Source organism: Eucyclogobius newberryi, unplaced genomic scaffold (genome assembly GCF_026437365.1).
Source record: "Eucyclogobius newberryi isolate DKJ021-1_F unplaced genomic scaffold, fEucNew1.0.hap1 SCAF_1, whole genome shotgun sequence".
NCBI lineage: Eukaryota > Metazoa > Chordata > Actinopteri > Gobiiformes > Gobiidae > Eucyclogobius > Eucyclogobius newberryi.
In genome coordinates, this window is record NW_027315723.1 from 28,141,755 (window position 1) to 28,213,843 (window position 72,089).

General features: G+C 42.9%; 1 protein-coding gene and 1 long non-coding RNA gene across 4 annotated transcripts; one reads left to right on the plus strand and one right to left on the minus strand.

Moving 5' to 3' along the window:
- Positions 1–24,713: 24,713 nt before the first annotated feature.
- On the minus strand, positions 24,714–27,213 carry LOC140357894 (uncharacterized). The gene is made up of 2 exons (XR_011926681.1): positions 27,134–27,213; positions 24,714–25,110 (listed from the first exon to the last, which is right to left on the minus strand). It is a non-coding gene; the product is annotated as an uncharacterized lncRNA (long non-coding RNA).
- Positions 24,893–54,994, plus strand: LOC140357814 (prospero homeobox protein 1-like). 3 transcript variants are annotated; one of them, XM_072442333.1, is made up of 5 exons: positions 24,893–25,101; positions 27,126–29,154; positions 32,370–32,477; positions 37,593–37,787; positions 54,108–54,994. In XM_072442333.1, exons 2-5 carry the CDS (start codon positions 27,193–27,195, stop codon positions 54,291–54,293), a joined length of 2,451 nt encoding a protein of 816 aa, XP_072298434.1. In that variant the 5' UTR covers positions 24,893–25,101; positions 27,126–27,192; the 3' UTR covers positions 54,294–54,994. The 3 variants fall into 3 exon arrangements, with proteins under 3 accessions (XP_072298434.1, XP_072298450.1, XP_072298442.1); XM_072442349.1 differs by having other exon boundaries at positions 25,001–25,110; positions 27,134–29,154; XM_072442341.1 differs by lacking the exon at positions 24,893–25,101 and adding an exon at positions 25,210–25,342.
- Positions 54,995–72,089: the final 17,095 nt, after the last annotated feature.

Genomic DNA, 72,089 nt, shown 5'->3' on the forward strand with positions numbered 1-72,089 from the left:
GATATAATGGGCCACACAATTTTCTCAGAAACATTTTGTGAAATGGCTCTCAGTGTTCTTTTTGTCAGCTGTCTTGTCCTATGTTTGTACACTGCCCTTAACAGAAGCCAGAGAGGACTTGTTCTTGATTCTTTTGTGACGACAAATGAGATTTTTTCTAATTGGAATGCTCATTTGTTTAATTTTCTTGTAGCCTAATCAAGCCTGTGTGTGACCTGTGAAATTGAATTCAGTTTTCCAAATACTGTGGTCAATCAACAGGTGCAATTAAAAGTATTTTTTATAAAATGATAATTCATGTTTATTTGTGTTGTCTTTGTTAAATATTAAATGGATTTGATGATCTGAAAGACCAACGTGTGATAAACATGCAAATAAATAAATAAATCAGACCCTCCTGATTGTGGCTACAAAGGGAGATTTTGTACTTGTTTTATTCCATAACTACACACTGAAACATCAAAGTACCTTTCCCCGCCCCTCTAACCTGACCACGCCCTCAGTGGTGGTTTCCGCTTCTCTCTTTCATCCGCTGCCTTCTCAAGACTACAGCGGCGAGGTCAAAAGGTGGCTGTGCTGCAGGTGCCCTCCGGACATGAATATTTCAGGGCTGTGTGAATCCCTCCTTTCAGGGAGCCGGACCTGCTGACTGAAGGTATCTTCAGGAGCCAGGGCCCGGCTGACGGACGAGCACAAAGCAGCCGTCACACTGGAGCTTACAGTCGGGCCCTTTCTCTGTGTGATAGTGTTTGTGTGCAGGCAGAAGGCTCAGGCAGCTCCCCCGCGGCCTCCTTTGTTGGACTAACCTGTTGTATGAATGGACTGGAGCCCTGAGTGACAGAGGAAAGTGTAGCTGCCGGTAAAGTGAGATATTGACCTCGGGTCGCGATGGAGGGAGAGTAAAGCGGTCATCACATGAGCTGAATGTACATCAGTAAGAAAATTGTCATGCTCAGGGTCGTTCAAGGAAGCTAAGGCAAAAGAGTTTCTAAAAATGTGCTTGTGTTGTCACTTCTGGCCTTTTGTGTTACGTCTGCAGTTGTCTGCTTGGCCTATTGCTGTCCAGTAACATGAAACAAGATTCCCCCCAATGATAATATTCAGTTTCAGCTCTGCCAGCACGTCCTGCCTGGCCCGGTGCAGAGTCCCTCCAAGACAAAGGGAGAAGAAGCCCAGCGGGGGAACAGTGGCTTCTTGTTTTTATGACATTGGTAACATGAACTCCTTGGAAGACTTCTGCTGTCATCCCACAGGTGGGGAAACTGAGGGTCATGACCTCCCAGACACATTCACCTGCTGCATGTCGCGCTGTGTTGAAACTGGATTGAATACGTTTATTGGCTTAGCTGCCCACAGCCTTTGTGTAGACTCTCTAGGGAGGCTGGACACAGATTAGACTATGGGTTGATTGATTCATATCAGCATGTACTAACTGAGGAATATATAGTGCAGCTTTAGTCATTTTTTTTAAAAGGAAATGTAATTTATGGGCCATTAAGTGTATATCACAGTTCACATACCACTGTGCCACTTTATCACATTCACTACTCTGTGACATTAATATCAAATGTAAAATATTTATATGTATTGTGATGCCACCTGTTGTTCTTAACCAATAAATTCTGTTGTCACACATTCTGGACTGACTAAAAATGCATTCATCTAGTATATGACTCCATAATGAGGAATAAAATCACAATGTGTTCAACTACAAATATGTGCTAATGAGCTTTCATATTTTCCAACTACAAAGCATGTGACAACACTTTTTTTCCAGCAGCCACTGTTTTCCACTGCAGGTATGTCAGCTTGACAAAAAGTGTCACTGGCACTTGGCCTCTGACAGAATCCAGCTATTTTTAAAGTCTTATTTGTTGCACTATTAATATTCCCGCTCTGCAGTCCATGGCAGGGTTCAAAGGCGCGCACCATGGAGTAGGAGATGACAAGTCTGCCCCGGCACACCGCGAGCCAAAAAAGTGACAGCGACGTGCACCGTTCTCTCTTGTTAACGAAATAAATAAATGTGGTCTGAAAAGCCAATAAGCTGCGAGTGGGAAGCTGCGCCAAAGATCGCTGCGTCAAAACCAACCGCTCCAGCCATTAATCTCCCTAACTCTCTCCCACCCTTCTCACCGTCTCCCCCTCCGCCCAGAGAATTACTGCCATAGATGTATAATTCACGGTGCTTTGGCTTTAGAAGGCAGCGGTTCTGTTGGAAAACACGGTGACAGCCAAGTTAGCGCACCCTCTCATTCAACTCTGCCACCTGTTCACCGGGGAGAGGCCGAGTGGGACATCTGATTTATATTTCATCTTTGCTCCCAGTCTAATGACTTCGTTACACAGCCGCACCTCTCATGTATTAAAGATGACAACTTAAAGGCTTCCAAAAACCCTGACATGATCGAGCGTGAGGTAGAAACTGCCGCTTGTAGCTGGGATTGCTTGTGTCAACTTCAGCGAGCAGCTCCCAAGACAACACATCTATTCAAGTCCAATCAATGTCACAAAGTTACCAAGAAAGCCAAGAGTGACTTTACCTCCAATAAATGTTTTGCACCAGTGTAATTATGGCTGGTCTTCATGAATTCCTGCCCATACATTACGATGGGTTGTGCTTTATTAAAAGTATTATATATTACATATTACATACACTAGCTTGACTCACTAGAAAGTAGAAGACATTTTAAATCTTCAGTTTTGAGTTTGAATTTTGGTTGATGCACTGGTCTTGCATTAAAAAAAGAAAGCTTAGTGGAATTCTCCCTTGTGCAGACACCTGCATCAGCGCACCCGTGTTGGCCATTTATTAGCGCTGCTTGATTTTTGGAGGTGAGGAGGAATAACAAGTTAGTGTTTTGGCAGCGGCGTCTCTGGCCCATCTGTGTGCCTGCTGCATCAGTCTCAGGCTTTTCCTCGCTCGTGATGAGGCCTGTCAGAGGCTTTTTAACCTCCTAACTGCTGCTCCCCACCGGCCCTAATCACACATTAATGACATGAGGAGGACCCCGGGGCTGGGGAGCTGATGAACAGGGCAATTACCCAGCAGCAAACAGCCTCACCTCCGCTCGCCTGCACAGAGGTTAGGCCTGTTAGCGCCCAGGTTAGCTCACTAGATACAGCGCGTGCTGAAGGAAGGAGCTACAGCCCCTGTAATTGGAGGTGAGTGACAATGAACTGTTAAGTGGAAGATTTATTATTTCTATATTCAACTGAATGGACTTCTTAGGAACAGGTAGACATTTGACAAGGCACTGGTTCCACGTGAACTTACTGGATTCACATTCATTGCTTTTTAAATTGTATTTGATCTAAACTGCTTATTAGTAGGGTTGAAACATTACTAGTGATACTCACAACATCTCTAAACAGTATTTTTTGCAATGTATCAAGCTTTACTTATGTTCTGGGCTAAAAGGCACAATTCCTGACTCGGTTTTTGTGAAACAAAAATCTATATTTTATGAGAATATGAATCCGAGAATAAGAAATAATTCTACTTCAAGATCAGTCATGGTGCTTGTTGCGAAAGGCTTCTTCATTGTAATATCTTTGATTCCGTGCACTTATTATATGCTTTCAGTGCCGTCCATTTCCCTGTTTGGAGATGAGCGAGAGTGTATGAAATATTAACGGGCCATTTGCTCCCCTGCTCCCCTGTTTGAGCGCTGGAGGTTGGCCCTGTGTCTCTAGCCTCCTCTTTGAGCCCATCTGCTGGGTTAGGGGCACTGGGAGACCTCCACAGAAGAGTCAGGCAGGGGGGCACCACAGTCACCCATGGCGTGCCCTCGGGAGCCACGTACCCGACCGGCTGGGTGACGACGCATCAAAGCTCTCCAAACCCGCCAGATCACTGTACATGTTAAAGGCTAGCTCCTATGTAAAAACACAATCCATTAGACTCCTGGGGTTTCTACTGGGGGTTAGTGGGGGGTGCTATTTTGGTGCTGCCTTTGTAGAACAGGCACTGGTCACAGAGCCCTTGTCTAAATGCCCAGAATCTCTTCAGACATGGTTCCTTTGTAATCGATAAAGGTTGCGTCCCCGGCCTGTGCACAATATTCCCTCATGATTATTGATAAGACTTTCATTTGAATGACCATGCCACAAGCGGCACTCTCAAGTCACAACTGAGGCATTTTAAAGGGGCACGGCGTTTCAAATAGTTTTTATGTGCAAAAAGTATAAGATGATAACGAACAAACAAGTGCTTGAATATTGACCACATTTACAATAGACAATGGAATTTACACTTATTTATAAAAGAAATTTGTTTTATTCTGTCTAATGCTTTAACAATGGTGGAGACGGTTCCATTAGCCGGAGCATAAAACCTAATACAACCATATAAAAACAACACTGCTTCAAAGAAAACATGCCACAATTGACCACATCGTCCAGCCTCACACACTCTGCTTTAAAACCTTTATTCCCTGACATCAGTCACATAATCTTCAGAGCAAGTCCATACAATCTGTGCCTGTTTGTTTGTTGACATTTGACGCCCTTGTTTGGTGTAATAGATTTGTCCCTGGCTCGGAGAGGGGCGGGGCCAGTGTCAGTCTTATGAGGCCCCTGGGTTAAGGAGGCTGCATTAGCCCGCTGCTAACTGATTACTGATCACACAGCTGCCCCATGCATATGCAGGAGATATACAACCAAACTATTACTGTAATTAAATGCACCAGCAGTAAACGTGCCCTCTATTTATATGGCCAGAATGCAACAAACAGGACATACAGATGCATCGTCGTGATAAACAATACAAATGTCAATCATTTGTTTTGCATAATTTTGAGTCAAATTGCTAAAATTTATAAATGTGTTAAAGAAAATATTGTATTTTTGCTGCAGTTTATCTCTCTCTCTCTCTAAAAACACTATTATGTTGTTGTATAGTTACACGGCCTGTTCGGATGCGTTCACTTTTAATCCCTTTCACTTTAAGAACTAGGAATAACCTGGAATTACTTGGTATTAAGAGGTATTAGGAACCACCCATCACCTAAATAAGCCCTATAGAAAAATAGGCCTATAGATTAGATTGGTATTATAAGGACAGGATTAATCACTGCTGACCTTCTTTCGTCCAGTCCTATATCACAATCCCTTTCAGAGAACAGACACTGTGTATTTTGGCCGTTCTTGCTCCTTGTCCCAGAATAACAGCATCACTAAACTTTCAAATATGAGTCAGATACTAAAGACGGGATCATGTGTCTGACCCTGAAGCGCCGAAGCCACAAATGGCCCATAGAAGTGTGACACTACGCAGAATAATAGATTTGATCGTGTGTTAATGGACAATCTCTGTGTCAGATTACACTCCACTGGGACATTATAGCCCGCAGTGGGTGGAGACATCAGGGTTTCAAGCAAATATTGTGTTTTAGGAAATTATATAGTCAATCATTAGTATTTTCAAGAATTAAAGAAATATTATTTGTTCAATCAACACAACTGTTTAAGACGCTCGTCATTCATTATAATACAACAACTAATGCAGTTTATGTAAAGCTGAATTGAAAAGCCTTTCATTAAATCTTTGCATTATCTCTAACTTTACACAAGCCCATTTAAAAATAAAAGAGACAATACGGTTCAAACTGTATATTAAAACGTGAAAGTGAAAAAGAAGAGCATATGTAGTGGGTAAGTTGGGCAGATTGAGGTGTTAACAACATTATTGCATACTTCCTCCCATAAAGCAAAGCATTGTTTCCTGTGTGGCTCTCAGGACGGGAATATTGTAATCCCAGATTAAAAAGAATGGGCTAGCTGACACACATGAGCGCACAATGAGTCTTTTGTATTGGTGTGTGTTCCTGATTTGCGTGTCCGTGTTATTGTTTGTGGATTGGACTTGGACACCTGCGGGAGAAGTACCAACGTTCTCAATGATGGCACTGGGCAGATTTGTCCATTCAGCGCTAACGGCACATTCGTGAACACATGCTATAAATGAGTCTGTCATTGACCGTTTCAATGGTTTTTGACAAGAGGGGCCATCGTTTACTTTGTCAATCATTGTGCAACCCCGGTTTCCACAAAACAAAACACCGGGACAACAAATGGTAACGTACTGAAAACTGCTTCAAACATCGGATAGTTCAGGAGGATCATCAAGTTCTATAAAGCTTCTGTCCATCCAAACGAACAGGAGACACTTCAAACTAGTAATTGGTGTGAAATAAGAACATTTATTGCAACATTACCTCACAGAAAGGGACGTTCCGAAATATATATTTGTGTTACAATTAAAAAAACAACATGATTTAAACGATTATACACGATTATTCACACTTACTGAGAACATAACCCAAAAACTGTGAAATCGCCTAATTGTCTTTCATTCCCATTGTCTAACGTTACTTCTTCTAAAGTTTGTGACCAGCTTTATAAAATTTTACTTTCTGAATGGCAAAATAAAGTTGTTACAGTCTGAAAAAAAAGGACTTTACAGTATGGGCGGACATTATAGCATATGAATGTTGTTTTGAATATCGAGTATCTAATTTATAGGGACAAATGCTATCAAAAGCTGATTAAAATAATAATAATGATAGTTTCAAATGAGGGTAAATGTTTATATTTCTAGACTTCTGTTATTCATTTTACAGACATTGTCTGATAATTAAACCTCAATTATTGTCATCAGGATACTCGAGCTATATATATATTTTCAATATCGCCCACCCTTACTTTACATTTAGATGCATAGATTGAATTACAATACTTATCTTTTACATATAAAATTGTCACGGTTATTATTTTTAGTTCTTACGATTATATTGTGGCTTGAATAATCACTTTGATTACCGATTAATCGAATGATCTTGACGTCCCTGTGGTCACAGATTACCAGGTCTAACGACGTCTTGGTGCCAAGTCACTGGTGTATGAGAATCTGTGGATCGCGACTGGAAAATAGCAGCGCTTAAGTGTCCCTGTGACAGATGTCCTGCAGAAGACCCCCCAGCCCCTCCCCTCGGCCCCTCACCTCCACCACTGTCCCCCTGTGCCATGCTCTAAGTGCTCCTCCTAAGCTGGGACCGAGCAGTGAGAGGTGCTTCCAGCCTGCTTAACCTACTTCCCAAGACCTGGATCATAACATGTGTTTGTGTGTGTTCACGCGTCGCTGAACTTCTTACACTGTAGCCATGGGACCATTAGCACTATCAGTGTTTACCATTAACAGAGGAGACTACGGTGGTCCCTCACAGTCTAAGATTTACCCCAAAAAATGACCTAATGCTATACAGTGACATCACAAAATACGCTCTGTATCATCATATCATTTGCTAATTAGGCCCGAGCGCCACAAGCTGGCGAGAGGCCTATTAATCTCGTAAGGCCGTGCGAAGCACGGCTGCGAAAGTGCGCACGTAGTGCGCACAAAATCGAGCGCGAAGCGCTCGCCCACTTCCAAACACTCACTAACGCACTCCTCCACTCATGCACGCCCCGTGCATACTAATTAGTTGTAGGAAAATGGAACATTACCGTTGTAAACGGGCGAAGCCCGTGCAAAAGTTCGCACTAAACGAGCACTTTACATTGGGATGACGACCGCTTTGCGGTCGTCATCCCCATATAAAGCACTCATTTGCGCTAAGTAGCTCACGAATACGTTCCCCATCTCTTGCATGTTCCGTGCATATAAGCATGTAAGGCAAAAATTGAACATTATTACTGTATAGAGGGCCAAAAACACAAAGTGGGCGGAGCCCACTCAAAATTATCGAAAGTACCCGTCAGTGACCAGGGACCCACACCATGAGGTAGGAAAGCGCGAGCGCTTTCCGAAAATGTATAGTTTATGATATTTTAAAAATGGGAAACATTGTTTTCGCATCGGAATATTATTCTTTCTTTCTTTCTTCTTCTTCTTCTTCTTCTCGGGACCAACCCCCCTATTTTTCACCCAGTGAACATTGACGAAAAGTCACAAAAATTTGCACGCCTCTAAAAATCGTGCCTCTCTACATTCTGGCTATTTCCCTTTTCTAAAATTAAAAAAATTGGCGCGTCAGCGCCCCCAAATGTACCAAAAATGCATTGAGAGATGGGAAATGACCCAAAAAAAATCTGATCGTAGAATCATGAAATTTGGCGCAGAGGTAGATGGTGACAAGAGAAGTAAAAAATATTATTACGGCAACGCCGTCCGCCCAACCAAATGTCGGCCATATTGCTTCAAAAATGGCTAAACATGACTTCGGAGTTTTTCCAAACGTCATACTTTTACGAACTCCTCCCAGGGCGTTGGCCCTAAAAAGCTGAAATTTGGTGAAAATGCTACTGAGGAGTGGGACATCAAAAGTTATCCAAATTACATTGATACCTCTCACGGTCTCTGTGCGGCGAAGCCGCAAACTGTAGCTAGAATTTCAGAAATCTCCCATATTTAAAATTTCTGCCGTTTGCGCAGATAAAGTCCGAATTGCGTCAAATTAGAATCAGTTGTTAAACTCTTTGCCCTAAACCTACTTGAAGTGAAATAAATTCATTTGGCGCCACAGCGCCCCCTACAGATTTTATATGGAGGTTAAATGTTTAGTTTTGCGAAATTATATGAAATTTGACACACAACTCAATTTTAGCATCCCCATCAAAAAAGTCAATGACTCATGTCATAATTGTTATGGCGTTGCCGTAACGATGACCGAAACCTTTCATGTTATTCCAATGGGGAAATCGCCAGAACATGTTTACACTTTAGACTTTCACAAACTCCTCCCAGGGCGTCAGCCCTATTAACCTGAAATTTGGTGAGACTCATCTTCAAGACCATCAAAAGTTATCCACATTTTCATTCAAAGAGTCACGGTGTCTGTGCGGCAAAGCCGCACATTTTGCCAAGAATTCAAAATAAAATAGCTTTTTGATGGTAAAACAAAGGGGAGAAGATGTGACAGCGTCACAGATTCAGCAGTAGGCGTAATAAAAGGACAATTGGGGCGCGTTAGCGCCCCCTCCTCTTGCGGCGTGGCGGCGGTGTGGCGGCGGCGTGGCGGCGGCGTGGCGAGGGCCGATCATTGCCGCTTGCGGCTATATTTAGCTCTGATTATTATCGGTCGCTCTTTAAACCACAGCATGTTTTTGTTCTGTTCCAGCCAAATTAACATGAAAATAAGAAGTAAACTTGAACTAACTCTGCAAAATGAAATTATTTTAAAGATGAATATAGGCAAATGTAACATTCTTATATTATATGAGATTAATTATTCAGATTAAAACCATTTTTTAAGATAAAATAAGATAATCCTTTATTGTCCACACATGGGGAAATGTCATTGTTGCAACGCAGGTAGATACAGAGGAAAAGGACAGAAACATTTAGGAAGTTTATAAAACACTCTTAATAGTTTCCTTCCATGGGAAACACTGACCATTCTGGAACTTTACCTAATCTTTAAAGATGGTTTGATCAGTAAATAGCTTTAACATCTACTTTTGATGGCTCTCCCTCTCTTGTTTCAGCAGTGTGTGTGTGTGTGTGGCCGAGGGCGTGGCAGGGGGCGTGGTCGGCTTCATACAAGACACATCTACACTTCATCATTCGGTTTGGCACACGTTTGGTATCGCTGCCTGAGTTTTTGCCTTTTTGTACTTATTTTTTGTTTGGATATTTATTTACCTGCTGCTCCTCGTTTGTCCAGGTCGTTCCGGTCTCGCTCCAGCTCTTCGTGTCGTCCAGCTCCTCGTGTCGTCCAGCTCCTCGTGTCGTCCAGCTCTTTGTGTCGTCCTGCTCCTCGTGTCGTCCAGCTCTTCGTGTCGTCCAGCTCTTTGTGTCGTCCAGCTCTTCGTGTCGTCCAGCTCTTCGTGTCGTCCAGCTCTTCGTGTCGTCCAGTTCCTCGTGTCGTCCAGCTCTTCGTGTCGTCCAGCTCTTCGTGTCGTCCAGCTCTTCGTGTCGTCCAGTTCCTCGTGTCGTCCAGCTCTTCGTGTCGTCCAGCTCTTCGTGTCGTCCAGCTCTTCGTGTCGTCCAGTTCCTCGTGTCGTCCAGCTCTTCGTGTCGTCCAGCTCTTCGTGTCGTCCAGCTCTTCGTGTCGTCCAGCTCTTCGTGTCGTCCAGTTCCTCGTGTCGTCGAGCTCTTTGTGTCGTCCAGCTCTTCGTGTCGTCCAGCTCTTCGTGTCGTCCAGCTCTTTGTGTCGTCCAGCTCTTCGTGTCGTCCAGCTCTTCGTGTCGTCCAGCTCCTCGTGTCGTCCAGCTCCTCATGTCGTCCAGCTCCTGCCTGCAACATTAACTTTTGTAAAATAAACTGTTAAACCTGTCTCTCATCAATCTGCTTTTGGGGTTCAGCCAGTAAACCGCAACTTGATTTCTGTTGACCTATATTAAGACTTAAGCCCATTACAATCAAACTTATCCTATATAACACCCAGAGAACTTAAAGAATGTATGGACTTATATACATAAGTTATGCTCTTTCTGTTGCTGCTCTTTACATCTCGGACATGTTAATGCCATATGAACCATCTTGGACTCCTGCTGGTGCCCAGAGTCAGGACTAAACATGGACCGGCCTCCTGCTGGTGCCCAGAGTCAGGACTAAACATGGACCGGCCTCCTGCTGGTGCCCAGAGTCAGGACTAAACATGGACCGGCCTCCTGCTGGTGCCCAGAGTCAGGACTAAACATGGACCGGCCTCCTGCTGGTGCCAGAGTCAGGACTAAACATGGACCGGCCTCCTGCTGGTGCCCAGAGTCAGGACTAAACATGGACCGGCCTCCTGCTGGTGCCAGAGTCAGGACTAAACATGGACCGGCCTCCTGCTGGTGCCCAGAGTCAGGACTAAACATGGACCGGCCTCCTGCTGGTGCCCAGAGTCAGGACTAAACATGGACCGGCCTCCTGCTGGTGCCCAGAGTCAGGACTAAACATGGACCGGCCTCCTGCTGGTGCCAGAGTCAGGACTAAACATGGACCGGCCTCCTGCTGTTGCCAGAGTCAGGACTAAACATGGACCGGCCTCCTGCTGGTGCCCAGAGTCAGGACTAAACATGGACCGGCCTCCTGCTGGTGCCAGAGTCAGGACTAAACATGGACCGGCCTCCTGCTGGTGCCCAGAGTCAGGACTAAACATGGACCGGCCTCCTGCTGGTGCCAGAGTCAGGACTAAACATGGACCGGCCTCCTGCTGTTGCCAGAGTCAGGACTAAACATGGACCGGCCTCCTGCTGGTGCCCAGAGTCAGGACTAAACATGGACCGGCCTCCTGCTGGTGCCAGAGTCAGGACTAAACATGGACCGGCCTCCTGCTGGTGCCAGAGTCAGGACTAAACATGGACCGGCCTCCTGCTGGTGCCCAGAGTCAGGACTAAACATGGACCGGCCTCCTGCTGGTGCCAGAGTCAGGACTAAATATGGACCGGCCTCCTGCTGGTGCCAGAGTCAGGACTAAACATGGACCGGCCTCGTGCTGGTGCCCAGAGTCAGGACTAAACATGGACCGGCCTCCTGCTGGTGCCAGAGTCAGGACTAAACATGGACCGGCCTCCTGCTGGTGCCCAGAGTCAGGACTAAACATGGACCGGCCTCCTGCTGGTGCCAGTGTCAGGACTAAACATGGACCGGCCTCCTGCTGGTGCCAGAGTCAGGACTAAACATGGACCGGCCTCCTGCTGGTGCCCAGAGTCAGGACTAAACATGGACTGGCCTCCTGCTGGTGCCAGAGTCAGAACTAAACATGGACCGGCCTCCTGCTGGTGCCCAGAGTCAGGACTAAACATGGACCGGCCTCCTGCTGGTTCCCAGAGTCAGCACTAAACATGGACCGGCCTCCTGCTGGTGCCAGAGTCAGGACTAAACATGGACCGGCCTCGTGCTGGTGCCAGAGTCAGGACTAAACATGGACCGGCCTCCTGCTGGTGCCCAGAGTCAGGACTAAACATGGACCGGCCTCCTGCTGGTGTCAGAGTCAGGACTAAACATGGACCGGCCTCCTGCTGGTGCCAGAGTCAGGACTAAACATGGACCGGCCTCCTGCTGGTGCCAGAGTCTGGAAAAGTCTTCCTGAAGATGTGAGACAGGCCTTTACTCTGAGAATGTTCAAATCTAAACTAAAAACTGATCTTTTAGCTGTGTATATGACTGAAAATATGTTATCCTCACTCTTTAAAGTATATGTTATGAACAATTTAATATCAATTATTAGTTTTTTTATTAGTTTTTATCTGTTTGTCTGCGTAAATGCGTTGAATTTGTGTAATAATTGTGCTCTAAATAAATGTGTGGGTCAAAGACAGATGCTACTAAATATTGAATCCGAGAACTCAAAAACCCATAAAGAAAAATCTAAAATATATTCAAATATTACATTTATCTCATATCTTTGTTCTGAAATAGTTACAATCCATAACTGCTAGAATCCACACAACATGAACCAGGAGACAGTGCATTTCCTGAAGAGTATTTAGTGTTTTTGCCTTGATGAGTCGCCGCTCCTCAGATGCAGCGACCTCAGCTCAGAGGTCGGATTAAGGCCTCGCCATAACAAACTCTCTCATGTCATTTACAGCAAGAACAATCAGGCAGATGAAGGCACTGTTTGTAGTTTGTCGAAATTAAACCAGGGTTAGAGCGCGGCTTCTCTTAAATAAGCATAAATTAAACAGATGAGAATGTCTTTAAATACCGCTGCTTCATCCTTTAATGTAATGAGAGGAGCAGAGTAGGGCAGGGCGGGAGGATAAAAAGGTGACTGTGTTTTTTATTCTTCCTTTGAGAGCTGAGTGCTCACAGACTTATCCTAATGTAGATTAGATGGTAAATCTGACACGCAGAAGGATGGGGCTGTGTTCACCTCATTTCACTTTAATGCCATCAAAAATACACATACTAAAGCAGGAAGATATTAGTGGTGTTCCCAAGCCTGGATAAAAGATAAAGGTGCATCAGGCGTGAGTCAAAACCAAATGTGCTATTTTAATATGAGACATTTGATTAGCCACAATCTCCCTGTTTTAGGGAGTAACTTGTTTTAGTTTCAAGTTCACAAAGTGGAGCCTGTTATTCTGAAGGATCAATATTACTTACAGTGTGTGTAATACAATACTTTTTGATATGCCTTGGTATAAATACCATTTGTTGCTCAAGCAGGTCATTAGAGTGAAGAGATGTGTGTGCGTCTCTCCATGTGTGCTAAAATAATCCCTGTGAAATCCAGATTTCTCAATCTAGGAGCTCAAGCTGACACTTTAAATAAAATCATTCTAATCCCACATGGTAAGAGAAATGAAAATGAGGAGATTAACATGGACAGCCTCCGCCTCGTCTCCTGCTCTCACCCCTTTTACCTTGCTCCATTTCATCCTTGGGAATTCATTACATTCTGAAATAAATTTGAAACTATTTGGAGATGAGAACGATCTGTATTTACTCTTATCTGTAAAAGTAATTTCTTTTGTAGATAATAATATATTTTGGTGTAAATAGAGCAAGTCTCAAACTACTTTTCATTGCATCATTATTAATTCCTCACATTTGATGGAGATGAAACAGCTGACATGGGGCTGACTAATGGAAATTGTATTTACAAATCTGTAAATCTTAACATCTTAACTTAGGCATGTTCAAACTATGGCTCAGACCAATTTTTGTTGGCCCTCCGGCTTCCTGCTAAGTTGGTCCAAACGACAAAAAGTACTACTTTTTACTGTAAAATTGGACAAATTTGAGCATCTTGTTTTGTTATACAGCCTAATATTAATGATCCAAGTCTTATTAAAGGAGTGGCGGCGCATCAAACAATGCAACATTTCAAATGAGTCACTTTGTCGGGTTGTCTGTGGCCCTCTGCTCCGTATAAGATTCAAAACGTGGCCCTCAGTGAAAAACGCTTGGACACCCCTGTCTTAACTAATTTAGGACAGTTACATTAACCAGGACAGCTAAATGAAGTAGTTCCTTTCAGCGTTTGTTTCAGACGGTCCTGCTCCCTCTGCAGATCAGGCAGATCCAGCCTCAGATTTGGCCACTTATTCACACTGCATGGGCACTGTGTTTGTGGCCTAATCCTGCTGTTGTGCTCATGCTTCCTGCTTCCTCCTCCTTCTGTCTATCTCTCATCTCTCCTCTCTGTCCCCTGTCACCTCCTCTCTTCTCTCCTTGTTCACTCGGACGCATCACGTTGGTAAACCCTATCGCACTTTATTTCCATTTGCGCTGCAGTCTTATCTCTATCCGGCCTGTGTCCATCTCTTAAGTGCGTCCTCTTTTCCTTCTCCCGCTCCTTTTAGCGGATAATCTTCAGCTAAGTGCAAACTGCTTCACTGACTGTCTTTGCGTCTCCTAAGAGAGCATCCTCTAATCTGTGGACAGACTTTATAGATTGAGATTAAGATGAGTAAAGAGGGGACATAGTGTATGCGCAAATATTTCAATGTCGAGCTTTAATACTCCATATACTTCACTCCATGTACTGTATGTTTGGCAGTTTTCTTCATTCGCTTTACACAAATTCCACTCAGGGATCAAACATTGTGCTCATATTGGCACATCTTATATCCATTTTCAAGCCTTAACTCTCAACTCAAAGCTACAAAACACACAATGATCAAGTATTTAAAGTCCCATCACAATTGTACCACGTTCTTTGCATGTTCTACAGTCTGTCCAACTAAAAACTGCACAATCGGATCCAGGACCATTGACCATAGACACAGAACACACGACAGAACACACAGGAGTCACAATATGATGCCAATTTATAGAAGGAGAAGAAATCACAATGTAAAGACTTATTATGATGGTGAGATGAGTTTATAAATGTGATGATTCTTTTTGTATTTTAACCACAGTGTGCGCTTTTTACACTTAGATTCTTCAATCAATGGAACTGTTTTGCCACTGAAGCGAATACTTTTGCAAGGTGTGCTATAGTATATCCAGATTTATGAAAAGCTTCAGAAAATATACATGTGGCTCTGGATAAAATACTTTGGACGGCCCAGCTCGAGTATAACGTTCAAATATCATGCAGAAGATTCCATTTTCTAGGGTTACACGCGGCCATGTCTTTGAGTTCCTGTGTCCTCTTCGCGGGTCAGTGTGTGGATAAAGCCCTGTCACTTTGCTCCGGGAGATCTCACTGACAGTCCAGCCCATCTCCACAACCTTCAGAACAGGAAGCAGAGATTCCTGCAAGGAAAAGGCCCGGAGCAGCAGGAACAGCCCGGGGCATCAGCTCTGCTAAAGACACTGGACAAAGTGTCATCTGAAGAGACGCTGTAGTGTGAGAATGTACTGCTTACTACTTCTTCTACTACTTCTACTACTACTTTTACTACAACTACTGCCACTACTACTACTTCTACTACTTCTACTACTACTTTTACTACAACTACTGCCACTACTACTTCTTCTACTACTTCTACTGCTACTTTTACTACAACTACTGCCACTACTACTACTTCTACTACTTCTACTACTACTTTTACTACAACTACTGCCACTACTACTTCTTCTACTACTTCTACTACTACTTTTACTACAACTACTGCCACTACTACTACTTCTACTACTTCTACTACTACTTTTACTACAACTACTGCCACTACTACTTCTTCTACTACTTCTACTACTACTTTTACTACAACTACTGCCACTACTACTACTACTTCTACTACTTCTACTACTACTTTTACTACAACTACTGCCACTACCACTACTACTTCTACTACGTCTACTACTACTTTTACTACAACTACTGCCACTACTACTACTACTACTTCTACTACTACTTTTACAACAACTACTGCCACTACTACTACTATTACTTCTACTACTACTTTTAATACAACTACTTCCACTACTACTACTACTACTTCTACTACTACTTTTACAACAACTACTGCCACTACTACTACTATTACTTCTACTACTACTTTTACAACAACTACTGCCACTACTACTACTATTACTTCTACTACTACTTTTAATACAACTACTGCCACTACTACTACTACTACTTCTACAACTACTGCCACTACTACTACCACTACTACTATTATATCTGCTACTTCCACTACTAAAGAAAAAGACATCAAAACAGAATTTCACTTCAGATAAAAAGGCTTCATTGTGCACTATTATTTTTTTTTTATAATGCATTATGTTTCACATGTATCACAGAAAATAATTTAGTAGAGTTAGTAGAGTTATGGTAATTTCACACAGAAGAAAAATAAGATAATAGATTCTAACATGCACTGATATACACACTTTGAAGCTATGTATTTTCATGCAGAAGTAAGTATAGAATAATGTCTGGACTTGATAGGATCCTTGAGGCATTGTCAATAAAGATTTGGTTTGAAAATAGGGTAAAGGTGATAGTTCTTTTAGGTAAGTGTCTTCTACGCAACGACAATGTAAGTTTCCGCTGTTTTCCCCCAACCAAGCCCACGGTCTTCTCAGTAAATGGACAAAAGCGCGCTGCTGTCGAGAAGGACAGGGAAAAGAGCATTAGACATAATTCTTCGTGCTGTTATTCAGACAGAACAAAAGAGAGGCATCATGAGACGACGGAGCACATTTAAACCAGGTTAGAGCATAGCCAAGGCATCGCTCACTTGCATGAGCCACGCCGAGAGAAAAGAGGAAAGAGAAAAGAGATTATCCCGCCATCTCTTCCAACTACAGTAAGTGCATTGGTTGTTTCATTAACTGTCATTGCAACCAAAATAAATATGTCCACTTGACTGCATGTGATGGTAGCTCATGCGCGTGTAAGTAGATCTTTTATCTCGGTGACAATGAAGCCACAAATAGACACATGCCCAGCTAATCTTGGACTAATCTGATCCTTTAAGACTGCGCTGGTTCTGTATGTGCCCAAAAAACACAGGGGAAGTTTCTGTTGGCAGGATGACAATGGTCATGATTCATGGAACAATACAATTTCTACTCAACAATGACTTCAGTAGTTCACTTCTCAGAAATGATTTTTTGTGTATTTGGCGACTACCGGTAGTCAAACGATTATTTCAAGTAACTAATTATTATTTTATGTAAACTAAGATCAGTATTCAACCAGATAAAATTGGGATTAGGCTGAATCAAGGCTTCTAGATTGAGAATAATTACAAACAACATTTCTTATTCATGAAAATCACAAATTGTAATAGTTTTTTTGGGCGGTTTCATTTATAATGCCCCTGCATTTGTTAGAAAACATCTTTTGCGTGTGTTTTGGAAACTGCATGCTCTTATTAACAATCAACAGTCAACAGTCATTTCCATATATGAAGATACATTTGTTATCTTAAGTTGGGGAGCAGGACCACGCCCCTTCCTGCGGCTACACTATCTAAGCATCCAGATCACATACACCTGTGTTCATGACGTTGTGCCCCTCCCTCCCATCCCTCTGTTTAATTGTTCTAATTATTCTAATGTATCTCCTAGATGGGGGTATGGAGGCCCGGGAGCCTTCAGCCCTCATCGCCAGAAGCCCCAAAATGGCACCAACTTCTGTACATTTGTGTTGTTCATGTTTCTCATGCCAATAAACACTTTGCATCGTGGCTGGGGTCGTGGTCCTTGCTAGTGAAAGTCAATTAGTCACAATTGTTCCTATTAATCATTGCAGCCCGATCATCTCAAATCATTGAAATAAACGCACCCTCTCACCTCCTTTATAACGGCATTTCAGCAGCGGTGGAAGAAGTATTCAAGTTTGTCAGATACAGAGGGGGAAAATGTACTTTACTTTAATTTTGAGAACTAGGAAAGCATCAAATGTTGTGATCTTGATAGAAAATTATGCTGTTTTTTAGTCAAAGGAAGCGACTGACTGAGTTTCAAACACTACAGAAAAGTACTTTACGTAAAATAATGTTGTGGAGTAAAAAAATACAAATATTCTCAAACTAAAATACAGTGACGGAAAGTAACAAAGTACAAAAGTACTGTGAAAGTAACATTTTACTTACTACAGTACTTCTGTACTTTGTTACTTTCCATCACTGCATTTTAGCTTCACGCTCTTCTTCCCCATCCCAGCCGCAACAACTGAACCTTCAGCTCCATTTCCTCCTTTTACTGTCACTAGTGTTTAGGTGCGGGAAAGTAACACAAATCTCCATGAACTGTACTATTGTATAGATTGTTTAGATTTCACATCTCTGAGCTGCTAATACTTCATTACCATCGGCCAAAGAATAATATTAACGTGTCGACTTGTAATTTATTTTTCCTTCCGACTGGAATCAATATTAACAGAAGCAGGTGCCACATCAGTAGTGCATGAGGATGAAACTGAAGCTTTTTCTGAAAAGGAATAAAATTAAAAGACACTGTTACAATTCAGTAAATCTACTGGCATTTCACTTCTCCAAAATTGAAATGTGAAGAAAGTAATCACGTGTATGGTTACATGCCAAGGAACAAATTGCAGTAATGTGATCTGATTCCCTGGCTTGATCATAACAAATAATCACAAGACAGCTCTTAACACAATCTTGGATTAATTGTTTTCTGTTTGAGTTTTTGCATTGCAACCGTGGCCCTACCCATACTTTGTTAAATCTGACTTTTTGAATAAACATTATACCTGAATAAACATTATACTTCCTCTGGAGAACACAGAGGCATGTTTAGAACATACAGTATCTGATGAGGCTAAAGGAGGGATCTGATTGGTCCAAAGAGTGGCACACGACAGGATAAGGATATAGTGTCTGCGTGTTAAACACTTGTTTCCCACTACTTTCCCTTTTCCCTGTGCGGTATAGTACATATCAGTAAAGTGTATTTTCTTTTTACTCTCCATTCACTGAACAATCCAGAGAATAATAGCAAAATAAGAAGAAACGTGTGCAGTCTAATTAATGTGTTTAATTTGTGATTTTTTTATGTATCTACACTTTAGAGTCAACAGGCTATAAAAGTTAGGTAAACCATTCTCTTTACAACTCAAACACTATAATGGCAGAATAAGAGACACGCAATTGTTCCAAAAACAAGATTTCCCCCCCGAAACCATGTAAAAAATGTAAATCCTAAAGATAAAGGGAGAAAAGAGATTGTGATGGAGGGAGGAGGAGAGACAGACTGGGGCGTGGAGGGGGGGGGGGGGGGGGGGGGTCTTCCCAGGGGTCGTGCTCCGAGGCCGTCGAGCAGCACGGGAGGCAGGATGTTATGGTTTATTCAGCTCAGGAGTGGGGGCAGCGTGGACAAGGTGCACCATGCCCTCAGCACCAGCCTCCCTGTGATTTATAGCAGCGCTGGCACACGGCTCTGTCCACGGGGAAAGTCTTTGAAAACGGCAGGATCTCGGGTTGTGCGCGTTGGTCCAGGTGTGCGTGTCTGAGTGGATGTAAGCACAGAGTGGTTGAGTACAGTGACTCCAGCGTGCCATTATGGGCTGCTGTGTTTTGACCTGTGTCTGGTGAGTGTTCAGGCTCAGTCCAACAGAGGGAACGTGGTCAAGACACTCAGATTAATTACTACACACATGTATGCATTAGAGGCTTACATTATAGAACAAACCACTATAGAGGGAGAGGATGGTACGAAAGTGCATCACCTGTGGAAGTGCAGATAAGTACAATGTAAAGGGACAAAGAAGAACTATAACAAGTCTCTTTGTCAACAAGACCATATCTATTATTTATCCATCACTACTTCTCTATTATATATTTGAAGATATATGTGTGTATTGATGCCTTTTAAATTCAAGATTCAAATGCACATACAAAAAACAACTCCAAAAAACAATCAAACGGTCCAAATTTAACCAAAACAGTAACCAAAACTAGAAAAAGGGCTTGAATTATGACCAAACCAGAATCAATTACTCATAAAAGGTCCGTAATTAAATACATTTCAGAGGATGAATTCAAGGTATAAATTAAGATATTCTGCGGTGTTTAGATGTGGGGTCTGAACTGTATGAAGTTGAATTTACTCAATAATACTAAGGTAAAATGGTGTTGTTTTTTTATCAGCGCACAAATACCACGGATGAGTAATTAACCATCTGAGTTTGCAAGTCTTCAACAGCAACAACAGCATTAGCCTGGTTCTGACCTCGCCCTGGGACATCCTGGGCTTTTCTGGGGTCATGGGTCATCAAAGAGGCCGGGTCAACAGCGAAAATCCACTGTGGGTCAAAGGTTACAATGAACAAGAGGGTGCCAACAGGTACAGAGCGTGGCACACTGCTGAACATAAATGTAATGCATGTGTCGACAGGAGCTACTTAAGCCTCGGATAGGTCACTTCATAGCATTTCCAATCTTTACAGCGACACAAAGGCAGAGTTACAGGTAACCGCTGGCTAATTACTCCTAATTGCATCAGTCACCTAGAGAAAGCACGGAGAGAGAGTGTGTGTGGCCGTTAACCAAGCATATATTCAAGAGCTATTAAAACCTCATTAACCTGCATTTTATTAGAAGCCCCCTGCCCTTGTCCGTCACTGCGTTAATGTATTTTCCGTAAGGCTTTTGCTTCCTCCCTCTTTAGATCTAATAGCTCTTTTGATTTTATGACTACGTCTGTGTTGGGGCTGTATATCTTCTTTTTTCTTCTCATCTTTTTTTATGACCAGGATTTAGTGCAGCACAATACGCCCCCTAGGGAGAACCACTTACCTCCACTGAATAATATGATTATAGCCGATTAGAAAAGACAAAACAGAGCAAGTCTTATCGGTAACAAACGGGTTTTCTCTTTTCACTGTTTCTTAGTTGTTTGTTAGTTGTATACGTCCAGCAAAAGCCTATAACTGGGTAAAAATCAGGGATCAATATCCACCCGTATATTATTTTTATGGATGGAGGTTAACTAAACCAAAAGCAATTGCTTAAAACCTAAATTAATACATTTGAGAGGGAACTGGATAGACAAAAGTTAAGACCTCCACAGAAAACAACAACCAGTGCTGCATTTTATACTTTTATTTAATTCGACTTAAGTCTTTTATTGTGTTCGTTTCTCAGTGAATTAGACTAAGTCACCGCCAGAGGTAAACATAAAAGTCCTTTCGTGTTTACAAAGTAAAGTCCTCTCCGTGTGTTGACAGGTGAGAGTTCACAGAAGCAAAGTTGGTCCCCTCCCAACGGAGCTGCGAGCGTGTAACCCCCAAGAAACACGCGCGTGTGTCAGACGGGGAGATAAACAGGGCACAGTGGCTGGGGGGGCTCTTTGACTTTGAGCACTAAGCCCTTATTTCATGCTGCCATTGTTTGTTTTAAGGACGTCAGCCTTAATACAGTTCCAGGCGGTTTCCCACTGCGCGTCTCATGCGCACTGCACCTCCAAGGCGCTCCACGCGCTGGTGCGCGCGCGTGAACGAGGAGCGCGCACGCCCTTCGCTCGCTTTGACTTTAGCCCAACTCTAGGATAGACACAGATTTCAAGGTTTATGCACTTTCGTAGACCCGTATTGTAGGTCTTTTCAAGAAAATATTGTGGTTTCAACGCTCGATGAAGGAATGATTATAAGTGTCGGCTGCTGAACAAATAATAATCGCAATTTCATCGAATATCTAAAAATAATGCAGCCTAATGCTTTGGTGATAGGTGTTGATTATTCTTATTCTTATAGGCAATTAGATTGTTAAGAACAGAGAGTATAGCTAACAAGAATAGAGCAGTAAGTAGTCATCGTGAAATTGTATTTTTCTTATTTACCCAGACACAAACATGTTTACGTCTGCGTCCTAAATAGTTCTATACAAACTACATGCTATAAACTACATTTAGATTTCACCGTGAACAATAAAAAATGTCCTAAAGTGTGTTGTATAGGCTATGGGCATTCCACCAGACTTTGATCCATATTCTGGAGCGTGCGCACGTGGCTTACTTGCTTTCTGGGAATCTGCGAGTGTTAGTGAACTTCTGAAATCAGTAACATAACTCTATAGCTGAAGTCTAGTGTTTGGTTGGGTTGTTTGGTGTGTGTTATTGGCACCGCACATCGCTGCTGTGGGACATGACCTCTTTTGGACAACCAACTACAGCTGGAATTAGATGCATTTTGTTTACAACCACATACACAATTTAGTACAATTTGGCAATATTACGTTGTATGCTTTGCTTTATTAATAGGCGACATTGTGTGTGTGTCCTCGTTACGTTTTAACATCATTCCGGGCATGCAAATAAAGGCTTTTTTCCATGAGTGTGTGCTGGTTTTTCACTGAATGAGCCAGGCCACAGAGGACAAGCCCAACTTTCTGTGCCTCTCTCTATCTGGGCTATTTCTCCCTCTGTCTGTGTCACATAAACACGGTGCGCCCGCCTCCATCATCAGCACTTGTAGCCTAAAAAGAGGGATGTGGGTCACGGGGGCCAGGCTGCGCCAGAATGGCCCCAGCGCGCACAGAATAAGGACACTTTCTTTATTAGATCAATTACAGTAGTTTATCCTGGGTTTTTAGAATACTTTTGAACAAGGCCCCATCGAGGACTTAAGAGACTGTCACACGCCTACGCATTCATAAATACACGCGGACAAAGTCTTATGTATGCGCCCTCCTCTCCATCACCAACTCTCCTAACCCTTTTTATTCAGACACCCCGAGACCTCCGCGGAACAAAACAGCTTTTAGCGCATCACTGCCATCGTCTCCAGCGGCAGTATGCACTCTTTTTAGTCTTAAAATACACGTGAAAAGCAGATAAATAAGTTTTATTTTATCAGGAAAATGTGTCAGCATTTTTGGGGGGCAATTTAATACTTTTTCTTAAGCTCTCGGTGGCTGAGTGTGCGTATGTTAAAGTGTTTTCTAATCTTACATTTTAATATTTATATTAAACAGCGATAAAAAATAAAAATAAAGTGCCGTTCCACTAAACGACTGGCTTTTGTCTATTACGCAGCAGGGCACTTAACAGTGGTCAGAAAGCGATCAGACCGCGCACCTTTTACAGTACTCCAGGGACAGCTTTACTTTCAACAGCTCTTTAACTTTTTTCTGTCGGGCCTGCGTCGAAACCGTGCAAAAAATAGCTAAGCGCAATCCACGCCACCTGGACCGGGCCGCGAAGGAGACACACGTTTCCCAGTTTTCCGTTTCCAAACAGCGCTGTCTGCCTCCCGCTAAATACCGGACCTGTGTGCGCGCGCGTGTGTGTGTTTCCAGCCCGTGTGTGCGCAACCGGAGGCACCGGAGGCACCGGAGGCACCCGAGGGAGTCGAGGCCAAGCGCGCAACAGGCCGACGACATCTGCTTTGGAAAACAGCTCTCCAGATCGCAAACTTTGCCCAATTTGATTGCTCTTAAATATCAGAGCGCGCCCGGCGAGGTGGAAAGTAGACGCGCCTATTTCCTGGCATCTTTCTGGCACCTGACGCAGCGGCAGTGGAAAGGCTTTAGCAGAGCTCAACCAGGACCCGTATTTATTCAAGAGATATAAAAAGACAAAAGTGACCACAGAGGAAACAAATGTTCAAGTTTAAAAAAATATATTCCTTTGAGACGGTCATCAAAAGCATTTTACAGCGGTTAAAAATGTAATGGTTAGGCAATAAACTACAGGGAATGTTGTAAGACAATCGTGATTTTAAGTACAAAAGTGTAACAATTCAACGGGAAATTCTTACACGTACTTGGTCAAATTAATTGAACAAATCAACAAGCTGTGTAGTCTATATAATACGATGTTGATAACGAATGTGGAATGTCAAATTTATATGTTTTTTTTCTCTTACAATTTGCATCACATAGAACCCGAATGCAGTAACATTTAAGCATTAATTTCAACAGGTCCAGTGCACGCGTGTGTGTGCAGGACATGTCGGTGTATGAGGCGCTTATCTCCGCTTAGATTTGGGCTTGTCCCGGATCACGTGAATTCCAAAACACAACGCGCAAAGAGTCTGTCCATAAATCACAAACTCACATAAAATCTTCTACTGAAAGTGTTTTTCAGACTTCCTATAAGTGATCTGTTCTTCTGTATCTACCTCTGTATCTACCTGCGTTGCACCAATGAAATTTCCCCATGTGGGACAATAAAGGAATATCTTAAATGTTCTGTGTAAAATGGGTTTGCAGTGCGCCAGAGTGAACCCTTATGCCCAAGTGTATTGTAGCGCATCAGCCACACAGCATGAACTATACAAGCGAACACTTTTACACAATGCCACAGAAACTAACCAACAAAACAGAAAATAACTGTTGATGAGAGGAGGTTTTTTAATTCAATTATTTGATCATCTCTATTGCCATTCCAAATCACGTTTATCCTTGTGATTTCAATGACACTGGCTGCTTTCCTGTGCGTAAAGTTAACATTGGGAGGCGCGCGTAAAAAAAAACCTTTTTCAAACGGGACTAAGTCTTGATTTAAAAAAGAATGAAAGAAAAGAAAAGGGATAATAACAAACACGCATTCCGATTTATAGACACCCGAGAGCAAATATTGATAGCCTACTATTTCATTTGAAATTTAAGACAAGCAAACAAAAAATAGCCTATTTGGTTTTAATTTATTTTACTTGATCTTTAGCAAATTTTCGTAACTTACATGTCTCTTTGTGTGGAGAAATTTCACTCATATTAAAATTGTACAGTCACAATCAATATTTTGTAACGGCACAGAGCGCGTCTTTCATGTCACACCGGAGCTTTGTGAAGACACCCGTAAAGTGCCCGTTTCCTTCCCCCCCTCCTCCCTCTCTCTCTCTCTCTCACTCGCTCTCTCTCTCTCTCTCTCTCTCTCTCTCTCTCTCTCTCCCTCCCTCTCTCTCTCTCTCTTTCACTCAAGTCCCGTTGTGTAGTCAAGTTCAGTACATCATCCTCCGGCCCCGTACCAGGAGAAAGCTTCTTATTGGTTCGCCGGCCCCTCTTACATCACTGGGACGTTTCAGTGACGCGCACGTCTTCCTGTTTCCTTCTGCCCCGTCTTAAAGTGAATCTTTTTAGTGGCCGAGGAGCGCTGCTGCATCACAGTGCCTCTTGCATCCCACGCGGGCTGTATCTCAGGATACACGGACACCGGAACCGTGACACCCGTTTCAATCCACTTTGGCCGCGACTGTTTGTCCAGCTCTTTGAAAAGATATCCATCCCTCCGCGGAGAAACTTCCCTTTTGACGCGTTTGGGGAGTTTGGAACAGTCTTCTGCTCGTCTAAAGGGTGAGTAACCTTGTCCTCGCGCTGTGCGTCCTGCGCGTGCCGTGCGTAAAAACAACTTCATACATCCACTCAATGATGTGTCCATCCGCGACGTGCTATTTGCGCGGTGCCTTTCCGCTCTGGTCCTGGTGGAGAGCTGAGTGAGCCGCGGTACAGTGGTTTTTTTATTGCCAGGATGATTCGCGTAGCCCAGCCTTCCTCAGCTCAGCGCAGATTGGAGAGTTGGTCCACACTTATAGAAGTAAGTTTGTAAAGAGTGCGCTTCAGAGCCGCACAAACAGGCACAAAACGTGGTACTTTAGGTGACTCTGATCTTGCACCGACATCTGAAGCACCAATTTGTGGTTTGAATCTGTCGGTTGTTTTTGTGGCATTTCATGATCAGGGACAATGGCTTTGCTGTTGTGCAGATGTGTTTGCGCTTTGTTTGTGTTGAAATTCTGGTTCAAGTGTGTCTAATGTGGCAGAAATCGTCATCACAAGAGCAAAAAAATAAAACTTTTTTATGTTTGTAATTGATCATGTTTGATGTGGATTTGTCTGATTTAAATTCCTCTGATGTACAGACAGTCTATGAATGAAGTGGTAGTTTTGACAAGTGTAGGAAACAGCGGTAATTACTCGCAAAGTAATAGTTTAAAGCGCTTGTTTGAGTGACAAAGAGTGCGAATGCGCATGGGCAGCAGAGGACAGGTGCTCCGGCAGGAAAGACAGGTGTTAAAGAGTATTTCAAGATCATTGTCAAGTTGGGGCAATGGAGTGTGTTATTCCCTGTGTCGACTCCGCGATGAGCTTCAAGTATGATTTGCTTTGTCTTTTATTTGAGAAGAAAATAAGAAAAGTACAAAAAAGGAAATCCATGGTAAATTTAGAATATTTTTGTGTGTGTCCTGTCCAAATTTCTAAATGGTAATAGCGGCATGAACCGTTTCAACTGAAAAGCTGTGTAAATATATATATAATAAAAGCTTTCAAATAAGTTGATCCTGTTTGTTAAAAGGAAGCAAAGACATGACAAACTTAATAAAGCTACAATTATGACAGGATAGAACATGAAAATGAATAGAAAACAACATGAATATTTTGGGATGTGTTTAAAAGTTATACATTTTATTGGGGACACTTTGCCGTGTTACACCAACCACATCAGTTTTAATTCAAGAGATACTTTAACTTAACATGTACATTATCTTTCAGATTTTAGTCTTAGTTTACTCGGAATAACCCTGCTGCTAACTGCTGCTCACACCATTATCGGCCTGTACTGGCAAAACGTTTTGCTTTCAGAAGGGCATTAGGGTTTTTGTAAGAACGCTTTAGGTTGTTCCTTGCCAGAGTTGACCCCCTTGACCTATTCATTTAAGCAGAATTAACTGCCTTTGCCAGATGAAAAGACAAACAAAAAACACAGAAGTGAGCTCACGCCGGCACCAAAATCAATAGGGCTATTTTGTGTTTCTTTTATATATGTCACTCTATCTTTTGCCTTCAATATCATGGCCATATTGATTAATGTCAACTCAACTATAATTAAGAGAACAAATGTACAAACTATTATTACTGTCCTATTACACAGATACTTGAGATCCTTTAGACGTATTTATAAAATCATAAAATTAACAGATATGTATGTGCTACATTACTCAGTCTCAGAATCCTCTATATTTTTATTTATCCATTTTGTTAATAGTCCCTGTGTGGGCTCACAGGGTTCGTATATGTAAATGAGGACAACTACTTAAGTAATTATCATAAATTTATGCAGCTTTGTGCTCCGTGGGAACTGGTTCAGTGTCTCGTGGCGTGTAATAGGGGAAAGGATAAAATGTAGGACTTTGCCCTGGAATGTTGAGCAAAGGCCTAATTCTAACCTCGCCTGTTCCACACAAACCTCTGAAGTTCATGAAATCTAATCATGTTTTTGCCCTTCTACAGTAGCCGACATATATCATGTCCCGTTTGGCACATGTTTAAGTGAAATGTTGCATGTGTACCTTAAACGTATGTTTAATCTCTGTTCTCAGGTACAAACAAAAGGCTTTGACTAAGAGGAGTGACTTTCGGGATATGGCCCAATAGCTGCAGCACGTGATGCCGGACCATGACAGCGACTCCCTTCTGAACAGACAGACCAAACGCAGACGTGTGGACATTGGTGTGAAGAGGACAGTGGGCAGCATAGCCGCAGGAGCCACCACTGCAGATAGCATTGCTCGCGCCAAAGCAGCCATTTTCAGTGCCATGAACTCTTTGAGCTCCCACTCTCACCACGGATCAGACACAGACTCCATGGATTGCTCTGTAGTGCAGCCACATGGTGGGCCTGGCGTAGTGTCAGCTAATGACAGCGAGTCCAAGTCCAATGTTCTGCGAAAGCTACTGAAGAGGGCTAACTCATATGAGGATGCCATGATGCCCTTCCCTGGCACCACTATCATCTCTCAACTTCTCAAAAATAACATTGCAAAGAATGGCGGAGGGCATGAGCGAGGGGACAGGGGTGAACGGGATGTGGTCTTCTCTAACTCAGGGCTTTCTAACACAAGTTCAGAAGCACCTCAAGAAGATGCATGCAGTAACTCGTCCCAGGACAGTACCCCTCAGGAGTGCTTGTCACCCTTTGGCCGTCCTCCTGGCCTGGCCAGCTTTGACATTGAGCGTCTCAATGATGAACATCTGCGTGCCAAGCGAGCCCGCGTAGAGAACATTATTCGCGGCATGAGCCACTCACCCAATGTGGTCATCCCTGCTTCATCTCGACATGAGCGTGACCACGACATTGATGTAGACCGAGAGATGGAGTTAGACTGCCCACCCAACTCTCAGCAGCAGGCCCCCAGCAGCCCCCGGGGCGGGGAGGTCTGCAGCAACAACCGAGAGAACAAGCGCAAGCAGCGCCTGCCTCAGCAACAGCAGCAGAGCTTCACTCAGCTGGTGTGTCAGAGGAAAGAGCAGAAGATAGAAGAGCGCAGGCAACTCAAACTCCAACTAGAAGACATGCAGAAGCAGCTGCGGCAGCTCCAAGAGAAGTTCTTCCAGATCTACGACTCAACAGATGACTCAGAACACAATGAACTCCACAACGACCTTCATAATGACATAGGAAACATGTCTGAGGAAAGCCCTGCCCGCTCCGACAATGGTGCTGATGAGAGAAGTGGAGAAGACCTGCGCTCTGACAATGAGATGTCTGACCTGGACCCAGGCCATTTCCTGGACAGAGCTAGAGCACTACTTCAGGAACAAGCTCTGCTGGATGGAGACAAGCCAAGGAGAGAGGGACTGGGACGCAAGGGTCCAATGCACCCTGAAGGAAAACAGCTGGCAGAAACACTGAAGCAGGAACTCAACTCAGCCATGACCCAAGTGGTGGACACAGTGGTCAAAGTGTTTGCCAAACCCCCGCGCCCCACGCCTCAACAAGCCTTTCCTCCTCTCTCCCTACCTCCTGAAAGGTTTCCTCCCACAATTAACGGAGACAATCCTAACTTCCACACAGCTAACCAACGCCTGCAGTGCTTTGGTGATGTCATCATTCCCAACCCTCTGGACTCATTTGCCAGTATGCAAGGCCTGCCAGGGGCAGTCAATGACCAAACAGAAGCTCTGCCTCTAGTTGTGAGGAAGACCCCCAGCGAACATCACCACCACCACCAGTCCTCAGCCGTAGGGGCCCATGGTGGGCACCACCACCCAGCCCTTCACCCCTCCTCACTGTCTGCCTCCATGGGCTTCAGTCCCCCATCTTTCAGGCACCCTTTTCCCATTCCACTCTTAGGTTACCCGTTTCAGAGCCCTCTGGGACCACCTCCAGGTGGTTATGGAGGGAAAGACCGGTCCTCACCTGATTCCATGGACCTGTCCCGAGAAACAACCAGCCTGAGGACCAAGATGGCTGGTCACCACATGAGTCACCACCACCACCACCACCATCGCTCCCTTTCACCAGCACATCATGGCAGTACAGCCGAATCGCTGTCTCTGTCCCTCATTAAATCTGAGTGCAGTGACCTCCAAGACATGGCCGACATCTCACCCTACTCCGGCAGCAATGTATCCTTTTATATCATATTAACCAGAGCATTAATAGGCAAATCTTGTCATTGTGTTTTTCAAATTTTCTATTCAAAGTCAAGACATTTTTTTGTTTTCTCTCATTTCTTCTGTATTTGTATTTTAATTTTTACTACTATACAGCTTCAGTCCCATAACACCAGGCATACTTTTCTTCCATCTTCGACCTTAAATGCTTTAAAAGCTTATCCGTCACATATCACTTACTCACAAACATTAGTTCCCCACGACATTTACTGCCCCAATTCCTTTTATAAAAACAGCCACAGCGAAGGAAGGAGATAGCGTAATGAAACTTGGCAAACAATGGTCTTGTATAGTCTCCCTTATAGTTAACCCCAGAGTGCCCCAACAGTGCCCTGCAGATAAAGAGGCTATGCCCTGTGGGAGGCTCGGATTAAACCCCCTGGAGATTCAAGACTAATAGACACATTTAGTCCCTTCTCTGTTTCTGCGATACCACCTTGGCTTCGCACATACAGTCATTTAATCAACGTTTTCATTGTGTTTCCAGTTATTGCATTTCATTGTCTGCTTGAGTAGAGTAGAGTAGAGAATATATCCTTTTATTTAGGGCTTTGTAGACAAGTGTGTTGTTTGTCAGTGGCGGTTCGCCTGAGGACTCGGTAGAGATGTATATGAGTGCTTGTGTTTTCCCTCTTCCTTATCACCTATCGCTGTTGTAAAAGGCCCACTATCATTGTCGTCTCTTTTCTTTTCTTTTTTTTTCATTTCATAAAGATCTGTCAACAGCCTGGGGGGCCCTTCGGCTGTTGCTTGGCAGCCGAATACTTCTTTTTTTGTTTTCCCTCCCTGTACAACCACCGCCCCCCTCCTCCCTGTTCTTTCTTTGAAGCGGACGTTAACAGGTGTTTGCAGCGAGCTGTTTATCTTTCATTACCTCGCCTTGTCTTGTCTTCTGACCCAAGGGTGAACGCTTTCCAGAGATCCATAATCCTTTGCTTCTACTGGTTCCCGATGGAAGGATGAAAAGAGAAAAAGTGAGATGCACTGAGAGTAGTAGACAACAATCAAACATTAAGCACATATGCCAGATGCTGTGGTTTTTATTGTTGCATTTAGAAATTCGAGACCTTTTTCAGGTGTTCCTATCCAATTTAAAATGAGAATATTATTCATGGCGTATCTGATGTTTGCAAAGTTGACCATTGGTTGAACTTTTGTAAGTTTCAAGTTTTAGAAGTCGGGGACAGTTTGACATTTTATGGGGTGCGTTCAAGTTCAACAGCGCCAGCGATTTGTGGAGCAGATGGCTGCTATCAATTTCCACATTTGTTCTCCGCTCAACTCCAAATATTCTTGTCCTTACACCTGAAATTAGGAAGAGAAGCAGCTATTTTCCCCCTCATGACTTTGTGCTACAGGGAAGTGTTGTGAGAATGATGATGTCTTGTCAGATGTGGCATGCGAACAGTGGGCCAGCTGGTGTGAGTGCACCATCATGACAAAATAATAGCCCTGCACGCCACCCCTAAGTCCAATCACAATTACATTTGCAAGCTGTGAGTGAATTGAAAATGAAAATGCCTCATTAGGTGATATGAAGCGTCTTAATTGTCATCTGAAAGGGAATGGTACCACATTCAGGGGTAAAAAAACAAAATCTCTTTGTTTTAAAATCATTTGTAATTTAGCAGTGAAGAAAAAAGCTAATCCTAATTAAATTTGCAAAAACAAATAATTCTTAGTGCAAACGCATAGCTTTCACGCAAACAAATCCAGCTAGTCGAGTTGAAAGCGCTCCTTTTACTCTGCTCTCAGTCTGTGTGACCAGCCATTGTGTTGGTCCACTTGCAGCAGATGGTGTGGTGTGGAGAGTGGAGTGCTGCTCTTTTGGCCAGGCCTGACAGAGTAACACCAGTCTGCCAGGGTTTCCCCCACAAGACCCTCACTGCACATACAGCCTCCCTGTCCCTCTCCCAGCGCTCAGTGAATCAGACAAAGTAGACAGTCTCTTTAAGGAGCCAGCCCGGTGAGGCTCAACATTTGCTGGCTTTGCCATGTAACCCTGGGGCCAAGGGCAATCCAATCTCACAGCTGATGCCTCCTTCCGACTCTATAGTTACAGCTACATCTGGACACTTGACTGATTTTAACGATCAAAGCCACCCCTGTTTGGTCGTAAATAACGTCACCCAATGTATTTTGTCCAGCCAAGTGTAAACAGTCTTCATAAAAGTTAGGGCTGTACCTAGTATATCATTTAAAGCACTGTATTGCGCAGTTGATGAAAACCCTTGTTGAAACAGCCTGAGGTTTTCATATGCGTCCCGCCCCCATCCCAAGCTCCTTTCAATGTCTTCTTCTCCAGATTGATATTATCAGATGCATTATACGGCTGTTAATTCACCATGGAAATGGCTTGGGCCGTTCGGTGGCGCAGATGTGCTCTGGTCCCCCCAATCTCCGGCTCCGTCCAAAGGCTCACAGAAGCCCCTTTCTCCTTCTCCTCCTCCTTCGTGTGCTCCTCCAAGGCTTTGGCAAGGGCTATGTGCCTGGGGGGCAGGGGTGGAGCACTGGGAGGAGGAGGGGTGTAATTGAAGGTTGGAACCATGTTCTCCCTCAAGGTGCCCCCATAGCCCGTCTTCATCGTCTTCAATCCAAGCCATCCATTAGGAAGACGAGGTCTTTGACATATATTTGGAGATGGCCTGAGAAGGTTGTGCACATCACTCAGTTCTTCCTCATACAGATAATGTTTGGCTATTGATATTAAGCCAACAACACACTGTCATATTCAGGGTTGGCACGTGTTGTCGCCAAGCCATTAGGCATTCTTGCCCGTCACTGGCGTTAACTGCTGTCTTTGTCTGTGATATGCAAATCTCTCGTTTTTCCTCCTTCCCTTTTTGGGTGAAGGTTAGCGCGGGGTGTAGGCAAAGACTTACTTTGACTGTGAAATGAGTCTCCTTATGTAAAAAGAGCAGTGCCGGCCAGCGTTTTTATTTACCATGACACTTACACCTGATAGAAACTATTCTAATCACATGCAAACATTTCTGCCTTGGTGCACTGTCTCCATACTCCCATCAGCAGAACATTTGGTTACCTCTCATGCGAGTTACATTTTCTTGTGAATTCTACAACTAAACATTTGCAGATTAAATAAACTTAATACACATGTTTCTTCATCACTAGCTACGTCCAAATGTCCTTAATAGCAGCTTTTTCAGATACAGGAGGGTCTCTCCCCCAATCACCTGAAGAAGGCCAAGCTCATGTTTTTCTACACTCGCTATCCCAGCTCCAACATGCTAAAGATGTTCTTCTCCGATGTGAAGGTGAGTCTGAGTCTAAAAACTATTGCTTATCTCTTGCCGTCCTGTCAACTATCTCCTGTTTTTCTCTTGTTGTACTTGTTTTTTCTGTAAATTACACTCCCGTTTATGTATTTAAATTAACAATCAGCTTCACTTTCCGCTGACAATGTTGGCTTGTTGTTCCCAAAAAAGAAAATGCCCTTCAGCCTTTTGCTAAGTTATGGTTTTATGCAAAAGATGTAAGAAGAGGAAGTTTACATGAAGCGGCCGCGCAGAAATGAGTAATGATGAGTTGGGAAGGGCAGATGGAGCTTAGCGACAGGAGTGGTTACCTACACAGAGAGTAGGGCAAAGCATTAGCCCCAACAGAGAACTTCAGAAAGACAAGCTAACAATGTCCACGCAGCACAAACAGCCACACAATGGGCGTTGATGTGTCTGACCGAGTTTTTGCACATTTTGTTGTTGTTTGCGCACCCCTCTTGGACCATACGGAGGGGTAAACACTGTGACAGATCCAGGCCATCTTATTCAAATCAGAAGATAAAGGTTCTCTTTACTCCCAGCTGCCCCCACTTGGAACCCGGTGCCACCAACCCCAACTCGCATTGTCCCGCGATGTCTCTAATGATTGGTCCAAAGGGTTCATAAAGGCAAATACACTGTATGTTGTTTGTCATGGCATAATTTTTAAAAAAGACGTTATTTCATCTCTCGAATTCAAACTACTTCTACTACTATTGGTTTAACGACTAGTTACAAGGGAGTGGCCTCGTCTTCAGTGCCCTCATCAGATAATTAAACAAGGTCAAGATAGTTAAGGGGATTATGTGTCAGATCAGTTTGTTTTTGTTTTCAGCAGAGGACAATGGTCTCGGGCTATATATTAGCAGACATGTATGGGAATGAGACTGACTATCTAATTAGACGCAGCTAGTGTGGCCTCTTAGCTTCACACAAAAGTCTTGACGCCTAAGTCTTCACTAATCAGACCAGGATTGTAAGAGAGCTAATGAATGTGGGAAGTGGGTTGCCTCAAACAACTGATGCCACCGTTCACTTTCTCCCTCATTAACCTCTTTTCAAGACTATGACTTTCTTGACTTGGTTTGTGTTGGTGAAATATTTTGACAAGTCATTAACACTGTAATCTGAATGACAGCTTACATTTTAGGCCTTTATTAAACAAATACAATGTCCTTCAGTGTAATTAATTAGAACATATTAGATAATTCATATCAAATGAATTAAGCCTTTCTATGTAATGTGAGCTATGTCTGCAAAAGAGATTTACAATAGACTCAACTTTCAATTAAAGGACTCTGAACAAAGCATATTACCTGTTTCAAATTACTCAAAATATATATATATATATATATATATATATATATAAAATTTTAAAATAAAACACAATTTAAAATGCAATGGAGAGCCCTGGCTTGAACTACATTCATTATTCAAGGTAAAAATTCACTTTCAAATGAGAAAATACATAATTAGGTATAATACCTCAAATTGAAATAGATTCCTCATTAAAAATAATATATATCTTGGAGGTTTTCTGGGTGTATATTAAAAATGTTCCAAGGACCTAACCCCTCAAAACCACTGACTCCAGTTGCCCTAACTCTGCATTTGAACCGGGCCTGTGCTGTGGAATAACAGGGGTCAGTAGGGTTTCCCCCTTCTAAATGCCATTCCTTTGCTTTTCTTTTTTTCGCTGATGTTGTGGTGTGGTATGTGCGAGTGTGTGAGAGAAAGAAAAGCTAGCCACTGGGTTTGAGTCGCCGCAGTAACAAAAGCTTACTTTCCAGGGCGGCTTTTTGTGTGTGGTCAGCCAATAGGCAGCCAGAGATTATCTCCCACAATTCACTCTTGCAAAAACAGGAAGAGGTGGAAAGCCCTGATGACTGCGAAGGGGCTTATGATAGTGCAGAGCATAGCGTGTCATTCCGTCCATCTCTGCACTTGTTCTAGATGCAACACTCTGAACTCATCTGTGGACTACCTAATACAGGAACATACATATTTATTTCAGTCACTACAGTACAAATACATCCCATTTGTTAGAATATTCAACATATTTGCATAGTAACATCAAATGCCCAAAGCTCCTCATTTAAACTTTACATCGAATTATTATTACATTACTTACCACTCACCTAAAAAGTACAAATGGGGTAACAGCATCTTAACCCGCAACCGATCACAAATACCAACCACCACCAGTGAGTAGTCTACTTGAGAGTTTTCCTACTCTGGACTTAAGTGTGTCCCGCCGCATGTACAGGAGATGGAGTCTATATCTTGCACTGTTGGCTCTAAGTGCTGACCTTTCACAGCCTCTTGAGTGTGAGTGTGAAAAACGCACTCCCGCTGTCTCTCTCTCATCTGCCCCTCAGTTGCTCGCCCTAACACACACACACACACACGCACACACACACACGCACACACCTACACACACACATATACTTCGATATCCATGGCACACACACATGCATTTCCTCGTGCCGTTGCCGGCTGACCCCTGCCAGCACTGATTAAGGAGCTGCAGTGATGTGCGCCTTTGAACCGATTACCTCCCCTTTTTACACTGAGCGCTCTTGTCCTCAGCCGCAATCGGGGGGTCTTTTGTACCCCACCAGCAACTTAATGAACCAAGACTGCTGGAAGCTACGGGGGCACTTGCCAAAAAACAAATTCCCTGGGGCGCCTCATTTGGGAGTACAACGTAATTTAGCTTGTTTAGCGGCATCTACGGTAAATATTGTATCTTTTGTTGCGCGTCTGTCAAGAGGCGCGGGCTGAAAGGGTGCTTCTTCTCAAAAAGCCTGTCAATATGGTAAAGTAATTCTTGCGCGAAGTGAAAAATGTATGTGTCACTCGCAACGGTGACACTTAAGGTCTAAAGTTTGAAGGATGGCAACGCATTCGCCCCGACTTTAATCTTACTACGAGGCAGACGCCATGCTAACGCGTACACTTGCCAATTCACTCAACTCAGGCAGGCACATTTTCAACGCGGGCAAGGCTTAGCGGGTGAAAAGAGTTTGCGCTCCATCACATCGCACTGTCTGATACATTGTGTGTGTTTAAGAATAGCCCGCGCCGCAGCTGATGTAGTATTTGTAAGTGTCAGTAGTTTGTTTGTTCGACTCGCCCATGTCACGACCCCTGCTTGCTGACTACTCACGTTCCGGGACCCCCCCCACCACACCACACCCCACCCCATCTCCCCCCACCCCATCTCCCCCCACCCCATCTCCCCCCCTTACTCCCCTCATCAGCCCTCTACCACACCCCCACCCCTGAGCATCAAAACGCCATTGTCCATCGGGGCTGACCTGCGCCGTCCTCCTCCCTCGCCTCATTTTCACATTTATGCCAACCATGCACATTAGGACAGGCATCATCCTCTACCCCCCCCACACGCACACACACACACACACACGCCCCACCAAACAATGTCAGGCAGACTTATGCTTTCACCATTATGTCATCCCCAAAATGGCAGCGACCCCTCTCTGTCTCTCCTCTACCCCGTCCCACCTTGAACCAACTAGTCCCAACTTCTCTCTCCTCTGTCTCCTCTGTGTTGTATGCATATCCATCTTCATGCACTTGTGTTTGTTTTCGACTGCCGTGCCAGATTGTGAACTGCATATATTGTGTGTGTATGTACGTGCTGAACAATGGCCAGAGCCTAATCTCCATGTCAAAACCACTCGGCCTCCCCAGTGAGCCGTCCGCTCAGCGTTTAGTAGTGTTTTGTCCCCCATTCTTCACCACAAAGAGAGCAGAGGGGAGGAAAGAGAACGCCTCTATTAGGAGATGTCTGTGTACTTTAGCATTGAGCGAATAGATTTTGAGGTTTATAAACAGTAATCTGAAATTAAGATTTAATTATTTTTTCATCTGAAAGATAGAATATTTTAAAATGATATGATTTTTTATGATAAAATATTAATTATATTTCATGACATTGTTTATTGAATGTATTGAAGCTGCTTCTTCAATACATTCAATATTTTATGCTAGAAATATTTAATTAATTTGTATAACTATATATTATAATTATTTTTCTTCTTTTTTTTAAACAGGTGGTGTTTTTGGTTTTGTTTTTTCCATCAATACAGATTAGATGAATTGTATGCTGTGAAACGTTCTTTAATCAATACTTTCTCTCCGTCCTATATGTCAGCTATGCATTTTTTATACCGAAAGATCTGTGTAAGTGGTGTATTTTACAGTGACTAGTGCAGGCAGTTATCACCCGGCTCCCGAGGGCCTTATCTAGTGGTCTGGATGTTTAGACAGTTTGTTTTCACTGCTTAGACCAGGCGGAAAAAGCACTGGACTCTTAATAGGTTTACCTCGCCCTATTGAGTCCAGCGGAGCGACACAGATCACATATCCTCTGCTCCTTTCTTCCCTTCTCCTTCAGACAGTGAGGAAAAATAGAAACAGAGTAATTGTTGAATGGGGTTAAGTACATGTTAGAGCCCCCCACAGGCCAGGACAGCTTCAGATGATGACTTAATCGTTTTCCTGGTCAATTATGTGTTTGTGGTGGGCTGCCTCCACCTCTGCCTCAGTCGTGGGGTTATGATGGGGGAGGTCGGGTCCCAGCGGGGGCACCTCCTCCTTCTGAGCTGTCGAAATTAATGTCTCTATTATCCTCTCTCACTCTGTTGCTCTTTTTGCCTGCATGTTCATGTCATTCTGCAATGTTTTATCTGAATAGAATATCTAATTTAATTCAACTGTTATTGCTTGAATGCCTAATTAATTAATAACATGAATAAACTGTTTAAAACTTTTACTCTATATATTGAAAAATAGTGGGAAAAGTATTAAATCATATCACAAGAGGTCACGCAACCCTAAAATCGTCCCATACATGGGTAAAAACAACAGGTCAGGTAAAGTAAAAAGTGTGTAAAGTAAAAATAAAATAAAAAAATCAAGGTTTATTAAGTGCAAAATATGTATTTTTAACACTTTACTTAAATGTTACTGTACATTTTACTAGAGAACTGACAGCCAATTCCAGCATAACATCCTTTTCTACTTCGTCACGACCTTTTAACTCATTCCCCAACCCAATCTCATGTCTTGTATTCTCTTTCCTTTCAGTTCAACCGCTGCATCACGTCGCAGCTGATCAAGTGGTTCAGTAACTTCAGGGAGTTCTACTACATCCAGATGGAGAAGTTTGCGAGACAGTCCATCAACGACGGGGTGACGGGGACGGACGAACTCGGAGTCAGCCGCGACTGCGAACTTTTCCGGGCCCTGAACATGCACTACAACAAGGCCAACGACTTTGAGGTAAACAAAAGAGATTGGACCAAAGCATAGAAAATGTGTTTGCTTAGAGAAACTGCTGAAATAATGCAGTCCTTATGGGAAGGGTTGGATTTCACCTGATACTTGAAGGCGCAGAGAGGGTAAGGTGACACATCTCTCTGTGTCCTTTCTCTGTCAAGTTCACATCGCATATAGACGCAGCCACACACTACACAATGTTCTGTCTGTGCCAAAACAGCTTTGTCTTTCATGGAAAAATAGACAAAAAAGAACAGCGAGATTACAGATTACAATGTTGTTTGACTATTATAAAATGAGCTTTATCTGTGTATTGTCTCAGTCGTCCATGTTCTGTAGGTTCTATAATAAAAGATAATAGAATCCTGTCAACTGCACTAAAGTTTTGAGAGTGAAAGTGTTTTTCCACTCATCCAAGCAGCTTCTTCAGTTCATCTGACTCATTTACAATATGAGACATAATATCTATATAAGGATAACAATTATACCTTTAAGTGCCTCAATTCTTTGTCACGATAACACATTTAGAAGTGCGATACATTGCTACAGATCAACGATTAATATTGCAACACCGATATGTCCATGTCACAATATCCTTGAAGCAGGAATTTCTAAATTTCTAAATGTACAATATTATTTAAACATGTTTTGCAAAAGGTAGGTAGTGTTTATTTTTTATCCTCTATAGTTCATATATTATTGTACAACAAAAACAGACAAAACTTTCCCTAAAAAATATATATTGTTGCAGCTGTTATTATTGAACGATCAATATGGTATTTATTGTGACAGGGCTGATTTCCTGCTGGTATAAGTATAAGATATAAGTAGTATGCATGTTGACACTAAATATGGGTGGCCAGTTCATTTTCACACACACAAAGTAATGGCCTTATGCACTGACACCAACATAAAGTGGACATTTGTTTTAGTTAACAGTTTCGCAAACAAAGGACGGGAACTTCAATCCAAAGAGGAAGAAACCACTTTGTTAGTTGTTACTCTTCCCCACCGTCTAATTCCTTTTAGTGGTTTACAGCGTGCACGCAAAGGTGTACACGAGAACCGCGTATAACGTCCCTGTCCTCATTTTCCTCCAACCGCCTGAACGCCCCGTGCGTCTTCCAGTACATTACACCGTACGTGGTAAATTCTCAGTAGACAACCTCACCTTTACCGCGTGTCGTTTGTCACACTTCTCTTTTACTTTGTCAAAGTCGGAGCGCAATCGTCCTGGGTTTTATTTTGAAGAAACACTTTGTCCGTATACTGTAAGTGAGCGCTCGTGGGTGTTTTGTTGTTGCTGCATTTCCCTGTGTCCTGTTCACCTCGAAGGGTACAGTCGTCCCTTGGACCGGCCTGGCATGCTGGCAAAGCATTTCTCCAGTGTGTGTCTGTGTGTGTGTGCGAGTGTGTGTGTCACTTTGAGGGGGGGATCTCACTGTTATCAAGGTTAAGCGTCCTACTGTTTTACTGAGAGGAAAAGGGGGAGGAATAGATGGATAGATAGGGGAAAGAGGGTGAGAGCTCGGAGACAAAGGGATGACGCCGGGGCAGGGAGGGAGGAAGAGGGAATTGCGGGTAAAGAAGCAGAGGAGAAAAGGAAGTGCCCTTGTGAGCGCTGGGACTGTGGTAGCACTCACATTTAAAGTGGTGCGCTTCTGTTGGCGGTGGTTTAGGGTCTGCTTCTGATTCTTTATTTGTCCACTGGGGCTGGTCTCAGGCACACTCCCCCACATCCATCTCACACTCTCCTCGGGGAGCCCGTGAAAGACCCTGCACCTCAACACTTGGTCGTGATCCCGGGGTTAAAGCGCATTTCTGTACGAACACATGTTAAGACTGTACGATTTTGTTCATTGTACAACAGTAGGGACTTGAATCATCTGCTTATTACCCTACTTTCCGGACTATAAGTCGCACCTTTTTTCATAGTTTTGGCCGGGGTGCAACTTATACTTATATTTATGTCTATACTGATGTACTTATACTCCAGAGTGACTTATATATTATATTATTTGTTATTTTCACACTTGCAACCGCATTCCACACTCCAGTGCGACTTATATATGTTTTATTATACATGTCTGGTGCCACTTATACTCCGGAAAATACGGTACAAGGAGATTGGACACTTGGAGTCTTGAAGTATGCACTCTCCTTTAGGTTTCAATTTTCATAATCCTGGAATCCGCTTCTCTTTTCATATCGAATTATGCTTTGTGTCACCTACAAAGGACATCCATATGTGCAAACAAAACATTTCAAATCGTCCAAGTTCGACATCAAAGTATATGTGTTAAGTCAGTTGCAAAAACAAACGCCAACGCCAAAGAAAATACACTGTACAATCTATTTGCATGGGCCTTTAATGCGACATAACATAAAGCCTCTTAATAAAACAACCTTAATCCCTTCTTCAGCCGCACAGAACTGTACCGCATAGTCGTTCTAACTTGCCAGACGCCTCGAGTATATTTAAAACCAAATAACTTTCACAGCAATCTTCTTTGTGCGCGCTATAAAGCATCGCTCGTCAGGCAGAACCATCATTCTTCAGCTCGTATCAGGAAGCTACTGTTGAACCGGGCTTCAAGTGAACAGCCTATTTGCATACATAAATGTGAAAATTTGCAAGAAGACAGGCGGAGGGGTAAAGAGTGTGCGGCCAGGTGAATAAGTCTTCTGTTGGTCGTGGAGGAGAGAGACCAGGAGAGGGAGGTGGAGGGCGTTTTGCATATTAAGGTTTTTTTTGCCGGGCAGGTGTCTGAGAGATACAAGAGCTGATTACCACAAGGAAAATTTGCGCAGCCATGCAAATTTGAACTCCCCTTGACAAACTAACTGCCTTGTGAGCGAGAAGTGTGCTCGTCAGAGGAAAATACTGGCTAATAAGTTCAAGAGGAAGTAGCAGCACCAACAAACAACAGCATTATGTTTTAGCTTTTTTCGTGCGCCATACGGCATAATGTAAACAAGACAAAGAGGCGCCGACTGCAACCACAGCAGCTGCCTTGTGCCTTTCTGTGTTGAAGTTTGATCGCACTTGAAAGTTTAGTTTAGTTCAAATGTAAACCAGTGTAAAGAATTGTGTCAAATCCTTTGTGGCATGATTGTGTGAACATGCAACCATGTTTTAGCCTAATTGCTCTTGTATTTACCTTTTTACTCATTAGTCTGTTAAAAAAAACACATTTATTTAATCCATTTATTTGATTTCATCTTTTCGTCACGGTCCCTTGCTTTGATAGTGCAAAGAAATTGTTAAGAATACTGTAAATAAGTATTAAAAGTACAAGGAGGATCCACTGAGACTGGCACATGGGGCACAACTCCCAAAACATGATCAGTGCCAAATATCTGCAGATTGTTTTGTTTTCCGATACTGTAATGATCTTTTTTATGTATTTTGGTAGAAAGATAGAACACTCCGGAAGCCACTAAATCGCCTTTGCGTTGACATCCATCATAAAGCAACGATTACACATGTCACTGCGGCTGCAACACGAAACACACACTTTTTCACCTCAAAACCCCTTCTCCTTTGGGTCATCGTTTACACATCGGCGAAACCTCGCGCACCGGCTCCACTACTCCTCTAGCGTCTATGGAGCTAATGTAGGAGTTATTAGCGTTAGCCCGCGTGGGTGCGTGGGCTCTGAACCGCGGAGATGTTTGTGTGGGAATTTAGCAAAGTCTTATGAAGGTGCGCGGAGACGTTTGTTACATTTCTTCTGTTTGTGCGGGTGACTCACAGAGGTAATGTGTATCAGGATGCCCCTCAGGCCTTTTGTTTTTTGGTAGCGCTTTTTCTCACTCTCTCTCTCTCTCTCTCCAAACCCCTCTCGACACTTCCTCCTCCTCTTCCTCCTCTACCTGCCTCCTGCACCACCACTTGAAACAGGAGCCTACGCATATTCAGCAAGCGCGCACACAAATCCAGCAGTAAAGTTTTCCCATTGCCAGATTTCTGCGTCATCAAAGTCCCGTCCACCTTGGTTACGTGCATGGAAAGAATATGTCCTCTGTGTTCACGTCCGTGGCCTTTCTTGTTTGATGCTAATCTGCTCTGTCACTGTGCCGGCCTAATACGAAGCCCCGGCTCCTCTTTTGTGGCAATTGTTCTCAACTTTTTTTTCTTTTTCGTTTCACTCATCCGCGCTTCCTTCTGTCGCCTCTCTTGTGCTTTCATCCTCCTCTTTTGCATGTCTTCCATCCTCTCCATTAGGAAGTTTTAACGGCTTAATTGTCACATTGCTTCTGGCAGAATGAACACCATCAGTAATTAAAGAGCCGGGCGTTAATTACCTAGACCCCGGGTTTTTTTGCGTTCCTCTGTTTCTCAAGCCCCCCTCCTGGTTTTCATGCCTTCTCTTCTTCTATCTTTTCTGCTCATCAAAGTCTTTGGTTAAAAAAAAAAGGAAAGAAAGAAAACGCAGCCTTGACTTTGAGCGAGCGTCCGCTTTCATGTGAGGACTCAAGTGAAAAATCTGGCTTCAGTGTGTCCTGTGTCTTTGAAGCCCTGCAATGACAACACACTCATCATCTTTCATAAGACAAGAATGTGTGCGACCCCGTTAATAGTTTGGGACGCACACACAAAGAGGTGGGGCTCGATGATGATGATGGCTCTGGGAAACTCTCCGATTTCTATAAGGCAAAGTTTTCAGTGTCGGGCAGCGCTTTTTCCGAGCGGTGGAAGCTCCGACGGTCTTTGAAATAGTGCTCAAACATGCAGGTGTTGAATGTAACCACGAGCATCGTTTTGTTTTTTAGTTAGTTTTAAAGTGCCTTTATAACAATATTTCTGAATGTTACATTTGCACATAAAAGAAACATAACAGAATACTTTCATAGACTGGTGGTTAGTGGTTGCAAAATGTCGAGTTTTTTGTTAGCATAGCAGATGAAACCGAAGAGGGGGGAAAATGCATTTAAAGGTGCACTTCACTTCATTCATGTGCAGCTGCATCTGCTTGTGTCCCATAGAGACGTTTCCTTGAATGTTCCAGGATGGCATTAAACTAAAACCTTTAAAACAAAATCACTACAGGTGTTTTTATTGCTCCAAAACATATTGAAATACATGTCCACTTTACAGAACTGAACTGTAACTCGATGGGGCGTCTCCTGCTTGTTTCCATGCCGATATGTACATAGGTCAGGGTAATATGGTGTTAAAAATGTAATCATGATCTCATCTCTGTGACGATCAGATATTTGATCATTATCGTCATTGATAATTTAATTTAATTTAAATATAACACTTCTCCTCACCGACTCCTCCAGCCTCAGTTAAACTATGAGTGAGGGACGACTGGATTTATCCAATCACAGTGAAGTTTGATCTTTCAGGAGAAGAAGAAGAAGAAGATGACTTTATTTACCTCTTAACGACAATACAAAATTTAATCGTGATAAAATAGAAATTGTGATATTGCTGCAAGGAAATGTGTGATTTCACCGCTGTACACACGTTTAATGTCTATGTAGGAAGATTCCAGCTTAAAGTACTTAAACTTCCATGGAGACAAGCAGATCCTCCATTGTGCATTATTAATAAAAAGAATGAAACCAACTAATAAGAAAGGTAAAGATACATTGCAAAGACAAGGCTTCTCTGAACCAATCAATGGGAACTGGAATACACAACTTTATCCATCATGACATTTAAAAAAAAGCTTGTAAGACAAAGATCCAAGAAGGATTTAAAGTCTGGTTTTTCTGCATGTGCAAGTCAAACTGTGCCCCCATGTACTTCTGTTGTGACACCAAACACCAAACGTCTTTCCTTTTGAAGTCGCACTTATCTGATCCAAGTCATTGTTCACTTTTCTCTCACTCAGCTCTTCTTTCTGTCACATGTTCTTTCTTCCCCGCGCTCCCTCTCTCCCTCTCTCCCTCTCTTCTCTCTCGCTCTGTGTCTCCCAAACTCTCTCCATCTATTACGAGAGCCACAGAGAGCCGAGAGCAGATGCTGTCTGTCCAACCGCCGTGCCCCGTAGCATTGTGCGCTTCACCTCTCCTTCCCCCTCGTCTCCCTCGGTCCTCCTCTTCACGTCCCATTCGGGGAACCATTTGTATTCTCCGTCCCGCGATAATGTCTCCTCTCTCCTCCTTCCTTGTCTCCTTATTGGAACGAGGTGGGGGGGGGCCTGTGTGTGGACCGAGCGTGTGCACGACCTGGTTTTGACCTCTGGGATTTTGGGGTGAGCAGGTCATCGACACCGCTTGTGGTGTGAAGGAGTAGAAAACTTGTCTGCTGTGAAGATACGTGTGGTGGAGACGCACAGCTTACGGCGTTCAAGCTCTCACTTTGAGGAGCGTTTTGAAACCAGAACGAAAGCACAAGATCCAAAAGAAGGTGAAATAGTAGCGGTATAGATTTAGGATCAAAGCAGCCAAAAATAAAACCAATAGCATTTGACAGCGGGTCAGGAACAAGGCATGCACACATACTTTGTGCTCATCCCCCATATCTCTTCAAATCCCTACAGTCTCTTGTAAAGCAACAGTGCAATTCAAGTGTATTTATCAGGAGGGAACCTTACAGCTGTACAGTACACGGTCACTGAACAACAAAGCAGCAACAAAAGATGTTCCTGTATTTAATGTCTAAAAGTTTAATTGTAATAGCGTGGATTAAAGGTAGATAATTTATCAAAACTTAAATAATATTGTGAATGTTGCTGAATTTGAATATCAAGTACATTGTTTATTGTGAAATATTATACAAAATAAGCAGATTTTTTAAGGGTATTAAGTGATATTTCTGCACTTTTGTGATACATTTTACAGACATTTTACATTGGTCTGTTAATCAAACATCAACTAACACGTTTAAAGACACATTTTTTAACACATTTCTACGGATTGACAAAATATTGTCTGGGAAACATTTTTTGTCAAAATTGCCCACCCTTAGCGTGGATTCCTTACTTAGATGGCATATAAAAATCGGTTAGAAATGCCAACTGAAGGTAAATCAAAACACAAGTCCAGGTAGAAACTAAATACAAAATGATAACATGCATGCTAATTTCCACTTAACATTTAATCCAGAAAAAAGTAAAGCAATCTTAAGAAATCAATTAAACTTGGCATTTCACACTACAGTCCACACGTATCCGATAACAAAAGAGCAGGAATAGATAAAGATTATGGTAGGAAACTAATCTGAGGATATTAGCTTGTACTTTCGTTTGTGAGCAGCTGAATGGTGTTAGAATTACCAGGAAGAATTAGTGCAAGAAAGGCGCCGAAAGCGGGATCAGCTGCTGTGAATGGCCGCGGGCGATGGAGGGCCCGCTTTGACGTATCTGACAGCTCTTTTCTTTGCAGCGCCATGTGGCTCTGGGAGAAAATACACAAGACAATTTAGCAGATTTAATGACCAGATTCCAAAATAACTATATCTCCTCCTGTTAGCTCAAAGAGTGTATTGGATGCTGTTACATATAGAGAAATGCTTTTTGACTGGTGCCCCCTCCTCCCTCTGTCGTTCCCTGGTCACCTTGTGAGGGCCAGCCGGCTCGGTGGCACAGCTGCTGATTATGTCATTATTTCTGGGTTGAAATAATGGTTGGGGTGTGTGTGTGGAACTAATGAAGCGTGGCAAAGTGGACTCATGCCAAAATGACCAGGGTGTGCATCAGATGTGTCAAAAGAGCCTCTGTCTACTCTTCCCCCCCCACACACAGTTTCAGAATCGATCACTCTAAACTCTCCAAGAGCAAAGTAAAGACGGTTAAATGTTACTAAAGCACAATACAGGAACATTTCAAAGTTGTTTTATTAGTAGAGGTGGGCAATATATGACAAATAAATAGATAATAGCATAAATGCTGTCGTGATATGCAAACTTCTAATATCGACTTTATCGTTTATAGTCAAAAATGCTACAAAAACAGCTGATTAACAATTAAAATAAAAAAGTTAGATTTTAAACTTTTAAGTAAGGATATAAGGTGATATTTCACAATTAAACCTCCACAAATACATCATGTTAAAATCATGTTTTGACACGTTTCTGTTGAACTGAAATAATATCGTCTTACTATTGTTATCAGAATACTTAGAGATAGTTATTTTTAGGAATGTTACCCACCCCTATATCTTAGTTTGCAGAAAGTTTGAAAAAAGTTATAATTAATCAGGAAAAATATCCAACTCTCAGATCCAAACTTCAAAATGAAACCAACTGTCAAAAAGTTGGAAATGTGAGCTAAAGCTGCAAGTTTAATCAAAATCGCAGTATGAATTAGCAAATAGCAAAAAAAAAATGTTTTGAAGTTGCATAAATTTCCTCCACAATCAACAAAATAATCTACTCGTAATCTACATGACAATTGCTAACCGTGTAGTTTAAATATGTACAAACATAGGCCAATCTCAGTATTTTTGTCAAATCTCCTGGACAGACATTAAACTACATGTGAATACTAGTTTCAAAACATAAAGCACAAATCTAATCTTAACACTAACCCATGGTGCGGCGCTAATGTGAGCCAGTTGATTATATTTACAATTACATTTCTTTTTCATCACATCCAAACTTTTTTTTGTTGCATTTTTTTATGTCCAAACAGTCGTTTCGTCCCATGCGCGCTCCATTCTGCCTTTATTGTCTCGCCGCCCGCCCCTCCTTTGCCCCTGGAGCCCGCTATTCTTCCTCAGCCTCCATCACCTCCTCTCCAGATGTCCCGCGCCTATCTTCCAGACGTCCTGGCCTTTCTCTTCGCCTTCTGCCTCCTGCTTTTTTCAGTGTCCCAGAGCCGCACTGACTTTCTGACCCCTGGAGGCCCCGCGACAACACTTCGAGACCCCCCTCCTTGGTTTTTTCTCAGCTTGTGACTTACAGGAATTTAGATGTGGACATAAAGGCCCGAGCTGCACTTTTTGAGTCCCCCTACTGTTTAGAACGGCTATAAACTATAAGCTTCATTGTCAACCATTATAGCCATTATAAAAAACAAAATAATGGCAAGCAACACGCAACATTTTGGCAATAATTATGTGAAAGAAGAACAACTGATGAAAGCACAATGACAAAGAATCAAGGCATGAAACACAAATCAAAAAAGAATAAAATGCATTTGTAAAAAGCTGCAAACGCTCTTTCTGTTGATATAAAAAAGCCTCTCCGCTACTAAACTAAAGTGATAAAACGTGAAGAGGCACAGCAGACCTTTGTACAGCGTTACGGAGTGTGCAGAAGGACATTTGACAGTACAACTTGATCAGTGCCTTTGACCCCGTCCTTGACTCCTAAGATGGAGGTGCACCTTGAGAAAAAAACATGTGACGCTATGGGACAAATATATTACACAAACCACACACGCACACACACACACACACACACACACACACGCACAACAAGACACACTGCACTCCAAGGCTTCACGTTCTCAAGGCTCGTATCAGTGAAGTCGGCAGCCGCTGTTTGCTCAGCTTTGGCGTCTGTTTCCTGCCTTTATTCATTAGGAAATATTCACGCCAACAAGACTTACTAATATGAACGATATCTCTGCCGAACGCTGCACACTTGAGATTGAGGACGTTCACGTTTGAAAGTTGCACAATCTGTCCGGTGTGTCCCAACATCTTGTATCTTGTTTTGGACTGGCACGGCCTTATCGGTCACGGGGGCTTGGGGGACAGAGAAGAGGGGTAGGAAGAACATGGCTTGTGTTTGCCCAAAGTGACAGCGCGGGCCAAGGGCTTATCAAGGCCTTTGTAGATTATTGATCCAAGCAGATACGGAGCTCGGGGTATGTGCACGTTCAAGGTTTGGGAAGTCGCTGGCTTGAGTCAGTCAAATGTCACTGTCCCACTCAACTTCGGTTTTTATTCAAATGTTTCACAGCGAGAGACTAGAGTCATTTCTGAAAGAGGTCAGTTCTGGTCAGTAGCAAGTGGAAAACATGCCTTTCTGTTCTTGTTTTTGATTAATACAAGTGATGATTTATAATATTTTACCAGCCTAGGAGTTAAAAGTGTTGTTTATTGTTGTAAAAAGTGTTGTATTTTTGATTAGGAAGGATTTGGAAAAGAATGTAAATGTTGAAACAGGTAGTGGAGAAAGGTAATCAATTTAAAGTGCATCTGACAGGTTATTCTTATTATTATTAGTATTGTTATTATTACTATTATTATTATTATTATTATTATTACTACTACTATTACTACTACTATTATTATTATTTTTATTACTATTATTATTATTATTATTACTTTGTTTGGTGTGATAGTCCCTGTGGTGTATATTTATTATAGTTTTACATCAGTCAAGTCTAATTTATAAAGTTGGTTGTTTAAAATTTCAGGAAGTAGACAGTTTAAACAATTATTTATCAAAATAAAGGAGTTGTCAAGAAATGAATTTTTAAAATCATAACTACTGTGCAATTTGTATGTTTTTTTGGTAGTTGTTTACATTATGGTTGCTAGGTAACAGTTGGAGGAATTACCTCGTCGTATGTCACATATGCTGCTAGTCTCCAACCAGGAAGTGACATTATAAACATCACCAAAATTGACAAACCGGGAATAAAAAAATCTTGAATATAAAAATGTCCTATATGTTTTAGTGAAATGTGTAGTGTAACCCGTCATATGCACTTTAACCTGCTGACGGTCGCATGTCAAAAACACATGGGAAGCGCAGCATTCCCAGGCTCATCCGAAGTTAGGAATTAACCCGGTTGGCAGTGGGAGCTTGCGTCCCTGCATTTCATCTTCAAGGCTGCTGCTCGCCACCAGCGGCACACACATGACGCTTGCACAGCCTTATCTTCCAGGGTTTCGTCTTGTTTGGCCAACGCTATGCAAATAGAAGGTGCAATACATCTCCTGACAGTTCCCAAAAGCAAAGGGGCGAAAACACATGCTGGCCAAACAAACAGCCGGCCCTGAGTCACCGAGAGACAAGAGATTTCACAGGCTTTACCGATACAGGCGAAGAGACGGACACACACACGAGTGCATGAGAGCAAGTGTGTAACAGTAGCCTTCAGTGGAGGGGCCCCTTGGCTACCTTTTTAAACATTTGTCTAAGCAGTCTTAAGACAGGGGGGTTGTTGCCCAGAATGAATAGCTCCCAGCAAGCCGTCCACAGCCTTCTATTGTCCTCTGTCATATTTTATTATCTCATCAAAAAAGCAGGAAATCCGATTCCCTCTCTCTGAAAAAGAGCTTATCCTTCAGTCTCAAAGCAACCTGTCACAAGAGAGGGCGAAGGAGAGGAACGCACCGGGAGTGATTAACAACCTCAGAGCAGCCGCTTCCAAGTCAACTTGCATGTTTCTCCTTTTGTGGCAGAGTGTTTCCTTTACGCGGCTGAAAAGAATAGTTATAATACCATTGTCTGTGCTCAAAATGCAGACTCTTTTCACGCGTGACGCTCTCGTCTTGTTGCCTTTGGACACCAATACCATCGGTTTTCTGATATTTACTTCATTCCGTGCTGCCTGTTTGAATTGGGTTTCTTATAAGTGATTGTTTTTTTTGTTTTTTTTAATGCGATACATGTATTATTTTTATTCATTGCTTTTTGTTGCACCAAGGGATGTCAAGATTATTTGGTTAAAAAAGTCTTGTAATTCAAGCTGTGCATTTAAATGTGAAGCAGGGAGGGGCGATTTTGACACAAATGAATACCTCCTTATTTTGTTGGAATATCTTGATATCGATATTCAGACAATATTATGACAATTTAACAGAAATATGTAAAAAACATGTCTTTAAACGTATTAGTTGAGGTTTAATTATAAGACAAATGTGAAACGTGCAGAAATATTGCCTCATACCCTTTTTTAGAAAGTTTACAACATATATTTTTGATTTGTTTTTTTTATTTTTTATCAACTTGTAATTATTTATTTTTTTACCAGAAACGATGTGCTCGATTTTCAAATTTCCCACATCTTCAAAACAACATTCACAATATTATCTAAAATTCCATATTATTGTCCACAACATAATGTAAATCTCTTTTTTTTTCTTTTTTCTTTTTTTTCTTTTGTCACATTAACTTTATTTTATCATTGTCACAAGTTCGTAACATTTTGTCACAAACTTGAGGAACAGTAACGTGTCAAGACAATGAAAATTAATGAAAATGAATGAAAATTAGATGATTTTGCAGTTTTTTTGGCCACAGTCTCAGTAATTGCGTCTCACTGATAATGACAATAAAACATTTTCTGATTCTGACATTTGCAAAATATGGCAGTTTAACAAGTAGACTAATGACATCTCACACACACACACACACACACGCACACACACACACACACGCACACACACACACACACGCACACACACACACACACACACACGCACACACACACACACACGCACACACACACGCACACACACACACACACGCACACACACACGCACACACACACACACACGCACACACACACGCACGCACACACACACACACACACACACACACGCATACACACACACGCACACACACACACACGCACACACACACACACACACACACACGCATACACACACACACACACACACGCATACACACACACACACACGCGCACACACACACACACGCACACACACACACACACGCACACACACACACACGCACACACACACACACACGCACACACACACACACACACACACACGCACACACACGCGCACACACACACACACACACACACGCACACACACACGCACGCACACACACACACACACACACACGCATACACACACACGCACACACACACACACGCACACACACACGCACACACACACACACACACGCACACACACACACACACGCACACACACACACACGCACACACACACGCACGCACACACACACACACACACACACACACACACACGCATACACACACACGCACACACACACACACGCACACACACACACACACACACGCATACACACACACACACACACACGCATACACACACACACACACGCGCGCGCACACACACACACACACACACACGCTTACACACACACACACGCGCACACACACAAACACACACACACACACCGTCCCTTCATCTCACTATTTGCTCGGCCATTTGCCACCGCCTTCTTCCTCCCCGCTCTGTACATCTGTCCTTTAATTTTGGGCTCTACTGAGAAGTTGTTCAAAAGCCCTATGAAATATGTATGAAGGATTGTGAGCCACGCGATTGGCCCCATTTACCGGACAGCCCGGGCGAATGAGTGGCCCACACCGGATAATCCCCCACAATGCCCCTGGAACAAAGGCCCAACAGCTGACCCCAGAGAGAGGGAGAGATAAAGAGGAGGGCAGGAGGGGAGGGCGGGGGGGCGAGGGAGGGGGTCGCGGACAGTTAAGGCAGCTCGCAAAAACAAAGCACTGTACGCAGGGAATAATCACTGTGTGCAATGTCCAACTGTTGATAAGTTTAAGCAAAAGGAGCAATTACCAGGCCACATTTTGAAGATAATTGTCTGGCCTTGTCTGTTTTGTGGGGGTAGAATACGGAGCTGTGTCAAAGAAGAGCTCAAACAATGTCCAAATATGAAACAGTTTAACCAAAGCATAAATAAATGGTTATAGCGATGTGTGCAGACGTTTATGTGGTATATATTTGCCATATTGGAGCTCAATAGAGTAAGTAGAGTAGTAGTAGAGTAAACAGAACATGAATTCATCTGCATTCATCTCTTTTCTCTTTTTTTTTTGACTTTTTGGTGATTTTAATGCAATTTATTCCTGTTTGGTGAAGCAATTTGAAGTATCTAGTGTACAAATTGTGCTCTACAATAAACTTGCCTTGCCCGACATTACCAAATTGATTCAACAGTGTTAGAATCAAGAATAGCAAAAGCATGATTATTGTTATAAAACTTACAAAACAAAGATGAGGTGAATAAGCGTTTGTTTCTTCCCACTCTTTTTCAGAAATATTTGTTCGAAGTACTTTGTTCTGAATTGGAAACTAACAAACAAAACTAATTTCCCCCTATATGTATCTATTGGTTATTTTCATTATTCATCATTCAAAATATCCAAATGAACTTCTGTCCCTCTATCTAGACATGAATTCTCTTGTAGACTATCACACACCACTGTGAGCCTGAAAGAGCACCAAAGACTTCTGCTCGTGAACACACAAGCTGTCAGCTCAAATCTGCTCCATTGGCCAATAAGCATAAAGATTATTATTTTGTCTTTCACTTTCACTTTCTGTCCATCTGCATGAGCATATGTCGCTAGTGTCCACCTCCTCAGACCCTCGTGGGCCCCTCCTTCACCGCTCCCTCCTCCCTCACAGTCTCACTCTCTCGCGCTCTCTCAGTCAAGAGGATCTGAAATACCAATACCCTTTTCTCCTTGACATTGCTTTCTCCTTCCAGTCAGCGTTTTGCTGTCCTTTTATTGTCAAAACGTCAGGAGAAATTCCATGCAGGAATATTCTTAGTAATGCGGCATTCCCTGCATCTACAGCTCTGTGCAGAACAGCTCATTTTGTTCAGTCTTATGGGAAAAGCAGGTGTATACATAGAGGCAGAAATGCCCTCACTTCAGGGTCATTGTGCCAGTGTTCCACGCGTGACAGAAACCCAAACAATGAGTTATATCACTTGCACAGCCCCAATGGGGAGTTTAATATTTGGGGTTCTACTTGGCCAAGCTTCTTATTCACGCCTCACCTTTTGGACAGCGCCAGAGCACAGGCCACCTCCATTCATCACCTGGAGGGGGGCGGCCCGCTGTCCCACGAGTGCGTGTGTGTTGGACTGTCTAAGCGCGCGTTACAGTGGCCACTAACCTTGGCGCGTCCTGACACTCCTGATGAGTATCCGCAGGACGCTGGAGGAGCACTGTCAGGCGTTTGGGCACCAGGAGAGAGAGCGAGCCGGGGCGGGGGGGGGGGGGGGGAGGCAGTCAGCACCATCCAGGCAGGTGACCCCTGAAGGCTGGGAGACTGGGCCAAACCCAGCCGGCTGCATGTGCGCTATTGTATATGGCTTTCTCACAGTGTCATCTGGCTCTTGGAGGTGTGTGTGTGTGTGTGTGTGTGTGTGTGTGTGTGTGTGTGTGACAGAGTGCTTGCTCGGGGGAAGGTGTCACAGATCTTTGCCAGACTAATCATGTCCATAGTGTTAGTGAACGCGGCTGTCAGGGGCACTAAAGAGGCGGCGCGTCTCCGTACTCCCAAAACGTTTAGTACTTCCTCTTTGGCCAGGCCCGCTCCTTCACTGCTCCTCACCACGGTACTTGCAGATTTACAGTACGACTATAAAGCTGTCGCACACCTCAGAGTGGCACAGGGGAAGTGGGAGAAGTGTGCGCAATGTGTGAGAAAACCTGAGACTTTTAGAAGAAGTGGCCACCACCTTGATAGGGTTTTAAGGAAGTCGATACCAATGACTCAATACATTTATTATCAAAACACGTTATGGACGGCGAAGCGTCCATTTGCTCTATATTGCTTTTGAATGTTTTGTAATCTGGAAAGCTTATCTGTCTCGGGATGACCTTGCATTGTTTGTGTTTTTGCGTAAGTTCTTTAGTAAAGGTGAACTTTGATCACACAAATTGACCCGCGGTGGGTGAAGTAATACATTTTGTTGCTTAAATAAAAGTTCAGATACAGGATTAAAGAAATATTAAGGTAAATGTAAAAGAAGCGCATACAAAAATCGACCCAATTGATGTTTTGAAGTACTTTTACTTTTTACCTTTCAATGTACTTGAAAATTAAAAAGTGTTTCACACAGATTTTGAGTACTGTTAAAGTGTTAAATGTAGTGTTTTTGATCAAGAACTGCACAGATTTTGTCAACAGAAGCAATTTTAATCAATTTCCCTAATTTTTCTTGTGTCTCTATGTGTATATTTTTGGTTGCTCAAAGCCAGGACTTAAAATCTTTACACAGAATGTCACCATTAACATGCCAAAAATAAACACTCAAACCATGAAAAGTACTATCTACTTCTCAGTCCATTCAGAATTTTGGTAGCGTAGAAAGTACAAATACCTGCTCTCATATGTAATGATGTAAAAGTAAAAATTATCTCTGTAAAAATAGGTAAAGTACAGATACCTAAATGTAATTTTAATTATATATTTCAATATTTTCCACCACTGATCTTGACCAACAAATCAAGTATGAATTAATTTGAGTTTTATAGTTATGTAAATATAAAAGTATTATAAAACACACAAAAGTTGATTGATTTACTGCATCTTTCTTGTTGTTCTCCTCTTTTTCTATCCGCACTCCAACACTGTCCACTGCAGGAAACACTTTAACCCGTTCTCCCTCTCGTCTGTGCGCAGGTGCCGGACCGTTTCCTGGAAGTGGCCGAGGTCACGCTCCGAGAGTTCTTCAACGCCATCGTGGCCGGTAAAGACGTGGACCCGTCCTGGAAGAAGGCCATCTACAAAGTCATCTGCAAACTGGACAGCGACGTTCCCGACGTTTTCAAATCCCCCAACTGTCTCCAAGAGCTCCTACACGAGTAAAACCACCATTCCTGCTCCTGCTGCTCCTCCTCCTGCTCCTACTACTTCTCAACATCCTAATATTATTTATCTGATTTTTGAAGATTTCCAATTTTTCCTTCTGATTTTGTTCATTTTTTGAATGTATGGAAGTTATGAAGTAGCATTCCCGATTTGAAGGCCACTGAGGCGATTCCTGAATGAACCTAGCTATTGTGTTGTTGTTCTATATATAATTATTATTGCTATTATTATTATTATTATTTGTTCATTTTTTATGATTCTACTGAAATGAAGAGACTTTAATGTTATTGGGTGTTTTTTTCTTTTCTTTACGGACCGTGTGATCCCTCATCCGTTGGGAAACTCACTTTAGTTGTGAATGTGTGAATGGGGCCCTCATATACACTGTTAACATAGATTTTACTGAAATGAGCCGGTTTGGAAGCCACGGGACACACTGGACTTCTGGGGGCCGTTGACTGGACGTGGTCTGCACTGGTCTGTGAGATTTCGATTGCTGAACTTGACCATGTTTTGAAGTGTGCGACTCTAGGCACTGCGTTAAAGGGGTGTACAATATTTTGATGACTATTATTATTGTTACAATGTTGTTGTTCATGATTATTTGTCAAGACTGCTTGCTGAGGATTGGCACTTGGAGATTTTGTTTTGTCCCTTATTGCCACTGCAGAAACAAAATAAATTATTACTATTATTAATATTCTTCATGTTCGGGTGTGTTTTTCCACGCGTGACTTGTTTTGGTGCGTTTTCTCGGTTTGGATCAAGCTTTTGTTTGGACCGTGATGCGCCAAAAGATCTTTTATCACAAAGGCGACAACATATCTAAGCCTTTATTTGGTTTAAGTGCACGGGATAAGTTTGAAGATAACTATATTTAAGATTGATCGATTTGTTAGTTTTAAAATTGTACTTCCTGAGTGTAAATCATGCCACTGTATACTGGGCAGAAACTCCTCTGATGTCACAGAAATGGTTATTAGACAAACAAAAATACATGAGAACATCTTTATTTTGCTGAATCAAAGTTGAAACAGGAATAAAAATGTGGTTATTATGTTAAAATGTGGATTTGGATAGAATTCCCAGTCTCCCTAGTCTGTCTTATGTTAGAGATCTCTGCTCTGCTAACTGCAATTCCTTTTAGTTTCTACTTTTCTTTGCATTTTTCTTCTTAGAATAAATAAAAAAAAGTGAATTTGAGAATCATAAAAGCCCATCATACGCAGTTTAAGAACGAACAAATCTAGATTGACAAGTCGACTAGTAAAACAATGGTCCTGGAGAACACACACGGGGTCAAATGTGGTTTTGGTTATGGTTTTTGTATCATGACGAGTGCCACTAGTTGTCCTGTAAATTAGTTCAATTCGAAAAGTTTTCAACAGAACAATCACTTTATTTTGGCAGGAATAAAAGCCAATTTGCAGAACAATCAACACAAAAATAAAAGAATAAAAAAAGTCTCTCAAACGTATCCAATATCAAAGCCAGAGGCAGAATAAATAATCAAATGACACACAAATCATGGAGAAAGAACACAAACTCAGATCGTCATAAACTGAAGTGAATAGTACAAATTAAAGTCGTCTGAATGACATACTTGAATATATATCGCATTACTGTACACGCCCCCGCTGCACAAAGACTCCTGCATAGATGTTTCAGAGAGCCCACTCGCCGCCGTGAATGAAAATATGCTTAAACGCCGCTCTCATTAATTTCACCAGGAGTAGATTCCTCACACACGCGGGGCCCCTCCTTTTGCCGCTTCACCTGCTCCCCGAGCGCCACAATGCGGGGTCGAAGGTGAGCACTCGGCCCCCGGGGCAAGATGGAGACGCTCTCAAGACAAACAAAGACCCACCGAGGACTACAAAGACCAGGCAACAAAAGCGACAAGCAACATGCACCTGTAACCGAGCTAAAGTCCGCTCGCATTCAGACTTTTAAGTTCTTACATTCTACAAACGTGCGCTTTGATGAGGCGCGTCTGTGGAGGGCCGATCCCCGTCTTGGGCGACTTCAACAGTGCGGCGGCGCCCGTCACAAAGGGATCAAAGGCAGAGAGTTGCTTAACCTGCTGACTTACGCCGACAGACAAAGCGTCCTGACAAAAGGAAGGCAAGAGAAAGAGAGATACTCCCTTCATTATGGGGCCGGCTCTCTCTTCTTAAGATCGCCCGTCCTGAGAGAGCCCCACGCAGGAGCTTCTCACTGAAGCGCCGGCCCGGGCCTCGCAATCGGTTCTGTTAACGTGACAATGAGGAAGAGAAAGGACAGAAGACTTTTTTATCTGATGTGCGAGATGGTTATCGCCCCAGCTCTCCCCCTTTTCGGCTGCCACGCCCTGCACTTAAAAGAAGGAGCAGTTATTATTTTTTGTTGTAATTGTTGCTTTGAAGATTTGCAAAAGGCGGCGAAGCACAATGCTAGATAAACTGGTTTGAAACGATCCGCTTTTTATTCAACTAATGACACGACATTGTTGCGGAACAGTGGTAATAATTAAAGCCAATATTGGTCTAAAACAGATACCGTATTTTCCAGAGTATAAGTCGCTCCGGAGTATAAGTCGCACCAGCCAAAAAATGTATAATAGAAGAAGAAAAAAACACACTGGAATATGAAAATAAGTGTGTAGATAACAAATAATATCACATATAAGTCGCTCCGGAGTATAAGTATGTAAGTATAAATATAAGTATAAGATAAGATAATCCTTATAAGTCGCACCTTGGTCAAAACTATGAAAAAATATGCAACTTATAGTCCGGAAAATACGGTATATATATTTTTTAAAGTCTGGTGGGAAGAGTCAGAGATGTTCAGTTTTATTATGACAGATTGAAAGTTTGTAAGTCACACCAGCGCATTATATTTTATGGATTTATTCTCTTATGCGTTTGTTATAACTGCCTTGTAATAACAGGGCAGACTCTGCAGACATAAAACCATAAAAAACGATGCGGCGTAAACGAGCCGAGGGGCCGTATAACGCAAGGCCGGAGCGGTCCGCCGACGTTGCATTGTGTGTGCGGTTTGTACATGTCGTGTGTGAAAAGATTATGAGAAGCTGTGAACCAGTGAGTGACACAATTCTCAACACTGTGGCCCCTCCCCCACCCATGGGAGACCCACCCTGACATGTCAATTATTATCATTAAGCAATTCCTCCGATCTGTTTTCTTCAAACGCCGATATTCGTGGTCATAACGTTGTATTTGTAAAGCGTATAATAACCTCACGCATCACACGACTAAAGCTAAAGCAGAGGCTGATTCTGTTTCTCCACAGTTTAATTTAGTGCTATATTATCACTCTATTTTGAATAAATACATGAGGAGGTTCTCATCTGTGACTCTTGTACTGCTCTGACTCGGGTCTCAAAACCAACACGTTAGAAACAATAGAAACACGGTCGTTATTCTCTGTTTTCAATGGTTTGTTGCTGTCAAACGAAACAGATTCATTGTCAATATTGATGTTGTTATTGATTGTTTGCTTTGTCCATCACACTTTACTGCTTTTCATAAACGCAACGCTTCTGCACACAAATACGCATTATTATAAAAAAATCCGACTTGACTGTAAATTGCGTGTTAATATTCTCGCGGCGCCTTTAGGCCTTGCAGGTGTTTCAAACAACTCGTGAGGGTGAAAAAGTGCTGAACAGAGCCCGTGTTAGAAGTGTTCCCCGTCTCGGCGCCGCGCCCTGACATACGGCGTCGTCCCGTGTTGTTGGCATGTTTGGGCGGTGCCTTTAAAGAAGAAGGCTGCATTTGAAGAAAAGGGGGCCTCCTGTGTTCTGTGCGTCATCTCAGCGTTTCTTATGGTGACCTCTGTTGTACTTTCACCAGGCCCGGCCCGTCGCTGCGCTGCTTTTGTTCTGCACGCCGTGCTCGCTTTTCAATCTCCCTTTTTTTTACTTTGATGCTCATTTTTCTTTTCTTTTTGAGTTGCTCCTTTTGTGTTCTTGCTTCTTGCATGCTTTGCTTTTATTCTTTTTAGTCCCGTGTTGCTTTCCCCCGTCGGCAGCCCCCCTCCCCCCAGCACCCCTCTCTCCCCTCAGCACCCCTCTTTCTCCCCTCCCTCTCTCCTCTCTCTCCTCTCCCTCTCTCCTCTCTCCCTCTCTCCTCCCTCTCTCCTCTCTCCTCTCCCTCCTCTCTCCACCTCTCTCCTTTCTCCTCTCTCCTCTCTCCCTCTCTCCTCTCTCCTCCCTCTCTCCTCTCTCCTCTCCCTCCTCTCTCCACCTCTCTCCTCTCTCCTCTCTCCTCTCTCCCTCTCTCCTCTCTCCTCCCTCTCTCCTCTCTCCTCTCTCCTCTCTCCTCCCTCTCTCCCTCTCTCCTCTCCCTCTCTCCTCTCTCCTCTCTCCTCTCTCCTCTCTCCTCTCTCCTCTCTCTCCTCTCCTCTCCCTCCTCTCTCCACCTCTCTCCTCTCTCCTCTCTCCTCTCTCCTCTCTCCTCTCTCCTCTCTCCTCTCTCCTCCCTCTCTCCTCTCTCCTCTCTCCTCTCTCCTCTCTCTCTCCCTCTCTCCCTCTCTCCTCTCCCTCTCTCCTCTCTTCTCTCTCCTCTCTCCTCTCTCCCTCTCTCCTCTCCTCTCCTCTCCCTCCTCTCTCCACCTCTCTCCTCTCTCCTCTCTCCCTCTCTCCTCTCTCCTCCCTCTCTCCTCTCTCCTCTCTCCTCTCTCCTCCCTCTATCCTCTCTCCTCTCTCCTCTCTGCTCTCTCCTCTCTCCTCCCTCTCTCCTCTCTCCTCCCTCTCTCCTCTCTCTCCTCTCTCCCTCTCTCCTCTCTCCTCTCTCCTCTCTCCTCCCTCTATCCTCTCTCCTCTCTCCTCTCTGCTCTCTCCTCTCTCCTCCCTCTCTCCTCTCTCCTCCCTCTCTCCTCTCTCTCCTCTCTCCCTCTCTCCTCTCTCTCCTCTCCCTCTCTCCTCTCTCCTCTCTCCTCTCTCCTCTCTCCTCTCTCCTTTCCCTCCTCTCTCCTCCCTCTCTCCTCTCTCCTCTCTCCTCCCTCTCTCCTCTCTCTCCTCTCTCCCTCTCTCCTCTCTCTCCTCTCTCTCCTCCCTCTCTCCTCTCTCCTCTCTCCTCTCCCTCCTCTCTCCTCCCTCTCTCCTCTCGCCTTCACCGGAGGCTACAGCTCCTTAGGTTGGGCTGAGGCAGCATCTTTGTACAACACCGACCGTCTGCTCTGTAATCAAATACCATCTGTCGCTACATCTGAAGACTCGCTCTCTCTCCTCCTGCAGCTCGGGCCCCACATCTGCGGCCCCCGTGTGCCAGTGTTTCCCCGTCTACTGCGACCTGTGTAATGTACGCACAATTATTCCACCTGAATCACTCTCGGCGGGGGGGGGGATCTGAAGTCACTTTCGCCACTTCCTGTTTTTGCTCCCAGCGGGTTCAAAGGTCATTGTCTTCAGGTATCCGTGTTTGCTTTGTGTCAGCGGGACCTTGGCTGGGGTATGGACACACACACACACACACATGGACACGCACACACATGGACACACACACACACACACACATGGACACGCACACACATGGACACACACACACACACACATGGACACGCACACACATGGACACACACACACACACACATGGACACACACACACACACACATGGACACACACACACATGGACACACACACACACACACACACGGACACACACACACATGGACACACACACACACACACACATGGACACACACACACACACACACACACACACACACATGGACACACACACACACACACACATGGACACACACACACACACACACACACACATGGACACACACACACACACAGACATGGACACACACACACACACACACACACATGGACACACACACACACACACACATGGACACACACACACACACACACACACATGGACACACACACACACACACACACATGGACACACACACACACACACACATGGACACACACACACACACACACATGGACACACACACACACACACACACACACACATGGACACACACACACACACACACACACACACACATGGACGCACACACACACACACACATGGACACACACACACACACATGGACACACACACACACACACACACACATGGACACACACACACACACACACACATGGGCACACACACACACACACCACACCCACACACACACACACACACACACACACACACACACATGGACACACACACACACACACACACACACACATGGACACACACACACACACATGGACACACACACACACATGGACACACACACACACATGGGCACACACACACACACACACATGGACACACACACACACACACACATGGGCACACACACACACACACACACACACATGGACACACACACACACACACACACACACACATGGGCACACACACACACACACACACACACATGGACACACACACACACACACACACACACATGGGCACACACACACACACATACACACAGCAAATAGTGGACTCTAGCTTCTCAGTCTTGGATCAACGGCCCACTATCTCAAAGGCGGCTGCCAGACTTTCCCAATGTTTGCCCAATGTTTGTCCCTGCTCCGGCACAGAAAACGTTGACACGGTCCCCAAGGTCCCTCTGTGTGAGCGGCAGGGGCCCTTGTGGTCACTTGTTATCTCAAACGCCAGGTTCAAGAACATTTTCCACGGGACGTGTTTTGATTGCATGCTCTTGATAGCGGCAACGGCCCCAAAAAATGTGGATGCTAATTACACTGTTAACATTAAAATAAAGCATCACTTTAAAACTACGTCATGTGAGTCTGAAGGTATAAGACTATATTTATACTACACTTAAGAATATTTGTATACTGTATATATATATATATATATATATATATATATATATATATATATTTATCATCGTTTAAATTCTTACGCATGTTATTCATTCTTTATGTTGTACCTACCTGATTCAGAATTGTATGAAAAGCCCTAATAAAACCATGACGACTGCAGCAGGGATCAACACAAGTCTGTGTGTGTTCAAAACTAAAACAATACTGGAGCAAATAGGATTCAATGACATTTTGTGAACTATGCTTTACATCGACAGTATTGCAGTTTTGATTAAAATAAAGAAGTGATATAACACCTCAATTTAGGATCAGGGTGACGAACAAACATAAGGACTTTGTTTTGGTTTCTTCCTGCACAGTCCACCTACAAGCGGCCAAATAAAACCTTTGTTTCATTTAGACGCCCACGCTTTCAAAATGACTGTCTCTGTCAGCGTCACAGATAACACAGAAATGTATTTTAGGAACTTTTTAGGATGTTCAAGATTCAATAGTAGTAATGCAATGAATAAGAAGTGATTTGTCCATTTAAGGCAACATGATACAATCATACAACATTTATAAACTATACTACAGCAGTAGGCTATATTATATATATATATATATATATATATATATATATATATATATATATATATATATATATATATATATGTGTGTGTGTGTGTGTGTGTGTTAACTGTGTGTGATAATGGGATGTTTGTGTTGCAATTGTCATGTAAATAATTAGAAACATGCTTTTACTGAATAAGGGTTAATTCTCAGGAATGGTCTAAACATCAGCAGTGAATATAATCTGATTGTACTTCTACTTCAAGCCTGGAGACACCTAGTGGTCATTATTATTACACTTTCATTAACTCTAGTTTCTGTTGAAATTTAAGGAAATCTATGTCTGTGTCTGTGCCTGTGTCTGTGTCTGTGTCTGTGTCTGTGTCTGTGTCTGTGTCTGTGTCTGTGCCTGTGCCTGTGCCTGTGTCTGTGTCTGTGTCTGTGCCTGTGTCTGTGCCTGTGTCTGTGTCTGTGTCTGTGTCTGTGTCTGTGTCTGTGTCTGTGTCTGTGTCTGTGCCTGTGTCTGTGTCTGTGTCTGTGTCTGTGTCTGTGCCTGTGTCTGTGCCTGTGTCTGTGTCTGTGTCTTTGCCTGTGTCCTCATTTCTTCCATTTGCTTTCCTCTGTCTCTTTAAGACTCTCTCTGTCTCTCACTCACTATTCCTCTCTCTTTCTCTGCCTTTCTCTCACTCTCCTTCTGTCACTCTCTCTCTCACTGTCTCTCTCTCTCTGTCTCTCTCTCTCTCTCTCTCTCTCTCTGTCTCTCTCTCTCTCTCTGTCTCTCTCTCTGTCTCTCTCTCTCTCTCTCTCTCTCTCTCTCTGTCTCTCTCTCTGTCTCTCTCTCTGTCTCTCTCTCTCTCTCTCTCTCTCTCTCTGTCTCTCTCTGGAAAGCTGCGATGCAACTGGAGCCTCAGAGACTCAAGAGAGGAGCCTGGGAAAGGAGGAACAAAGGCTCTCTCCACTCCGCACCTCCTCTCTCTCTCTCTCTCTCTCTCTCGCTCTTTCTCTCTCTCCTCTGCTCTCTGCCCACTGGCCGCTCGCCCCAAATTAAGACTTCAGACAAGAAAATGGGCTCAGTAAAAAAGAAAAAAAGAGGAAGAGAAGGAAGTCCATAACAAGCCAAGAGAAGCTCTGCGACAAAGCCTTCGTTGTTGGACGGCAGGGCCCCCTCTGTCACTGTGTCAACTTGGAGGCCTTATTGTGAGCAACAATGAACACATCCAGAGCGCGCATGCACGTACAGAGCCCACTGTATGTGTGGGCTAACGGACATGCACATGGGAAACATAACTTCTGCCCACTCTATCGTGAAGAAAAACAGGCCGTGCCACAACACATCTTCATTCTAACTCCCTCGTGATGGTTTTAGTCAGCCACCATTGTGGAAAACTACATCATAAAAGGCATTTACCGGCCTCGGCATTGTTTATTCCTCTATCACAGTTTAATGAATGCCTTTCCCAAATCTTCATTGCATTTCCCTCTTTTCCAGTCCAGTCAAAACATTGATTTTGATCATCTTGTTTCATTTTATTATAATAAGATAGTTTTCAGAATCTTGAAGTTTTTAGCGATGCAAATGTATTCACTGATTGAGAGACTTCGTGGTTACTCAGGTATTATGTTTATTTATTTAGTCTCATTTCCTGTAGGTATGTCACAATATAGTATAGAAAATATAGCTTATTGTGAGAAAAAACTACACGATTTAATGATTATTCACAAGTTTCTGAGACTGTGATCAGAGAACAGTGAAATCCATCATTTTAATTTGAATTGTCAATTTAATTCTGATTGTCTAACACGTTACTATTTCTCAAGTTTGTGGCAAGCTTCACGAAATCAAACTTTCTGAATGACAAAATAAAGTTAATGTAAGAAAAAAAAAGCCATTTAGATTTATTTTTTGAACCATAGACTGAAGTAAAAAAAAATACACACCAGTTTGTCTTGCTGTCAATAAAAGACTATGTAAAACTATGTGAAAATTCAAATGTATTTTGTCTTGTGTGCCTGTGACCCTGTTAACCTCTGCACACGTGCATTTGTACACGCATAGCAGAATGTTAGCAACTGACTGAACTGAACTGGTTTGGCTTCTTCCAGTCTAAACTGGGTCTAGTGGGTCCAAGACAGATGGCATCAGGGCAAAGCTGCTCTGGCCTCTGCCTCTCTCTTTCCATCCTTCCCCAGATCTCTCCATCCCTCTTGCTCAAACACACCAACTCTTTTAATAGTCGTTATTGGCATCATTTGCCTTTTGTCGATCCCTGAATCAGAAATCACACAGTGGTGATACTGTATTTCCTACTGACCCATTTGGCAAATTCATGAGTGGAGGGCTGGATTAAATGGAAAGCAGTTCATAATCCCATAATTCAGATGTTTTAATTACTTAGATGAACAGAAGGTGTTTGAGCAAGGGCTAATCTCGGAGACATAAGAGTAGAGAGTGAGCGAGGCGGCATAAGAGATTTGCTTTACTCCTTTGTGGTGTTCTCACCAGCTTATTGGCTCAATATTAGCAGTGCACTAAACTTTATCAGCTGTTATCAGACCAGATTAAAAGATTCACAGACACTAAATTTCTTATTTAGGTAATGGATCGAGAGCAAGCGTGCAATGATATTACAAAAAGCATTGATATTACAGCCAACATATCAATTGTGCTGGTCCCTGGATAAATAGTGCAAAAAATAGCTAAATTAAAGATGCTATAAACATTTGTTACCATCATAAATATGTGAAAAATAGAACTTTCAAATGCATTCTTAATGCATTTTTATCATCCTAATTATTCCCTTATTTGAGTTTAAGACATATCACTTGAAACCAGTGTACTAAAATTATGTTTTGATTATGTAGAATTGTAGATTTACGTTGTATCACATATCGATGCGCATATTGCAAAGAAGTCCATATATTGCCATATCGATATTTAGAGTGAACTAAATAAGCAGATCACCGGCACAACTTCTGTGTCCGTTATCATTAAAATGGCTTTATGATTTGATGCAGATCTCGCACAGTGGTCTCATTTTGACTTCTACATTTTTTTAGGCAACACAATTGACTTATGCATGAAACAAATCGGGTGCAGAGCCTTAAGAATACAAATCACTTCTCTGCAGCCGGACCAAAATCATGTCAGCAAACTTTAAACATGTTTTCTCCATCGTGCGAGATCATAAGTGACATCCATGGCTGCAACCGACCCCACAATTGTCTTTGATGGCCACCCCTCCCGTCAATCACTGCAAGGGACAAAGGCTGCTAAAGCAAGGCAGATGACCTCATGCCTAGGGTCTGCGCCATACCGAAGGGGTCTTAACACTGTTCAGCCCGCCTTTTGTGTCTGGAGCCTTTCTCTGCTTTTTTTTTCTTTTTTTTTTTTTTCTCCAGACTTTGCCGAGTACCAAGAATTACCTCACAGTATCTCTCGGGGCTGGGACCCACATGCACCATGACACATCCCCTTGATCCTGTGGGCTGCAGTTCTGAGCCAGGAGAGAGCCTTAAGACAAGGAGTGACAACCAGGACAGCTGCAGGGGCAAACAGCCAGTCCCACCACCTCCCACACCGCCACCCACAAGCCAAACCATTGTTTCTGGCCAGAGCCGGTGGTATTTATTTGTCATGAAATAGATACGAAGCACGAGGAGCTTTCTCTAAAAAGACACCGCTACAACCTCTGTCTCTGACTGCTGCAAGCCCAGATTGCTCACTGCTCCCCTCATCCTTAACCTTCTAGTGTAGCTTGCCCCAAGCACCCTGCTCTGAACTATTAATAAACCTGGCTTTTTCAAGGTAGGAGCTACAGGGAGGGGTGGTCTGGAGGGTATTGTTTTCTGAAAGGGAGGTGGAAGAAAAGACAAAAGTGAAAATGAGCGAAGGTTATCTTTGGTGCCAATCTGTTTCTTGTCCTGCCTGTGATCTGGCCTCTCTCGGGTTACTTCAGTGGACACGAGGCAGGTTAGGCCTGTAAGCCAGGTCGCCCATCACTGTCTGCGCTCAGCTGTTGTCAATCTCTGTCTTTGCTTCGATGGGTATTATGACTAGGGGTCTATAGCATCCCCGTAATAATTGGCCAACCTTTACACGCTGAAATAGTGACTCAACACTAAGCCGCTTGCACATGCCATGTCTTAGAGCGACTTTCAACACTTAGTTAACAGGACAGAGGAGGAAGCAGCGGAGTAGCTATGCTTTTAGTGGCATTTAGGAGGAGATGCTGAGATCACTCTTGTTGCTTCACTACACACTCCCTGAGTATCCTTAGGCAGCAGTTCAGTGGCAAAAGACATCCTTCCAAGTCCGTCAAGGACATTCCTTGGCATAACAATATGTCCAACCAGTCCCCATATTTTCCTTTGCGCCCCTCCCTCCTCATACTTCTGCCTCTTCCATCAAAGTGCATTCCAGCCTCAGAGCCTCCCTAAGCCCCACACTCTGGTCTGGGCTGGCCCATGTGACAGCCCAATGCAGACAGTCATCTTTAAGAATTGATTCACTCTGGTATTCAAAGCCTACGAAGCTCGGCTGCCAAGATCCCAGGAACAGGCGCCACTCATGAGGGCCAGGTACACAACAGCTGCTCCCCAACAATAAAGGAGAAAAATGAGAGGCACTCGGGGGGAAGATGGAGTCCTAACCTCCCTCTCAAGCCTGGACTGGTCACCTTCAGCCAGTTGTTGCCAGATCTGCCCTCAGAGACAAGAAGGCTCTGGATGCATCACTGTGATGAGGACAGAGCGGCTCTTGGACAATAGAAATGGATCAGCTACTTATGTCCAATATATTTTGAAACTAAACAACTATTGCAGTCTAGGACACCCAGTTTAGTTAGTGTACATCTCTACACTAGGCACAATCATTTGAAGGGACTGTACTTTAAATTGTTAATTAACTGTACTTTCATTGTATAATTTCATAAACATGACCTATAAACATGAGCTGTACCGAGATGTGAAGTAAACATGTTCTAATCAAATCTGGCTCTTATAATAGAAAAACAATTGTAATGTTGATTTATTCTTAATTACCAAGACACTGGGCGCAATGACCAAGATGTTAATGTTATAATTTGGTGTTTTGGTTCTCAAGCCTCACATCAGTCTCTAATTTGTGTTGCCAGTTTCAAAGCTGAAATCCAGTGTTTAAACAATGCGTCCTCTCTCTCTTACCTGAATGGTCCCTCCCTAAAGCCCAGCACCTGCACCAGTCATGAATCAGTGCAAGTGCAGCCTCTGCAGCTCAGGGAATTCTGGAGGTTCTGAGCAGAACAACAGTCATGGCCTGCGGTGACAAATCTCACAGAAATAGACTACAACAAGTAGAAAGGTACAGAAAGTCTGTGAGCAACCTTCGCACTCAAGAAAACACACATTAAACACACTAAAGAGTTCATGTTCATAACCCTGATTACCATACTCAATTGCACAAGCTTAGTAATCAATTAGAGCAATAATCATATTGAAATAATAAGTGTTCAATATTCATGATTGTTTTTATATACAGAAGCATGCACTATCCCGAGCAAAGAAACAATCATTATTGAAATGCACCTTTCTATATTTTAACTCATGATGCTCAGTTTTATTCTGAATTACTAGTATTCTGGGAGCCAATCTGTGAATGTTCTGTCTGATAATGTCTGTTAATGTTATGTCTGAATGCCAATCCGGTGTCACCATGGAGATGTTATTTGCTAGAATGTTCCTCAGTGTGGCAATCAGACGATCTATCATGCATTTGTTCATTTACAGGTATTTTTATCATTAAAATGCCTTGTATTCTTCCTTTAAGCATGGTCGCCTTTCCACAGATGGACATACTCTTGAACATTCCATGCATATTCCATATCATCTCCCTGGAGTCAAGCAGATATAGGTACTTGCATATTCTTTGTCAAATTTAGGAATGTATATTCTTGGACTGAAGTTGTGGTATTTTTGATCATGGTCATCTGAAGAAAGCATTGGTCGACTAACCCAACAAATGATTCGACCAGTGAAAGGGACAAGGCACAAAACTGACAAAAGTTCTAAGAACTTGTAAGAGAATTCACAGGTCTACAGCCGCATAGTTCCTGTAAGAACACTATTTATACAGAAGTACTTGGAAACAGTGCATTTCCTGTAAAAAGTTCAGACTAAACACATGATTCACTTGTTAATCTTAAGATAACTCACTCCAGGCATTCTCCTTTCTGCTGTTATCCCATATAAATCTTCCTAATCTAAATAAAAGTAGATATGTACACTTTTTGGTTGATTAAAACATCATTACCAATCAAACGATTAAATGACAAGCAGTCCTTGTTATTTTGCTGACAAATATCTGTAAGTCAATTGCACAGGAGGTGATGTGAAGGAGAACCTCACTTGTACAATCCTTTCCTCAGAGACGCCGGGTTTGTAGAGACACGTATCACAAATCACACAGAGGGAGACAGCCAAGATATTAGCTCACCTCAAGTGTTTCCATAAACTCTAGTTATAAAACACAGACGTGACATCGCTCCGACCTTTGCATACACAGATTTATGGCCAGGCTATTTCAGAAATAAGTGGATCTATTGTTTTCTATGGGGAAAATATGACTTAATAGTTTGAAAATACAACCAAAGGTGGGTAGTAGTGAAGTATTCTTAAATTTACTTGAGTAATTTGCAGAGTAAGGTTTTAGGAACTCTTCCCAGTGTTTAATAAGTTTAGTAAGTGACAATAGCTTTATTCAGATATGATATTTGGAAATATACACATTTATGCATCAATTTAGGCTTTGGCTGTCTATATAATCTCAATACCACACACTTTTACAAAACAAATGTAAGGTCTGGAACGTACACTGTCCTCGATTTCCAATAGGTGTGATTGACAGGTGGATTAACCAATCAGAGAAACCCAAACAAACATGGCGGCTAATGAGTAGAAACAAATTACACAGAGGACTAAGAAAGAGCGCAGATTTCTAACAAGCATAAAAGAAGTTATAGATTTGGATAGTGAATGTTATAAGGAAATAAATACGAGACACGTGCTACAAATACTGATGGGAACGTCCCAAAATTGGAAGGACTGGCTCGCCACCCAAGTAAAACATACTGTCAGTTACAATCAGTCAGTTCAAATACTTAACACTCACTTGTGTTTTTATTTTTACACTTTAACGTTTTAACGCCATTCTACTCATCTTTGGTCCCTAGGGACCAAAAAAGTGCGAGAAGGGCAATGTATACAGGATGATTAGGAAGCGGGAAAAGCCGCGGAGAACCCAGGAGAGATGGGAATTTAGCAAAGCTGCTCAGAAGGGCCCTCATTACGATATTAAACAAGATTTAATAAGTGAGAGTGATTTGATGAGGTGATTATCCTGGCCCATTAATCAAGCGAGCTTCTGGCCTCGCTGTAAAATGGCCCATCTTTCCCTCTGAACCAAAGCCTCTTTAGAGTGCTGAGCTCCTTACCGCCTCTGAAACAACACCACCACAACCTCGAAAAAGGAAAAAAAAAAAAAACTCTCCCAACATATTATGCCTCATCTCTGTGCCTGTAGGACTTTCCATCGCTCACTCATCCCTGCATGCCACCGTCCGCGCTCGTGGTGCATCAGATGAATTGAACTTCTTAACATGCGGGTCGGAAAGTAAAGTCTTATCAGAGGGAGTTAAGAGTGATAACTGGCAGTGATGGCGAGAAAGCATGTGCTGGCTGTGAGGCTTTTGGGCGCAGAACAGAAGGAAGAGATTCCCTGGGATTGTGGGGGTTTATGTGTGTGAAGTCTGTGTGTGCTCCCTGCGAAACACAGTTTTCTACACATTATGGCGCGTCGCACTTACAACATGTCGTGTTCACATGGTTTTATTCAGTGAAGACAAAAACTGTAAATGCATTGTAGACATTTCATCAAATTGACAATCAGCTACACACCTTTTCTTAAGTTAGTCTTATTTTTTGACTTGATAATCCTCTACCTTTTATTCAGAAAAGATAAATAAACATTAACACAACTATTTAGCTGTGTCTATCTTGTAAAATAAATAAGCTCCAAAATAACAAAAAAATAAAAACGTATTCATACATCGAATCAGATGCTGCTTTGTGGTTATTTATAGAAAAATATTTACCAACATTATAAAGGTATTGAGTGAGAAATAGAGTGATATGATATGGTTGTTACTGCAAACATTATTTAAATGCTCAAGTGAGAAGAGGAAGATTGCTTTAGGGTGGACGCAGGGCCAAGCTTTGTCTGTAAACTGACTGGTGGTTAATACAATAAGTACTGTCTGCAAATATAACAAGACTTTTTTTATCAACATAATCCAGCGAGATGAAGTTGAGCCAACCTGGATTGTAATCCCAAGGAGAAGGTACCCGGTTTATCTTTTATCATGCAGTGTTTTAGACACACTTTTACAGTAGGCCTTACTTTAAATTATGACTGATAATCCTCCAGAGGATGTGGTACAATAGAGGTCAACCTAAAAATGCACCAAGTTAAAAAGTGAAAGATCCTGTCCATGGGTTTGTCCACTGTTGTCCCGTGTATGATGTGCCCTTAAAGTAAACAGCCCATTAATGCTATAAAGTCTATTTTCTTTCATTACGAGAGGGGACATGGCGTGTTTGACTTGAAGGACAGATGTAGAATTTAGTGAGTGACTCAGGGCTGTAAGACAATGTCGCCTTGGCCAGTAACTTTGTGTGCTCGCGCTCTGCCGTTCTGCCTGCGTGTATCTAAGCAGCGTAATTTGAGTAAATGACAGGGGAACATCTGCTGTGCATAAGAGAGAGGCCAACACTTTAACATGCAGATGTCTCTCTCCATCTGCATTAATTCAATAATTACCGCAATGGAGAGAGGGGAAAAACATCTTTTTTATAGCTTAAGACAATGTTATCTGTGCCAGTTGGTGTAGGGAGGGCAGAGTACTCGGGAATGGCTGTGTGTGTGTGTGTGTGTAGACACTGGAGAGAGGAGGGGTAGATTATTACACCATTTAGCCAGAGCAAGCTGTCACATTGCGGAGAATCTCACTAATTCCATTGTGCCCTTGGTGAGTCACTGTCAGACTCAAGTGACCGATGATGCCTCAACGCCACCACTTGGCCACAGGTCCTTCACACATCACTGTGCATCAGGGCTTCACATGTACTTATACAGTTGAAAAAGAGATTATCAAATAAAGAAACATTTCAAAGACATTGTGTGGTCAAAATGGATGACTTCTGTATTGTAAGATGCAAAGCATTTGCGTCATCACAATGTATGTTTTCAGATTGTATAAAGAAAGAATAATGGAATGCATATGTTTACATGTTGTGAGCCTAACGGAGAAACCCTTCTGTTAACTTGTCGTCACGATAATAATGCATTTAAATAAACACCATAGTTTCCTGCCAACAACCTGTCGAAACAGTGACCTGTCACACCAGGGTCACATTGTCCACGCGTGGCTTACACACATAACAATTAAAGCCTGTATAACTGTATGTATAGGATTACACACATAAATAAACATACAACTGACATAAGCATGCTCCTCATCCAGAAGGGACACTCACGAGCGACTTTAGCATGGGCTAAACATAGGTACAAAGGAAAATATTTGTATACTTGGCCAGCCAACTTCCTTTGATTGCAGCAGTGGTGCAGTAGGAAACAATGCACAGGACTATTAATACACCAAGGAGAAAGAGAATTCCTCTCAGACGAAAGCTCAAAGGAGCCATGGCCAGGCTATTTGCAGACTTACTGATGATTGGATGACTGCTGCACTATACTTACTGTAGTCTCCGCATCTTGTCTTACTCAACTGTTTTTCACAAGGACTCTCACATGCTGACACGTACAGTACACACTGCACTCCTGAAACATTTGCTCCATAAAGCCTTCTTTTCTGCATTCCGCTGACTGTCCTGATGATGTACAGATATCAAGTAGAAGCATGAGAAGTGTAATAGATCTGTGAGGCGCTGCAGCTACTGTTTCCGTTCCACAGCTCTGACATTTAACTGTTGGTAAATAGCCGACTGGCCACACTTATGACCGCCTCCCCTTCTAAAAGTGCCCAGTTAAAGAGCATCAAATCCCCACTCAGTAAATCCACACAAGCCCAACCTTCATTAGCATAGCTAACAAACTGGCCAAAAGAGCAATAGCAAAGAGAGAACAATGGCAGTCTATTAAAGGGCGGATGGAGTGACTGTGCATGGAGAGGCTATTGTTCTGCTCTGATTTGGCCTACAGTGTCACCCTGCAACTGTTGTCACTTCTAAGTTTAGCAGGACGCCTGAAGAGGACATGAGAAGGAGAAGGAGGTGGAGGACACAGAGCAAGAGTGGAGGTTAATGTAATGTGCAAGACACTTAGCCTAATATAAGTCCATTTAACCTT

Excerpts from the sequence above, each read along its gene's own strand:
- LOC140357814 (XM_072442333.1), top strand. The coding sequence starts at position 27,193 with ATGCCGGACCATGACAGCGACTCCCTTCTGAACAGACAGACCAAACGC. Across the intron at positions 29,155-32,369 it reads CACCCTACTCCGGCAGCAAT|ATACAGGAGGGTCTCTCCCC; the intron begins GTATCCTTTTAT and ends CAGCTTTTTCAG. Across the intron at positions 37,788-54,107 it reads ACAAGGCCAACGACTTTGAG|GTGCCGGACCGTTTCCTGGA; the intron begins GTAAACAAAAGA and ends GTCTGTGCGCAG.